The sequence below is a fragment of the Euphorbia lathyris genome, chromosome 3 (genome assembly GCF_963576675.1).
Source record: "Euphorbia lathyris chromosome 3, ddEupLath1.1, whole genome shotgun sequence".
In the NCBI taxonomy this organism is placed as follows: Eukaryota; Viridiplantae; Streptophyta; class Magnoliopsida; order Malpighiales; family Euphorbiaceae; genus Euphorbia; species Euphorbia lathyris.
In genome coordinates, this window is record NC_088912.1 from 78,570,184 (window position 1) to 78,642,272 (window position 72,089).

Genomic DNA, 72,089 nt, shown 5'->3' on the forward strand with positions numbered 1-72,089 from the left:
CCGTATTTTTTTATTTCATAAAGAACGTCCTAATTACTCATCACTTCGTATCTTCGGTAGTGGCATTTATCCTTTACTCCGTCCATTCAACAAAAACAAGTTTGATTTTCGTTCCAAACTATGCATCTATTTAGGACCATCTGCAAATCATTCGGGGGATGTATGTCTAGATCTTCCAACAAGTAGGATATACATTTGCAAATTTGTGAACCATGATGAAGGAATCTTTCTGGCAACGCAGACGACGTCCGTGCCTCTCTCCTCTAGCACAAGGTGGAACACAACGACTCATGAGCTACCATCTCTACTTGGACCGTATCCAGGTAATGATACGGATCGGTTTCGTCTGAAAGTGTTAATCGTAAACTAACAAAGATATTTCTTCTCTAGCTAAACTAGAAGGAGTGAATCCCGGGTTTTATGGACTAAATCCATAGGAATAAGAAATCCCCATTGTTGAAGGTGAAAAACCTTAACAAAGCTTCTTGAAGAATATTATAATTTGATTGATAAAAAGTTAGGGTTTACAAAGGAAAGAGATGAATTTATATCATCTCAAAAGCTAACTAACAAATTACAATAAAGGACAAATCACTTAACTAATTAAATGGATAAAGATAAGGGTAATTTAGGGTAAAGGTAAAGGGGTGGTATGGTTGTAAATAGGGAGTGGCATAGATTGTAAATAAGGGGTGGCAAAACAGTAATTAGAGGGTGGCAGAACTTGCTCCCAACAGCCAGAACTTGGAAAGGAAGTAATCTTTAGCCAGGTACGCCCCGCGTCCATGAGGGCACGCTTCGCGTCCGTGAGGACACGCTCCGCGTAATCAACCTCCTGGAACTCATTTGCTCAATGGTTCGATCCAAGCTCCGCGTTCGGTCAGGTACGCCCCGCGTCCATGAGGGCACGCTCCGCGTAGTCGACCTTCTGAAACTCATTAGTCCGAAGGCTCGATCCAAGCTCCACATGGCTGATGGTGCGCCCCACGTGGATGACCTTCTGGACTCTCTTCTCAGATTGGGGCCATTCACGCTCTGCGTAATGACAAACACGCTCCGCGTATTTTGATGACTGCAACTGCTTCCTTCCTCCTTGGATGGCTCTCCATAGCCCTAGCTAGCTTTGACACAAAGCCCAGTCGATGCTCGTACTTGAAGAAACTGCCCGTACCTGCAAAATGGCGGTCTCCACCGACTCTGCCTCACTTATCGTCACCTCAACAGCCCCGCCAGCCTCCTTTCCTCGCGGCGTTTCCTACTACCATGGAGGGCGGCACGACGGTCATCAGGGCCGAACTAGCAGAGGCGAAGGTCGCTGGTCCAGCCGTTCCCAACAATTCCAGCCATGGGCTTTCTCTCCCCCTTGGGCCGGCCAGCTTCAATGGGCTTCCCCTCTTTGCCCTTACCCCACATGGCCCAACTACTCTAGACAGGCCCGTGGTCCCTATGCTCTACCAGCCCCCTCACCTCAGCCGAGTTTACTTGGTGCTCGCTAACCCAACAGGCCCATCTGGCCCGAGACTGCTTATTTACTCTTGTATGTTGATGATATTGTTCTGACTGCTTCTTCCACTGCTTTAAGAGAATCCATCATACGGAAACTTAGTTCAGATTTTGCTATGAAGGATTTGGGTCCACTAAGCTACTTCTTGGGTATATCAGTTTCTCGGACACCAGGGTCTCTCTTTTTCTCTTAAAAGAAATATGCTTCTGAAATAATTCACAAGGTTGGACTCTCCTCTTCCAATTCATGCGCTATACCTGTTGACGCTAAACAAAAGCTTAGCCTTTCTTCTGGTTCTCCTTATCACGATCCATCCGAGTACTGGAGTCTTACCGGTGCCTTACAGTATTTGACTCTCACTCGGTCGGATATCTCCTACGCAGTTCAGCAAGTCTTTTTGTTTATGCATGACCGCAGGACCCAGCACATGGCCGCCATCAAATGAATACTTCGATGTGTTAAGGGGACTCTTGATTTTGGGTTTACACTCACTACATCTTCTATTGATTCTTTAGTCTCTTATACTGATGCTGATTGGGGCGGTTGTCCTGACACTCGGCGATCCATATCAGGCTATTGTGTTTTTTTTGGGTGATAATCTCATTTCTTGGTCAACAAAACACCAACCTACTCTCTCTCGCTCTAGTGCCGAAGATGAGTATCGAGGGGTAGCTAATGTTGTCTCTGAAACTTGCTGGATTCGAAATCTTCTCATTGAGCTCCACTGTCGGATTTGGAAGTCCACCCTGGTTTACTGTGACAATGTAAGTGCTGTCTACCTCTCTGGTAATCATGTTCAACATCAACGTACCAAACACATAGAGATGGATATTCATTTTGTGCATGAAAAGGTTTCCAAAGGCGAAGTACGAGTTCTTCATGTTCCTTCCCGACATCAAATAACCGATATTTTCACCAAAGGTCTACCACAAATTCTTTTTGACGACTTCAGATCTAGTCTCAATGTTCGACCTCCTCCCGCTTCGACTACGGGGGTGTGTTAGATATGTAAATAATCCTATTATTTAGGAAAATCCTATTGTTTAGGAAATAGATTATTTCCTTATTATTCCCTTGATTGTAGACTTGATTGTAGGCTTGATTGTAGGCTTAATTGTAGGCTTAATCGTGTATTGTGTTGTGTATATAAACTCTTCTTAATCAATGAAAACCTCAAGGGTTCCAATTATAACACAAACCATGTTGCCCATACCAAAGCTCGGGCTTCTAATTGGCTTTAAGATTCTTATTTCTGTCTGTTCTTTATTGGCTACTTGCATATGAAAAACAAAAATAGAAAATAGAAAAAGTAAATGATTTATCATTATAAATTAGGATGAATAGTATTTGATTATTTTAAAGTTTATACAATCTAATTTTACCATTAATTCTATCAAAAAGATTAAGAAATTAAAAAAAATATAGATTATATAATTATTTTTAAAAACACAGAAATGACCAGTGTAGTATATAAAAACATAGAAACTAATAAATAGCTAGTTTTTGACACGTGTCTATCTAACGTGCATATAACTACTATAAACAATTCGATTAATAATTAGTTTTTCTCCAACTATGAAATGAAGACTAAAACTTCATTTCAAGGTGGAAGACTTAAAAAAAATCCATAAGTTGAAAATTATTCAAGTTTTTCCAACATCATTCAAGGAGATCAAATTGAGTGTTGTTCATCATTAGTTTTATTCAAAATACTCAAATACATATTAAACACACATTGTTGCGTGAGAGTTCAAATTTCTCAATTAAGCTTAGAACAAGAGAAGTTGTAAGCACGTTAGGAGTATGTTGAAAGTTCACTCACTTAAGCTTTGAAAAATAATCTTTGATCTAATTCTTACTAGATAAAAGAATTATACAAGTTTTTCATTTAAACTTGGAAATTTTTTATAGGCTGGTCAAACACTCGCATGCTTGATAAGTTTCTTCATTGAGTTTGAAAAAAAATCATAAATATGTCAAGCAACTGTAAACTTGTTATGTAAAGTCGCACACTTTTTCTTGTGAAAATTTGATCTAGGCTTCATTTTTGTGTGTAATTGCATATAAAATATTAAGATGTTGTTTTAAGGAGAGGTACGTAGACGAGAGGCAAAACTAGCATAAATTTACTGATTAATATATTTCTCAACTCTGTCTTTATTACTTCAGATTATATTGCATGCTCTAACTAATTTATCTCACACATAAGTTCTGAGCATTGTATGCCAATTAATCTATTAATCTTGAGAACAATCAGAAGCTCTTCTAAACGAGCTGTCCTCTAAGCGCATTCATCAAAAGTTGAATCAAACTCAATAGACTGATTAACTCAGCAAACTGAACTTGCCTCTCACTCCGAAACTTGCCTATGTGCTAGCCATTGTACGTTGAGTGAAAAATTTATAAAAGGTTAAAATTAACCAATAGTTCCATTTACCTCTCCTTTGGAACTAATCTAACCTCACAAAGGACCAACAAGTGGTATCAGCGTCTAAGCTCTATCTCTAAGATAAAACCATCTTAAGCTCAATATCCCTTAATGGCTACAAATTGGCACACGTTTCCTCCCTGGTAATGAGACCACCCAAATCTTTTCGGAGGGTCTATCAATTATCAGACTCCCTATATTCTTTGGATCCAATTATACATTTTAGAAGAACATAATGAAATGTTTTTTTATCCAAGCTCAGAGCATGCGCGTTTAGTTAGCAATAATAAAATACCCTTGTGAATAGGGATGTGCATCGGTTCAAAACGGAACCGAAAAATAGAATACCGAAATTACTAAAATGATTCACACCGACACCGAACAGAATAACATATAAAACCGAAATATAGCTGAACTGAAATATTTTGGTTCGGTTCGGTTTTAAACCAAATAAACCGAATTTAATTAAAAAATAAAAATAATAAATAAAATCACTATATTTCATCATTAAATTTACCTCAACAATAAAAAAATTGAAATTCTTTGAAAATATATTCATATTAGCTTATTATCTCAACAACAATAAAAAAAAAAAAAAAAAAAAACAATAAATAAAATTAAATTTGTAAATTCAAACATATGTGTGTATATATATAAAATATGTGTAATTCGGTGCAGTTCAGTTTTTTATATTTTTTATCAAACCGAACTAAACCGAATACCGAAATGCATAAAAAAATAAAACCGACGTCAAACCGAAATGTTAAAAAAACCTGATGAGTGTAAAATGTGTATAATATTTTGTGGCAATTTTGGGAATAAACGAACAATAATGCAACATATCGTTCTCATAATACATTGTTTTTCCCAGATTGTTTATGATAGAGCAGCTGCCTGTTCGGTAGTAGAATCCACACGGTGAACAAGCAGGAAAGGAGTGCGGACAAGCGAAGAACAAAGAAGAGAACAAGAACTCATGGGAACAATTTATACCCGAGGAACTTGATCAATTATCCTTAAATCATTGGAGACCTTTCCGGAAGAAGAATTAATGCTGGAGGCAGAACAACCATCCCTCACAGAAGAAATCATCAAGCATGGGCGGACTACTGTGCTGCAGACTGTTCGTGACTGTCAGAATAGTCTGCCAGACCATATCTTCTTTATTTTATTTTATCTTGAACAATCATTTCTGGACAATTTCGGGCTATTTAAGGAGCTCTCATTTTGTATGTTGATCATTCAGATTTCCGGATCTGAAGCCTAGTTGTGTAACTTTGTTTTATGTGTTTTAATGCATTGTTGTTTTCTTCATTACACTTTTGTTTATCTCATTCAACCATGAGTGAGTAATTCACTAAACAGGTATGCAGCAGAGCAGAAACAGGTAAAAAGGGCAGGTTAACTCCCCTCTAAACTCATTAAGTATGTGTGGCTTGGCTATTCAATGAGTAATTAACGTTAAATAGGAGTAGCTAACCTGTTTTTAAGCAGAGAAATCACGAGGATACTCTCTTTGCAAAGCTGGACTTTCATTGAGCACATTTAATTATGAAACGGAGACGTAATTAATTAAATGTTAAAGGTTTTAGTTGTTCTAGCTAAATGCTTTCCTGTTCTTAAAGCTTAGAGATACATTAATCTAAGGAGACTTATTTTAATTATCTCTAAAGAACGTTGGAAACAAGGGACACCTGACTCAACCGATTTTCGTGAAAGATACTTTAAGCCAAAGTTGTTCCCACTTAATGAACAAGGAGTGGAGTGCCTGTTCGAAGACCTTTTTGTGTATGCTGTGTACTTGTTCTTTTCTCATCTGAAGTTAAACTTAATTCTTTGCTTATTTTAAGTATTATACTGTATCAACCACATTCAATCAACTTAAACGATTGGTTACTTTCAAAACTTGGCTATACGTACTTTTATGGGAGTGTGAGTGTGCTTGTTCTATCCTCGTGGAGACGATATCTACTTATCACTTTATTACTTGTACCTAGTGCACTTGCTAGTGTTCACGTTTTTAGGACAACAAGTTTTTGGCGCCGTTGTCGGGGATAGGAAAGCCAAACATAACTCTCCAAAAGTGTATATTAGTCGGTTTAACCTGTTTGTTCTAGTGTGCAGGGGTCTATTTGATCTATTCGCTTGTTCTTAGCGTATGCGAAAAACATGTGCTCCACTTATTCCTCTTGATCCTGAAATAGAAGCAACTCTCAGATGAAGAAACTCTATCAGGAGAATAAGAACAATGCAAAGGCTGGCGGAACCAAATCAGCCCAGAATAGAGCAACACCCTGAAGCTGAAAGGCAACCGGAGGGACCTCAACCAGAACAACTGGAGAACAGGGAGGATCAACAAGGAGACAACATGGACGAAGAAGATCAGTGTGCTGATCCCCCACTCAGGATGAAGGAATACTCAAAGCCTTCAACAGAGGGCCACTCATCCTGCATAGTAATTCCTGATGAAGGCAACAATCTCTTCGAGGTGAAAGCCTTCATGATCCAAATGCTCCAAACAACTGTTCAGTTTGGAGGACTACCAAATGAATACCCCAATTCTCACATCCAGGACTTTGTCACAATGTGCAACACCTTCAGAACAAATAGAGAAGTCTCAGATGATGTCATCTGACTCAAACTGTTCCTTTTTTCCTTAAGAGACAAATCCAAAAGCTGGATGAAGAGCCTTCAGCCAGGTTCTATAAGTACTTGGGATGCAATGGCAAATGTGTTCCTCACCAAATATTTCCCACCAAGGCAAGCCATCAAGCTGCGAAATGCCGTATCCCACTTTTCACAACAAGAAGATGAATCATTGTCTGAAGCTTGGGAACGATACAAAGATCTGTTGCGGAAAGTTCCGAACCATAAAATCCCCATGTGGATGCAAATCCAAACTTTCTATCACGGTCTTACTAATGTGCACAAAATGCAACTCGAATCAGTGGCCAATGGGGATCCCAAGGAACTTGAGCCAGAAGCACTGTATGAATTGATCGAAAGGTTGGTCAACACCAGTTACAAATGGCATTCTGTCCGAGAAGATGGAAAAAAGGAAGCTGAATCACCTGCAGCGGAAGAAGTGTCCAAACTCACCGCCCAAGTTGAACTCCTGAGCAGACAACTTACAAGACTGAGCACAGCTCCAGTTAATAATGTGCAAGTTGTTCAATGTGATTTCTGCGAAGGAAATCATCGATCAGCTGATTGTTTATGCAACTAACCAAGTCTAAATCAAGAACAATGTGATTTTGCAGGAACAAGTTAGAGACCACTCAACCCTTATTCGAACACCTACAATCCTGCCTGGAGAAATCATCCAAATTTCGGTTGGAGTCAACAACCGGACAAATAACCAAATCAACAGTACTAGAACAATAAGAACAATCATGGCGGATACCAGACGAACAACCAACCAAGGGAGGATAAGAAATTAGAGGACATGCTGATGCAGTTCATGCAGCAAACGCAAAACTCCTTCAAGAACATGGAGACACAGATCCATCAGCTCACCAATATAGTCATACCCAAGAACAAGGGAGTCCTCCGGCGGAAAACAGAGGTGAACCCCAAGGAGGAAGTCCAAGCTATTACACTAAGAAGTGGTACAGAACTAACAGATCGAGCCACAAAATCATTCCCTATCACCTCTAAGCCTCAACCAGACGCAACAGAACAAAAAGAGGCTAAGGAACAAACTTCGATCCAGGAGAACAACCTTGGGAATCAGGATGAACCTGCGTACCTGCCACGCATCCCGTATCCAGAAAGGCTTAAGCAGCAACAAATGGACAAGCAATTCGGGAAATTCCTAGAGGTGTTCAAGAAACTACACATCAACATCCCGTTTGCTGAAGCATTAGCCTAAATGCCCTTGTATGCAAATTTTTTGAAGGAACTGATTCAGAACAAGAAAAAATTGGAGAACGTGGCACTGGTGTAGTTGAATCGAGATTGTTCGTCCATCTTGCAGAACAGGGAATCTCTACCGCAGAAATTAAAAGATCCAGGGAGTTTTTCTATTCCCTGTTCCATTGTAAATCTTAACATTGATAATGCATTATGTGATTTAGGTGCAAGCATAAACCTGATGCCGTATTCAATATACAAACAGTTAGGATTAGGGGAACCCCAACCTACCAAAATGTCCATTCAATTAGCTGATAGAACAATCAGGTATCCAATGGGGATCATGGCAGACGTCCTTGTCAAAGTTGATAAATTCATTTTACTTGTGGATTTTATCATCATGGACATGGACGAAGATGTACATGTACCAATCATTCTAGGGAGACCCTTCCTAACTACTAGCAGGGCCCTAATTGATGTCCAAAACGGACAGTTAATTCTAAAAATACATGACCAAAAAGTAGTATTCAAAATGAATGAGGCCATGAAACATCCCCCATCTAGTGATGATGCCTGCTATTTTATGGATTCTATTGATGAACAAATCTTTTTGCAGGAACACTTACACTTTGAACAAGAGGAAGCAGAAGGATTCGAAGAAGACACGGTGACTTATTCAGTCATGTTTGCAAACCGGCGACCTCTTTTTGAACCTCTGAACAATACACCGACAACAGTGATGAAACCATCCATAGAAGAACCCCCTTGCTCGAATTCAAACCTCTTCCATCTCACCTTGAATACGCATTACTGAACCCCCCCAGATAAACTACCTGTTATCATCTCCTCCGCACTAACACCTAAGCAAAAAGAACAATTACTGACCATACTTCGCCAGAACAAGGAGGCCTTGGCATGGAAGATTTCTGATATCAAAGGGATTAGCCCAGCGGTATGCATCCACCGCATATTAATGGAGGAAGTTCACAGAGCTTCAGCACAACCACAGAGGCGTTTAAACCCAAACATGAAGGAGGTGGTAAAGGCAGAAGTAATTAAATTACTGGATGCAGGAATAATCTATCCCATATCAGACAGTGTGTGGATGAGCCCGGTACAAGTTGTTCCTAAGAAGGGAGTTATGACTATCATCAGAAACGAGCGAAACGAACTAATCCTAACCAGAACAGTCACAGACTGGAGAGTATGCATAGATTACCAGAAGCTCAATGAAGCAACAAGGAAAGATCACTTCCCTCTGCCCTTCATCGATCAAATGTTGGAAAGATTATCGGGGCACGCATTCTATTGCTTTCTTGACGGCTACTCAGGATACAACCAGATCGCAATACACCCACTTGATCAGGAAAAGACCACCTTCACTTGCCCGTTCGAAACTTATGCATATCGAAGAATGCCATTCGGATTGTGCAACGCCCCAGCTACATTTCAAAGGTGTATGATGGCTATCTTTCATGATATGATCGAGAGAATAGTCGAGATATTCATGGATGATTTCTCTGTATATGGAGAAACATTCACAAGCTGTTTGAACAATCTAGAGGCTGTTCTAAAACGTTGTAAGGAGACCAATCTTGTTCTCAACTGGGAGAAATGCCACTTTATGGTAAATGGAGGGATAGTCCTGGGACATAAAATCTCAGAACAAGGACTCGAGGTTGATCGTGCAAAGGTAGAAGTCATCGAAAAGCTGTCTGTTCCCGCCTCAGTCAAGGACGTGCGTAGTTTCTTGGGACATGCCGATTTCTATCGAAGATTCATCAAAGACTTCTCCAAGATTGCACTGCCATTATCTGCCCTACTCCACAAGGATGCTGAGTTCAAGATCACAGAAAAATGCACACAAGCATTCGAACAATTGAAGAAGAAGCTGACAGAGGCTCCTATCCTGGTCACGCCCAACTGGGAGCTACCCTTTGAATTGATGTGTGATGCAAGCGACACCTGTATTGGAGATGTTCTAGGACAGCGGATTGACAAACACTTTAAGCCTATATACTACGCAAGCAAGACTCTCACTGAAACCCAACAGAATTATATCGTAACAGAGAAAGAACTGCTTGCCGTTGTATATGCTTTCGATAAATTTCGATCGTACCTTGTTCTTACCAAAGTCATTGTTTTCACAGATCATTTTGCACTAAAGTACCTCCTTTCAAAACAAGATGCCAAGCCATGACTGATCAGATGGATTCTGTTGCTTCAAGAATTGGATTTGGAGATTCGAGACAAAAATGGAGCGGAGAACCTTGCCGCAGATCATTTGTCTAGATTAGAGTCGAACAAGCACGAAGAACAACATGACATCAAGGAAACGTTCCCGAACGAACAGTTATGCAACATTCATGTTAAAAACACTCCATGGTTTGCAGACATAGCCAACTACTTAGTTCGAAGAATCATTCCGCACCAACTGACATATAATCAAAGAAAGAAGTTTTTCTTGGACGTAAAATACTACCTATGGGAAGAACCATTCTTATTCAGAATTTGTGCAGACCAAATTGTCAGAAGATGTGTATCACAAGAAGAAGGCATGCTCATCCTCAACCACTGCCACAACAGGGAAGCAAGAGGACATTTCGCTGCCAATCGAACAGCCGCAAAGGTATTAGAGGCAGGTTTTTACTGGCCAACTCTGTTCAAGGATGCTCATAGGTTTGTATCATCTCGTGATGAATGCCAACGAACAAGTAACATCTCATCACGGAATGCCATGCCTTTGCAGAACATCATGGTATGTGAAATTTTTGATAATTGGGGAATCGATTTCATGGGGCCGTTCCCAACATCTTATGGGAACAAGTACATACTTGTGGCCATAGACTATGTGAGTAAATGGGTAGAAGCCATAGCCAGCCCCACAAATGATGCTCGAGTTGTTATCAAATTTTTGAAACAACTGTTCTCACGCTTTGGAGTACCTAGAGCAATCATAAGTGTCCAAGGCACCCACTTTTGCAACTCATAATTTGAAAGGCTCTTAGGGAAATACGGTGTCACTCATAGGATAGCCACCCTCATACCATCCGCAAACAAGCGGACAGGTAGAAATCTCAAACAGGGAAATAAAACGTATCCTAGAGAAGACCGTAGGTTGTTCCCGCAAAGAGTGGGCGAACAAGCTGGACAATGCCCTTTGGGCTTATCGAACAGCTTTTAAAACACCAATAGGCATGTCACCCTATAGGCTCCTCTTCAGTAAATCATGCCATCTACTCGTCGAATTAGAACACAAAGCCCTGTGGGCTTTGAAATTCCTGAATTTCGACGAACAGGCTATAGGAGACCATAGAAAGCTGCAGTTAAGTGAGGTAGATGAATTCCGCATGTTCTCATACGAAAATGCCCTCATGTACAAAGAAAAAACCAAACGTTGGCATGACCAACACATTCAAACAAAAACCTTTGTGCTAGGCCAGAGGGTATTGCTTTACAATTCCCGTCTCAAACTGTTCCCCAGAAAACTCAAGTCTAGGTGGTCCGGCCCTTTCATAGTCACTCAAGTGTTCCCTCATGGGGCGATTGAAATCTCAAATACAGCACAGGAAAGGTTCAAAGTAAATGGACAAAGGCTTAAACCCTACCTTGCCCCGGAGAACAACCATACGGAGAATCTCCGTATCCTGGAGGCTCCTTGAACAAGCAGCCTCACTGGTGTCCTCTCCAAACACCAATTGGAGAACAATGTGTCCGTTTTTGTTTTGTTGTGTTAATGTGTTAGTTTTTTTATTTTATTTCTATTATGCTAATAATAAATGAAGATAAAATGTGCAGAGCAGCCAACTAACATGCAGGTGATACAAAGTCCATTCTGCCCTCCAAAGTCGAAAAAGGACCAATTAGTGCAATGGGCAAAGAGGAAAAAAAGAGCCGGAACAGTTATGGCAGAAACTGCCCACTCCCCTCTTTCTTCGCGGAACCTTTCGACTTCCACTCCACCTACCCATTAAATACCCACATTTTCGGTGCTCCACCATAACATTTTCAAAACTTCCATTTTCAAACCTCCAGAAAACTTTCCCCCAACACCATTCCTATCTAAAAATGCCGAGGAGCACAAGAACTGGTTCGGTGAAGAAAGAGAAGGGTACCCCCTCCAACACCAGCCTATCTTCTGATCAAAGCGAACGTCTGCGAAATCGGTTAGCCAGCTTCATAAACCCTAAGGAGAAAGTGAGGTATGAACTATTCAAGACCATGGAGTTTCAAGCTGCTAGAACAATTTGCTGGAAGAGCCTCCGCACCTTGGGACTGGAAGACGACGTTCGTGACCTACTGGATGGAGCTAGGCTGCTCGAGTTCAGTAGCATCAATGAGCCAGCTTACAAAGAACTGACACTGGAATTTATGGCAACGTTCTCGGCGGACACTAAAATCACCGACCCAGATGACAAGATGAGGTACAAGTTCCGTCTTATGGGTGTTGATATGTTCACCTCACTAAATACCTTTAACCTCTACCTGGGAGCAGTCACGGAAGAAGACTTGATGAGTGATGAACATAAGGACAGCCTCATCGCAGTGCCACCCGAGTTCGTTACAGAAGAATTCTGGCATGAACTCACGGGAAATACCTCATACAATCCCAGTGATTCAAAATCCTCACAGCTACCAACACACCCTCTGCGCTACCTTCAGAAGTACCTAGCATCAACTTTATTCGGCAGGGCCAACCAAAACAACATCCCCAGCAATGACCTGTTTGTTCTTTGGTGTATGGTCAATGCAAAGAGAATCAATATGGGACATTGGGTTGGTATGCACTTGCTGGTATCGAGGGAACAACCAGTAAATGCCTGTTATGCGGCCCTTTCATCACCAAGATCGTGAAAATTATGGGATTGTTTAATCCGCTCCAGCATTCTCTCACTCTAGCTAAAACCATGGAGCCATTCGACTGCAAAGCCATGAACAAGCTCTCCATTTGTCACAAAGTGGGACGAAACTGGGTCCTAGTGGCTGAGGAACCACCTACAGAACAATCAGCAAAGAGAAAGGCCTCTGGGGAGCCGCGCTATGTCGAACCAATCCAGATGGCATACCCGGAGAGCAAACGGAGAATGCTTGACAGTGGAGAAGGGCCAGTAAACGCAGGGGACATTTCCATGAGGCAGGTGATGAACTATGTGGGACAGTTGGTCGAACATAATAGGCACCTGTGTGAACGGGTTAAGGCTCATGATGGGGAGATAGCTGAGTTACAGTTGCGAGTGAAAGAATTGCAGAATAGGCCTGCACCTTCCAAAGAACAAGCAAGCAGCACTCCTGCAGCACCATCCCCATCCAAGAACCTGTTCCCCAATCCTACCGATGGTAAAAACAATGTTGGTGAGACCCCATTGCAAAAGGGAGAGGACGAAGTCTCCTCTCCCATTACTGAAGCTTAATTCTTCTCTTGCCGTGTGGATTCTTTTATCTGGTAAGGTGTTCTCATTTCTGTTTTCTTTGCATATCACAGACGGCTAAGTATATTTTCTTCCCATACCTGTTCTTGCATTAGGGACAATGCAATGTTTTGTGTAGGGGGAAGGGAACTTAATATGTTGGTATTTTAATTGTTCAAATATTATGCACTACCACCATTCATGATTGTTTTGGGGGTAACGATAAAAACATCCCCCCCCCCAAGTTTTTGTTTTTTTAGAGAGGCTGCCCCTTTGAACAATCACACTAAGCCATAATGAAGGATAGTTTGTTGGTCCCTTATAACGTGCCGAGTTAGTTCCAAGGGGGGGGATAGGAACTATTTAAAATTTTGTCCGTTAAGGCTGACTTCTTTTCTTATGAAAAAGTTTACACAGCGTCACTAAGTAGATTTAAGACACAAGCTTAGTCACCTTGTGACTAAGTCAGCTTCTTTACTTGAGTCAGAAAATAACACTTAAAGTCTATTCCTGAACTCAGCTTCTTAGTAAACTTAACTCAGCGTGAGTTCTTTACTTAGTCAGTTTTCATAGCAAGCAATATATATTAAAGGAGTTTAAAGGTTAGAAAGATATTACTCAGCAGACTTATCCTGGTTCGGCCTCTCCGCCTACGTCCAGTCCCCGGAACTCGTTCCGAGCTTTTTGAATTCTCTACTGAGCTCTTTAAAGGTAGAGCACGAAACCTTTTGCAAATAGAAGCTGAGTATAACAAGAGTAACTTCCTCTATACCTCTACTCACTCCTATATCTATGCTGAGTACTATAACCGAGTACTCATCCTCTCCTTTCTATTCTTCTAGAAATGATAAAGTATTTGTCCTAGACAACGATTGCTAAGACACTTTAGATGATTGGAAATCACTCTAGATTTTTACACAATAATATGGAAATTGGTGTAAGGTATTTGCTTTGCTTTTCTCACAGAATCTTCGAGTATGGATTTGGTCAGCGTTTTGACTAATTGAAGTTCTGCATCGATTGAAGCAAATGGATGGCCTTTATATAGTGACACTTGAGGCACCTGGTCATTTCGAATTTCGAAATAACCATTGGAGGGAAACGGCTTCCTGTCGTTGTCACTTTGGGCGTGCTCAGCGTCGTTGGCCAATAGGATTCATGCATCTTCTGTCTTCGTCAGTTTTCGGCAGAATGTTTTGACATTTAAGGAAAAGTCCACGAGACAGCTTTCTGCGTCTACTGAACTTTTCCCAAAGTAGAAATACTTTGTCTGGAAGTTGAACATTGTCTGCCGCTGTCCAGACTGCTTTTGTCGTCCAACTCAGCAGCTTCTGCTTGAAGCTTTTGCCACGAAGGCTTCTCGATCCTTCTCTTGCTGAGTCGTCGTTTTAGTTGATACGGCTTCATTTTGAACTCTTGGGCCGAATGGTCTTGATGTGTTGACTTGGGCTTGACTTCCACTTTATGGGCCTTTGGGATTTTTAATCTCAATGTTTTATACACAATTAAACTTAACATTGAACAAACACATTAGTGTAATAAATCAAAGCATTTAAATTTAATGTGTTAGAATATTTTTATCATTACTTAAATAATTTTGTCAAATCAAAATCATGTGGAAAGGTGTTTCAACATAGTTTAGCTTGAATAATTGCATAAAGGAGTCAATAGAGGTCAAAAGAACTAAACTCATAAAGACTAACTGTTCTTAATCTTCATTGAATCTGAAATTCAACATATTTGAGGAAACAGCCCTTAGATCTAAGAGTCCAACACACCAATCAAGTGAGGAATTGAGCCAATACAATCGGACATTGTTTTTTCTTGAGAGGACCATCTTGAACAAGGAGTCCATGACTTGTTTTGGATGCCTGTTCGGACCTTAGGAAAGGAACTCAATACCAGCATGATTTGGGCATTAGGATATTCCCCAACAAACACATACGATCACCCTTCTCTCCATACCATTAGAACAACCACTTGAGCCCAACGTTTTCCTTGGTTAAACCATCTTGAACGACCGCCAGACCATCCTCAATCCCAAAAAGACCACCGAGAGGACCGTCGAATCCATAAAAAGTTTGAGCCAAGAAAATCATCATTTAAAAGTTTGTTCTATTATGAACTAAAATAAAAAGACAAGCCAACAAAGAAAAGAATCATTAGCACTCTTGTCTAAAAAACGTTCAACAGAACACAAAAACGATCATGGAAATCACACACCTCTGTTCTGGCTCAAAAACAAAAAAAATGAAATAAGCTCGACAGTCCTCATTAGCCAAAAATTGCCTTCACTACACACCCAATCACCCTAATCCCATTACAACCCGCAAAAGTCCCAATGAGGGTATAGGTTCCTATACAAAGTGTCAAACAGACCGATTCTCAAGTTCAATGGACACACCTGTTCTTGCATTGGTTGCATGAGGGAAATAATCAATACCCCAAACACATTCCCCTGGACTTGGTGATCGGGCTGCAAGTCAAACATGTTAAAATTTAGAATTCAACTGTAGAAGTGAACAAGGATAGTTGGAAACGATAAAGTTCTTTCTGGTTACATATTTTCTCCTGCTATTGCAAATATTTCTAGCTGTTCTAACCTCCATGAAAGTCAGTGCTGATATGAAGAGAGTGAACATCTCTATAAAGACAATTGTTTGAGGAGAAGCAATACATTGTTTTGGGGGTATTTTGATGAGTGTAAAATGTGTATAATATTTTATGGCAATTTTGGGAATAAACGAATAATAATGCAACATATCGTTCTCATAATACATTGTTTTTCTCAGATTGTTTATTATAGAGCAGCTGCCTATTCGGTAGCAAAATCCACACGGTGAACAAGCAGGAAAGGAGTGCGGACAAGCGAAGAACAAGGAAGAGAACAAGAACTCATGGGAACAATTTGTACCCGAGGAACTTGATCAATCATCCTTAAATCATTGGAGACCTTTTCGGAAGAAGAATTAATGCTGGAGGCATAACAACCATCCCCCACAGAAGAAATCATCAAGCATGGGCGGACTGCTGTGCTGCAGACTATTCCTGACTGTCAGAACAGTCTGCCAGACCATATCTTCTCTATTTTATTTTATCTTGAACAATCATTTCTGAACAATTTCGGGCTATTTAAGAGCCCTCATTTTGTATGTTGATCATTCAGATTTCCGGATCTGAAGCCTAGTTGTGTAACTTTGTTTTATGTGTTTTAATGCATTGTTGTTTTCTTCATTACACTTTTGTTTTATCTCATTCAACCATGAGTGAGTAATTCACTAAACAGGTATGCAACGGAGCAGAAACAGGTAAAAAGGGCAGGTTAACTCCCCTCTAAACTCATTAAGTATGTGTGGCTTGGCTGTTCAATGAGTAATTAACGTTAAATAGGAGCAGCTAACCTATTTTTAAGCAGAGCAATCACGAGGAGCCTCTCTTTGCAAAGATGAACTTTCATTGAGCACATTTAATTATGAAACAGAGACGTAATTAATTAAATGTTAAAGGTTTTAGTTGTTCTAGCTAAATGCTTTCCTGTTCTTAAAGCTTAGAGATACATTAATCTTAAGGAGACTTATTTTAATTGTCTCTAAAGAACGTTGGGAACAAGGGACACCTGACTCAACCGATTTTCGTGAAAGATACTTTAAGCCAAAACTGTTCCCACTCAATGAACAAGGAGTGGAGTGCCTGTTCTAAGACCTTTTTGTGTATGCTGTGTACCTGTTCTTTTCTCATTTGAAGTTAAACTTAATTCTTTGCTTATTTTAAGTATTATACTGTATCAAACCACCTTCAATCAACTTAAACGATTGGTTACTTTCAAAACTTGGCTATACGTACTTTTATGGGAGTGTGAGTGTGCCTGTTCTATCCTCGTGGAGATGATATCTACTTATCACTTTATTACTTGTACCTAGTGCACTTGCTAGTGTTCACGTTTTTAGGACAACAAAACCAAACCGAAAAACCGAATTCAATTAGTTCAGTTCGATATGCGGTTTAAACTGCACCGATGCACACCCCTACTTATGAACCTATTGAAAAAGTAGGTGGGACTAAAGTCTTAAAGACTGAGGATAAATGGATAAATGAAGATCTCAAGAAGCTGCAAATAAATGCTTCGACTATAAACATGTTTCACTGTGCTCTGGATGCTATAGAATAGAATTAGATCTCAAGTTGTGAGACGGTCCAAGAGATATGGAACAAACTGGAAGTAATCTATGAAGGTACCGGTAAAATACAAGAGTCAAAAGTAATCAGAATATGAGACTATATGAACTGTTTGAATGAAGGACGACGAAGGCATATCTGACATGAATGCAAGATTCACCAATATCATCAAAGAGCTTAAAAGGCTGGGAAAAGCTTTCTCATAAGAGGAACAAGACAAGAAGATGCTCAGAAGCCTTTCGAAGAGTTGGTAGGCCAAGAAAATGGCTATTGAGGAGGCTTAAAACTTGACGACCTACAAATATATGATGAGCTCATCTGATCTCCGATGACTCACGAAATCTCTATGAAAGAGCTTTGAAGTCAAGGAGAAGTTAAAGTATAAGAAGCAAGAATCAATAGTTCTGAAGGCAGACACTATTGACGAAAGCTCCACTAATGATGAATAAATGGCTACATCCACCCGCAAAATGAAGCGAATGTTCAGGAAAAATGATCAATATGGGAAGAAGCCATTCAGAAGGTATGAAAAGACCTGACATGAGTATGGTGATAGTAAGTTCAAAAAGGAATCCTAAAAGCCCATCACTTGCTTCGAATGTCATCAGCCAGGGAATATCAAGTCTAACGGCCCAACTTTCAAAAAGAGAAACGACATGGCAAGAAGGAAATGGTAGCCACTTGGAGCGACAATAATGAAACATCATCCTCTGAGTATGAAGCTACTGAAACGACAATTATAGGCTTCATGGCTGTAGAGATGAAAGCACCCAGAGCTGCTGAGGTTGCTGAGTCATCCAATACCTCCGATGAAAAAGAACTCGATCAGAACACTGAGATAAATTCCCTATCCTTATTTTGCAAAGAAATGATTAATTCCATGTGTGATCTTTATTCATTAGTGAAAAAGTTAATAAGAAGAGCAGGGCATTAAATAGAAGATGTGATGAGATAGAGGAAGTTAAACTCGGAGATATCTAATATCTTCTTTAATACAACACTCGTCAAGATTAAAATATTCAGATGACAATGAAGTTTGTCACTCAAGTCTATGAGGAGAATAAATCCCTTAGAAAGGACATCACATTAATTCAGAGTCATCTAGTGACTTAGAAGAGAAATAACCACCATCACTAGTATTCTAGAGGCAAAGCTTCGAGTCGGAAATGATGGAAACCACAATCGGAAGCTGTTTGCAACTTCTATGGTAAAGTAGGCCATGCTATCGAGTTATGCTAGTATAAAATGACTATTATGATCAATATGATGAACAAACTGTTAAGACTAACAAAAGAGGACTAAAAAAGACTTGAGTACCTGTGAAGAAATAATCATTTTGTATGTTAAAATAATTATAAATTTTGTAATGTAGAACTTATTTATTAAAATAAAAGCATCTCCAATAGAGTATAATGAACCACTCATTATACTCATTTATTAAACTTTCTTCCATTGGAGTGAATTTAATACATTGAGCATTTATCAACTACTCATTGTTTATTGAACTTTTACTTATTTTTATATATATTATTTTTATTTTTAAAATAATATGATAGGTTTAATTAATTGATGAATCTCTTGTGATTGATGAATCTATTATATGATTGAGTGGGTATAGAGTTTAACCATTTGCGTTAGATAAATTAATAAATGGATGATGTTATATGTATATTAAGTGGTTATGAGTATGTAGTATTGATGATTTCTTAGTAATAAAGATATTATAAAATTATCAAAATAGGAGGAGGATTATATGAATTTATAAAGTGATTTTTTTATCTCTAAATTTGATGGATGGCAATGAATAAAAAAATATAAAAAATTATAATAATGTTTAAACATATTATATTAAAAAATAAATAAAATTGATGAAAATAAATAATATTATTGTGTTCAGTAAAAATCATATTGAGATTATAATTTTCAAATTCAAAAGAAGAATTTCAAAATAATATTGTCATTCTTTTCTGATCAAACCAAGACACATGGAATATGTCCTTGGATTCCAAACCAGCTTCTTGTCAGCATCATTTCTACACCTTAAACCCATCTGATCACACCCACAACATCCCAAACCCGAACCCTGTTTTTATTTTCCTCCAAAGATGGTCCCTACTTCATGCTTCCAGGACACATTTGTAATATTTAGCAAAATCAGTTGCATTCATGTCATTTACTTAATAACTGCAGATCATTTTTTCATAACAATAAAATAATTAAAATTATAGAGAGAGAAAGTGTTAAGACACGTTTTTAGCCTCCTTCGTTGCCATTTCTCTGATCCCCCTCATTTTCTCGCCTCTCTGTTAACGATACAGAGAGAGAGAGAAAAGGGGCGAGAGAAACCAGACCTATAAGTAGCTTATTTCCTTCCTACTTTAACTCTCTCTCTCTCTCTCTCTCTCTCTCGCTCTCCACTACTCTCTGTGTGCGCGCGCGTATTTTCTCGTTGTTTCTTGAGGGAGAGTGTTTATAGTCGCGAAAGACTCTGTCTTTCCGCCTACATTTCTTCACCATGATCTCCTTGAAAAGCACTTTTTTGGTAATTTAAAACCGCATCCATTTCTCTTCTTACGATCTTTAGCTTCTGTGCTTAATCATCTTTTGATTTTATAATATAATATAGCATCGAACTATCAGCTTGCTTGTAGATTATTCTTTTGCTCGTTGTGTTTCTTTTAGCTGATTTTTAGATTATTATCTAGGTATGTTGTCGATTAGGTTTCTTCCTCTGGGTTTTATGAAGAATTGCAAATTACTTAATTTTTTTTGAAGGAATTGATCCTGTAGATTAGCCATATCTGGGCTTAATCTACTCGTATCTCTTCCACTTCAATTTATTCGGACCGAATTATTTGATTTACATAGATGTAAAACCCCTTGTTACTCATTTCGATTTCTGGGTTCCTTTGGTTATCAATTTACAACTATTTAGAATTTTTAATGTTGATAATTATTGATTCTCGATACACTTAAGTCACTCCAAGTTTTGTGGATTTCTGATCAGGGTAACGCGGGCATCTCCGGCTCGTACAGCCGTTTGTCGGCGAAGCAGAGAGGGCTAGCTCCTTCCAAATTGAAAGTAGTCGCGCTAAATCCAAATAGGGAGAGAAACGGTAGCGTTTTGATGGAAAGCACACTGCAGGAATTGAGAGATGGAGCCACTGTACTTGATTTGGACAACAAAGCCACCGTTGCTGGTGGAGTCCAAGATATATATGGCGAGGATTCAGCCACTGAGGACCAGCTTGTCACGCCTTGGTCGCTCTCGGTTGCTAGGTGAGTTCATGGATTATTTATTGTTTTACTAAATATAGATTTGTTTTTTTTTATTATTGATATTATTTCAATTTGGTGTGTTTCGATGATACCAATGTTTGGTTCCTTTTGATTTTTCATTTTATTCATCCGTGATATTGATGTTTTTAGCTTCTTATGCTGTTGATGTATGTGCATGTTTGAGTTGTTCTGTATCACCTATTGATTCTTTTTGTTTTGCGCTTTTTGGTAGCAAAAGGTGAGAACTGATTTTAGGTATAGAAACAAATAAAAGTCATGTATGATTTTTATTATTATTTCTTTTTATTTTTTTATTGCTTCCCTCACTCTCATGTTGAGACAAATTTATTAATTTATTAAGCATACTGCGTTATTATCTTAGTGCTTTCTTATGTTATGCTGTAGTGCTAGTGAATCCTTGATGGATTTTGATTGCTCTTATGCAAGCTTGTTTGTCTTTGTGATTCTGTGTTTTTTTTATAATAAAGTATGATTTGTCTACATAACCCAAAAAAAATAAAAAACAACCAAATTTTATAAGATATTGTTTAAATTGATTGAGCACGAGTATGCTTGCTGTTTGTAGCAATAGCTCTCTAGGCAGACCGAGCTGTATGAATTCTTCAGTTTCATGATTTCTTTCTTAGTTCTTTTGCTACTTTCTTAGTCTTTAATAATTTCATATGCTGACTTAAAGGTTATGCTGTTCTTTTTCCTTACCTACTCCTTGGTTCCTTTCTTATGTGCTATAGTGGGTATTCGTTGTTGCGGGATCCACACCACAACAAAGGACTTGCATTCAGTGATAAAGAGAGAGATGCCCACTACTTGCGTGGCCTTCTCCCTCCAACAGTAATTTCCCAGGATCTCCAGGTTATTTACTTGTTGCCCGTCTTTGTTTCACATACTTGATCTTATAAAATGCTGATGCAGTAATTGGTACTTTCCAGGTGAAGAAAATGATGCACATTATTCGACAATATCAACTTCCGCTCCAAAAGTACATGGCTATGATGGATCTTCAGGTATCTGCGAAGTTTCCCTGAATTCTGGGGTTAAATCTGTTTACTTGTGATAATTTTTCTATGCAAAGAATTGCTGCTGAGGCAACTTTGCCAGCCAAATGATTCATTGCATGACACGAGCAGCACTAATACTGTCTATTATCTCAGTGTTGTCAAATATAGAAAAGAAAAGGCAAATTACCTTCCAAAGCTGTTTTGCTCATTGTACTTTGTACTACTATGATTGATCCTATGAACGTTTAAAAATTCCTATTCTAGAATCATTGTTTTTGCTGCTTGCACTTCATTGTTCAGCTTTGATGGCAAGTATGAAACAAGTACATCACTGTTGCAGGAAACAAATGAAAGATTATTCTACAAGCTTCTCATTGAGAATGTTGAGGAGATGCTCCCTGTAGTGTACACTCCAACTGTTGGTGAGGCATGCCAAAAATATGGAAGTATCTTCAGTCGTCCGCAGGGTCTTTACATCAGCTTGAAAGAAAAGTAAATCACATAGCTATTTGTCATTCTTCAGTACTTCTTGGATTATCCATTTTGAAGCTGATAAATTGTCTTTTACAGGGGTAGAATTCTCGAAGTACTGAGGAATTGGCCTGAGAAGAATATTCAAGTCATTGTCGTGACTGATGGTGAGCGGATTTTGGGTTTGGGGGATCTTGGCTGTCAGGTGAGGAATATAACTATCTAAATACGCAGTCAAAAGTTCCTGTAATGTATTCTTTTACCCGTTCATCTCTCTCTTTCTCATGCACATACAGATGTAACTAACCAAATTTGATGCATAAATTTCTTAGGGAATGGGAATACCTGTGGGGAAACTTTCCTTGTATACAGCACTTGGTGGAGTTCGTCCTTCATATGTAAGTAACCACATAGAAGTGCTTGTTCATTCCCTTCTAATTTTAGTTTTTTTTCCCCTTCAAGTTTTTACTGTTATTTTAATGAGCCTGATAATCTAATGTATATTTAATATGTAATTCCAGTGCTTGCCTGTAACAATTGATGTGGGAACCAACAACGAGAAGTTGCTAAACGACGAGTTCTACATAGGACTCAAGCAAAGAAGGGCTACTGGGCAGGTATGAAACACTAACATAGCTGGGAATTGTGATGTTTTACTTGAGGTTTGCAGATTCTATATTGAATTTCCTAACATAATTTCTTCATTCCAGGAATATGATGAATTGCTACATGAATTTATGTCTGCAGTCAAGCAGAATTATGGTGAGAGAGTCCTCATTCAGGTAGTTAACCACAGGCTAAGACACTGATGATTTGATTACTATTGTACTTTAACCGTTTATTTGTTTGTTTTAGCTAAGTCCTCTTTTTATGAGCTGCCTTGTAAGTTTTAAATTGGATTTTAATCTGTGTAAAAAACTCCGCAGTTTGAAGACTTTGCAAACCACAATGCCTTTGACCTCCTTGCACAATATGGTACAACTCATCTTGTTTTCAACGATGATATTCAGGTGAATATTGATTGCATATTATAAAATTAGGAGGGTCATTGCTCTAATAATTGGTTGTTTTGTACCAGGGCACAGCATCTGTGGTTCTCTCAGGGCTTGTTGCGGCATTAAAGTTAGTTGGTGGTACCTTAGCTGACCACAAATTTTTATTTCTTGGTGCTGGAGAGGTGAATACTAATAATTATGTTTGTAGTTCAGAATTTATTGGTTTCTATAAGTAACATTGTATCATTATGTGCCAATGTTTCTCAACCTTGTCTGCTTCCAAACACCCCCTCTCCCCTTTCCTTCATTTTCTAGCATTGCATGTCAGCTACTCTGGTATGCTTTTATTGATATGTCAGATTGCTTAATTACAGGCTGGCACTGGGATTGCAGAACTTATAGCTTTAGAGATGTCCAAACAGGTGTATATCACTGTGACAAATCTGATCTTTCTTACTTTGCCTATTTATGATTGTGAACCCTCTAGAGCCAAAATAGATCTTAACAATTACAAGCTCATCATCCCTTGTACAGACAAAAATGCCAGTGGAAGAGACTCGCGAGAAGATTTGGCTCGTGGACTCAAAGGTAGTGAATGCCCATCGTGTTTCTAGCTTATTGAACTTGTGTTATTTTTTTTTCCTGTTTTCAGTTTGTCAGTTACGAATTTGCAAGTGAATTCCTGTGCAGGGGTTGATCGTTAAATCACGTAAGGAATCTCTCCAACATTTCAAGAAGCCATGGGCTCATGAACATGAACCTATAAATACACTTCTGGATGCTGTCAATGTTTGTATTTTTTACTCTCTCCCCCATCTTGTGGTGCAAGACAAAAATGTCTTCTAACTTTCTTTGATTTCTTGTCTGGTTTTCATCAGGACCTTAGGCCAACAGTTTTGATTGGAACATCTGGAGTAGGAAGAACATTTACTAAAGAAGTGGTTGAGGCTATGGCATCCTTCAATGAGGTATGAATCTGTCTCGATCTACTTTTGTGGTTGTTTGCACCATAATTACATAGAAGAGCCAAACAGTGGTACATAGTGATAAGTTAATCATATTATGTGTTTTTTGCATGCAGACACCTGTTATTCTTGCTCTTTCCAACCCAACTTCACAGTCTGAATGTACAGCTGAAGAAGCTTATACTTGGACTAAGGTACTAAAATATATAGCTTCTGTTGCTATTTATCCACACTAAAATCAGCACTCGCATGGGAAAGAACCATATGGTTTATGCTTAATTTGCTGTCTTGTCTTTAGAGACAGAGCACTGCTGCATTGTCAACAGCCTAACAATTCTTTATCTTCATAACTTTTAGGGCCGTGCCATTTTTGCTAGTGGAAGCCCATTTGCCCCTGTTGAATACGAGGGCAAAGTTTACGTGCCTGGTCAGGTAGAATTGTGAACATTGTGGATGATTTGTCATGTTCAAATAATTTATCTATTGGAAAATGACTTTGATTTAATTTTCCTTGTCCTTCAGGCAAACAATGCATACATATTTCCTGGATTTGGTCTTGGTTTAATCATGTCTGGTACTATCCGTGTTCACGATGATATGCTTCTGGCAGCATGTAAGTGGACGAAAAACCACCAAAAGCAAATTTACCTCAAGTGGCTACAGTTTAACTTGTTCATATATTGTTAAATATGGTTAACGAAGTAGTATTTCTTGTTGTTTGATGAGATGAATGTTTATGATTTATTTCGTTGCAGCTGAAGCTTTGGCTTCAGAGGTGACCCAGGAGAACTACGACAAAGGACTCATATACCCACCATTCACTAACATCAGAAAGATATCGGCAAATATTGCTGCCAAAGTGGCCGCTAAGGCTTATGAACTGGGTTAGTCCTTTGTGCTTATATTTTGTATGTCCAGGCAAAAAGACGTATATAAATTTACCCGACTTGCTATCAACTTGGTGCAGGTTTGGCTACTCGCCTCCCTCAGCCCAAGGATCTTGTGAAGCATGCAGAAAGCTGTATGTACAGCCCCTCTTACAGAAGTTACCGGTGATTCATGAAGTCACAAGGGAGTTTAATCCCAAAACTAAGCAGTGGGTAAAAAAGTAGTCAGTTTCAGTTATGTTACAATTATTTCCCCCACGTCTTCTTTTTTCTTTTAATATGATTTATGCTTTCTTTTATACGTTGTGGCTGGATAGGTGGTGGTAGTTGGAGGAATGCAATTGAATATATTAGGAAGAAAAAGTTGGAGTTGAAAAACCTCAGTTGAAAATGAAATGAAATTCAATGGCATCCCAATGATTAGGAATCCAGGAAGATGACATTGAAAAAATCCAATCAGGAACCACTGGATTAATATTGTGGGTTTTAAATTGAACAAAGTAGAATTGTTTTTAGTTTGACTGGAAATTGTGAACTTGTGCGTAGTTGAAATAGTATTTTTTCTTTTCATGATGCATAATGAGTATTGTGAAATTTTTTTGATGCTGAAAACTCTGAATCTCAAAGAAATTGAGAGAATCTGTATTAAGAATCTTTCACGTTTAAACAAGTATATGCAAACATTAAAAAATCATGTAACCAAGTCTCTTAACTTGTATTATGTTATTTTATGAAAAAGAAAGGATAAAAGGTTAATTTGGTCCCCAAATTCACAAGTCATTGCGGCCAATTGGCCTAAAAGAAAAGGCTTAATACATTGTGTACATTATGGCCTGTGAACTTGGTGATTGGCTTGGCCTAAAAGAAGGGGGTCAAATACATGATATTCAAAATTATAACTAAGTTATATCACCAAACTTAATTATTAATATACCATTATTTTCTATAAATTAATAGTTTAAAAATTCTAGATTCCAATTTATAAATCTAAAAAAATATATTTTGACTTGACATATTCCCTAAAAGAAGATAAATACATTATGGCCCGTGAACTTGGTAAACATGGCGAAATAAACTGGTTGGCTTCCTATATTTTGAAAATGTAAAGAAACCTATTGAACTAAGAAGTTCATATTGATAACCGACACATCTTGCATTTGAATATATCTTGCACTAGACTTGAAGCATGCTTCAAGCATGTAATGGGAATTAATTGAACTAAAAGTTTAATATGATAATTCTAATTCATCTTCATCTTTGAAAGCTAATTGGAATCATTTTACACATTAATATCTATTGATCAAACTAAAGTTCTTGTGTAAATCCAAGTGATATCACATATGAGCGAGTCAATTGGTCTTTGTGAAAGCTTCAAGCTATATAAATTTTTTTTGGAGTAAAATATAATATTATTAAGATCTCAATTGTTAGAAATTACCATACAAATTATTATGGCTTAATACATACGCAGTCTTCTGAACTTATCCTTTTTTTTTTTCATTTTACCCCTTAAACTTAAGGGACAACCTATTGACCTCATAAACTTTCAAAAAGCCGTTCAATTTACCCCTCCCTTCCGACGTGGCGCTGACCTGGCAAAATACAAAGCTGTAATAATCCAAGCGCCATGTCGGAGGGGAGAGGTAAGTTGGGTGACTTTTTGGAAGTTTAGGAGGTCAATAGATTGTCCTTTAAGTTTAGAGGGTAAAATGAAAAAAAGAGACAAGTTCAGGAGGTTGCGTATGTATTAAGCCAATTATTATTAATCTATATGTTAATTTAATAGTAATAAAATATGAAGTAAAAAATAATGACAGTGCTTAAGAAAAAAATACCTCATTTCACTTAACAATTATAGCACAAAAGGAGAGCTTTCAAAATTTATTTCACAATTTATCTTTTAATAATAATATGGTCGTTATCTGTTTCGTTCTCTTTAGTTTCCTGCAAACTTTCTTTCGTTCTTAGAATTAAATAAATTTTATATTTATTAAATTTAGATTTGTAGTAAAAAAGAGAATTTGGACCTCTAAAATATTTACTGCATCTAATTGAGATATAATGTAATATTAAATTATTGGTCCGATGTATGGATGTCGTAATCTGCCAGATGCATAGTAAAATCTCTAAGGCGACATGCATTTATTGCGACGACGGAGAGAAGAGATGTAGGGATTACCTACTTGCTATCTAATTATGGGAATTGAGATAACTTCCTCCACTTCAATTATTGTAAATTGCAAAATAAAGTTAGAGAAGAATCGATGCTGCAGTCCGATACTTAAATTGGAAATGACACATTTGATTGGAAATAAATAAGTTGGATGAGTAAATGAGATGAAAATATGAAGTAATATTACTTGGGATACAAGACAGGGTTCTCCCACAACGCTGGATACCAGAACCTTACTTACTCAAAAATGTCTTCAAGGTCGAGCCTCAACTGGATTCATACTCCTACTCCTAGCACCAATTACTGCAATTCTTTGCTAAATCCGTTAACTAGCTAACTCGATGGGAAAAATGGTGAGCTGAAAGCGAAGTAGAACTAACTATTGGAGTAGATAAAGCAGATTGAGACATTTCCAACTTCTATGCTCCAACTGATCTTTCTCGAAAGAAAGAGCTATTAATAGCTTTACATAGAATGTTTGTCATCATTACTTGATAGACTCTATATTTCCTAGTGGATTTGTCTTGATATCGGGAGGGTATTGGTGACCGACCCCTGATAGATGACGCATGTGATAGGAAGCATATCAACACAATTTAAGAACAACTGGATCTTTAGTAGAAGAAGTTGTATTCAAGGGAAGAATTAGAAATATGTTGGGGACTTCCACTATTAAGGAAAAAAATTTCCTCCATCTTTTGCAACATCACCCGGGTTTTCGACGGGTTAAAGAGTAAGGAGATCTTTCTATTTTAACATTTCTAATTTTGTACATATTGCTTTTATTGATCCACATGTTTAGATAATTTATCACGATACTAAAAAATGTAACTTTTGTAAACTGGAAATTGCAAGTTTAGATTTATTTTGTCTCTCTTCTGACTTGATTTTCTTCTCAATTTAGTTTTCCTTACCAGTGAGAAAAATTCAAAACAGAAAAAAAAAGATAAATCGAATAGTATACCAATGAAAGTAGAATAATTTTTTTTTGAATAAAGGTTGGGTAATACCCAATATTATTAAAAGCGAAAGTAAAAATTAACAACAGAGCATCCAGAAAACAACAACTAAACAAAGCGGAAAGAATCCCTACCTAAAGCATTATCGCGAAGGAGAAAAGAACAAAAATCCGAAATTCCATCCCACCAACAAAATTCCGAACTAACTCTACCAAAATCAGCCAACTTATCTGCAACCTGATTACCTTCCCTGAATACATGAGAAAAAAACTACTTCCATTTGTAACATATGCTCCAAACAGTTCTGCCAATCCACTCTCATAGTCCATGGAACCATCAATCGAGAACGAAACAGATGCACAACATAAGAAGAATTACTCTCAACCCAAAGCTTGCGCCACCTACGCAAAAAAGCATAAGAAATTGCAAATAAAACCGCCTGAAGGTCAGCCATGTGCACTAACGCACAATCCAGCGGGAAAGCATAAGACCCCAAAGAACCACCCGTGCGATCCCTAAAAACCCCACCACAACCCGCTAAGCCACCCACAACGGAAGCATCAGTGTTTGCCTTAACCCACAACGGCGGCGGCGGTTGCCAACGAACCGCAATAATCCACGGAGCACGACTGTACCTAGGCTGCAGACCCAAATTCAACAAAATATTCCTCTCCACCACTGAATTCCAAATGGTGTCAAAACCAAAAGAATCCGCACCTCTAATAGCCGCCCAAAGTGAGCGCAAACATAAATGAATGTTAGGAAACTGCTCACCAAAAATACAATCATTCCTAGTTTTCCAAATCACCCAAACTGCATTTACAATTGCACAATACCACAAACATCTTATTTGAGAGCTAAAGCGATGAGCAAAAGCATGCTGAATAAAACCTGACAAAGAAAGCGTTAGATTCAGTTCCAATTAATTATCCAGTTCCAATTAATTATGTAAATCCATATCTTATCTCTTGTTTCTTCATTTTTATTAAATAAGTTAAGGTGGAAGAGGGGGGGGTGGGGGTGGGGGTGGGGGTGAGATAGGTGATGAGTCTGACAATGACAAGATTGAAGTTTCCTTAGCTTTCTTGCTTATATAGGCATTGTTTGTTAATTTCCATTTTAATAGAATAAATCTTTTGGCCATGCTTAGGGAACTTTTAGTGGATTACTATATATAGTGATACCCAGCCCCAATTTCACACTTCCAGCCCCGACAAAAGACGTAACCGCCCTTTAGCCAAAAATTAAAAATTCCAAACCCTCCCAAATACATTTTGTTCCGAAATCAAAGACAACACGTTTGATGGAGAGCGATCCATTATCACCGCGAAGAGATGAGAATGACGCTGTCCCTGAAGTCGAGGTATTTTTCCGATTGAACTTTTATTGATTTCTGTAATTTTTTTGCAAAAAAAATCACTGTTACGGCCCACGGGCATGTGAGCATCACGCCTCACCATGTGGTGAGGCGTTTGAATATTACGCTCCACCCTGTGGTGGGGCGTGATGTTCATACGCCCCACCATGTGGTGAGACGTGATGTTCATACGCCCCACCATGTGGTGAGGTGTGATGTTCATACGCCCCACCACATGGTGAGGCGTGATGCTCACACGCCCGAGCCTATTTTTGGCGAATTTTCGGGTTTAGACACTGTAACGTTGTAGAAATGTCGCGTATTGGAATGTAATGTTCGTTATTTATCATTTGCAGGAGGTTTCGTTTGAAGATTTTGGCGAAAACGACATTGATTAAAGTTCGCATTTTTTTCCCACACAAACGTTTCAAACATACCATGAAGCTGTTAACTGGGAAAAACAGACGGCAATTGGGATCGGCTTCGAGTTAACCACAACGTCGCACAAGACAGGGGCAAGTCAAAATGGATATTGGTTAAATGTGCTCATGGTATTAAGAATTATTGAAGGAAAAAGGAAATGGATATGGAGGAAGTAGTACGGAGGGATACAAAAACGAAGTACTGTGGTTGCAAATTCCAGATAAAGGTTCTAGAAATCGCTGAATTAGGCGGTTGGGTGGTGAATGGGATTGCTGGAGATAGAGGACAACACTGTCATCAGTTGGCTGTATATCGTCAGGGCTACAAATAGATGAGCGGACTAAGCCCGGGTTCCAAAATTTTTTTTCGTCAAATGAGTGCAGCTCAAGCTAAGCCTTGTGCTATTTTTGCTGCAATCAAAGAAAAACATCCGGGGGATTGCCCGACACAAAGACATGTTTATAACTACAGGGAAAAAATCAGGACTGAGAGATTTGAGGGTCGGGATGTAATCGGTCAGTTTTATCGGCTTGCTATAGATAAGGAATACATACATTGGACGCAAGCGACGCAGGACAGTAATATTGTGACTCACTTATTTATGGCACATCCTACATCGAGCACACTGTTCTGATCTTATTACTTGTTTGTTGGTATGGATTCAACATATAAAACAAACAAGTATAAGATGCCATTCTTTGAGATCATTGGAATGACGCCTTCAAACAAAAACTTCTTGATCGCCTATGCAATCATGAAGGATGAAACTGAGGGAAGTTATATGTGGGTGTTACAAAAATTGAAGCTTTTGCTCCAATCTGATGTGCATCCGACAGCCATTGCTACAGACTGGGAGTTAGGCCGGATGAGATCGGTTCGTGAGGTATTTCCTCATAGTCATCATCTATTGTGCACATGGCATATTAATAAAGATGTGGAGGATAGAGTAGGCAAGTTGTGTGGCTTGAAGGTTTTTGGTGAAATTTTTAAGAATTCCAAATGGAAAAGTATAATTGAAGCCCCGACAGTAGCCGCATATGAGGTGGCAGTGGTATCCATGAAGAATACTACTGCCAACTGGCCTCATGTGATAGAGTACGTGGAGACCACATGGCTAGTGCATAAAGAGAAGTTCTGTCGAGCATGGACGAACAAGGTGTTGCACTTAGGAAACACCACAACTTATCGAGTGGAGAGTTCACATGCACAGTTGAAACAATGGTTGAATTCATCTACTGGTGCACTCGATACAGTGTGGGTGAAGGTGCACAAGGACATTAAGGCTCATATCGATGCGATCAAGTAAGACATTTATTATGTTATTTAATTTAATCTTTTAAATTTTAATACATTAGTTTTGTAATCCTTTACTATATATAATCAGATACTCACTCGAGGACTCGAGAAGAAGATCTGCGGTGGCTCACTGTAAAGAACCTTTCCAGTACCTCGACTTACACGTTTCACATTACTATTTGCGTGTACTGAATGATGAGCTCAAACGTATGCACGTATTGAGTATGGATATGGTAAGTGAATGCGGATGCGTGTTGCCCATGACTCATGGCATTCCATGTGCATGTGAGCTTAAAACGTATATTGACACGGACACATCGGTCCGTGTGGACTGCATCCATCCTTTTTGGAGATCTCTTGCATTTGAAGGTTTGAGTGACATACCAGTTACTGCTCCCGTATATGCTGACGGGTCTGAGGATCACCGGTTTTTTCACACTCTTGTGGAAAAGGTTGAAAAATTAGATCATTCAATGGTGCGTAGCATATTAATGATGATTCATGATTAGATAAACCCGGATCAAAGTGGCTTCAAACAACTCGAGGTCAAAGACACTGTTAGGGGTAGACCAAAGGGGAATTCATCAACGAAGCGGAATCCGAGTGCATGGGAGTACAGTCAGGCACCACGAGGTCATGCACGGTCCTCTCCTTCGAGGAGTAGTCGTAGTCGAGGCCAATCCTCATCCTCATCTGTGCATAACAACGAGATACCAGGTATATTTTATTTTAGTAATATATATGTTGAAGTTAAAGTAAATATATTATCGCTCACGAATTTCATATATTAATATTTTCAGCCGGATTTGATGCAGATATCGCCGGTTACCACCATTTACATCGGGTTCAAGGGCTCATCATACCATTTGTTACTGGATACCATGATGTTGTATCAGATGGTAACTATGGATTTCATGTATTAGCCGATGCCATCACCTATAACCAGGAGGAGTGGAAGCTGATGAGAGTGCTCATAGAGAATGAGATGCGGGCACATTGTGATCTGTATGCGCCAGTGTTCTGGAACGGATTCGATGCTGCCCTCACGCATATTAGATGGGCAGGAGTGGGGTGTGGTGAGTCCCACTAGGTGGTGAGTCCGGATGACTTATATGCTGCTGCATCTGTATTGAATGCAGTAATATTCCTTTTTACTACATCACAGTTAGGATGTTGCACTATACTGCCGATGCATTCAGACAATGGAAGACCACCAGAGCGAGAGATTGTGATTTGTCATTTGGGGAGTTATGAACACTACATACGTCTTTATTTAAGACCTGGATTTCCAGTGCCTCCCATTGCCACCCAATAGCGTACATTTCATGATCCGAGTGTTCGTCACTTAGACAATCTATACGCTGAAAGGAGAGCGGCTTGGACTAGATTATATTAGTTTTACGTGTTGTAATTAATAATATTTATTCATGAACTTATATTATTGTTACTGATTTTAGTTAAAATTGTATGGTATTTATAGGTTTTAAGTACAATTGTGTAGTTACGGGTTTAATGACCTATTTACGGGTTTAATGGCCTTTTTTTTCATTTCAGCCACGCGAGCGTGTGGCTATCACGCTTCACCGTGTGGTCGGGCATGTGGCTATCACGTCTCATCGCGTGGTCGGGCGTGATAGCCACATGCCTCACCATGTGGTCGGGCATGATAGACACACGCCCGACCACATGGAAAGGCGTTTGGCTATCACGCCCGACCACGCGGTGAGGCATGATAGCCACACGCCCGCGTGACGGAAAGGCAATAAAAATAGCTTTTTCACCCCCATAACCCATGAAAGGGCATTTTTGTCCTTTCACGAGGATGGGTGTGGGAATTTTGGGCTAGGTTTAACAACACCCAACTTTTATTACCTAGTTTTTATCTACGTACATTTTATTATTTTATGGATCTATTAATTAAATACGAATTAATTTGATCCCTTTATTGAATAGCTAAACGATCATTTGCTTAACTTTGTTGTTATCAATTCATGTTAATTGATGGGTTTATAATTGACCCTAATAACCATATTTTATTTCACTAAAAATGGGCTTATGGGCTGTTAATTGTTATCAATTTAGGACTAAAGGACCCTTATTGCAGATTTTGTGAAGAAAAATAGAAACAGCTGTCAAACAGCCTGTTGCAGGAAAAAGTAAAGGAAAATCTATGGACCAAAGGGCAATAACGTGTAAAGAGAAGGAAGACAGCCAAGCAAAGAGGTGGGACCAGTGGAGATCTAGCTTGCTGAAGAAGATTTGGGCCTTGAAGTGTTCAAGTGGCCATAATCTATCAGAACGGTCTGCTTTAGTGTACTTTCTATTATATTTTTTTTTCTTCCCTCCTAGTTAAATAGACTACTGTGAAAGGAGAGAGGGATGACTTTTTGGAGATCTGAAACTTCATCTTCCATGGGAGTTCCTTTAATTTCAGACCTAACTCCATTAATGGAGAGTTATTGTAGTTTCTGTGATTGTTCACTCATCATTATGAGTGAGTAGTAAACCGAACGGGTTCGACCAGCAAGGGCTGGTTATGTAAGTCTTCTATTTTCTTTTTATGAATGAATGATGCTTTATGTTGTTTTGCTTGATAAAGATTTCACTCCATTGCTAAATGCATGTATCTTAGTGTTAGATGAATGATAGGGAACTGCTTTCATCTTCACAGAACCTTTTATCAAACGTCCAAACCCCGACACAGGAATGTTAGGGGGTTGTATCAAGGGTTTTCTTAACAGAAATGCTGTTTCGATCGTAATGCAAGAAAGAACCAACATTAAGGATGCTTAACGTTGTAGTACATCTTAGAATCTTAAGAACACACGAGAGTTGACTTAAGTGAGCCTTAAAGCAGAATAAATAGGATGTTTAGAGACTGAAAGTAACCTGTTCCACTGTGGCCTAGCCTGTTCTATCTTTTTTATCATTATCAAAACTCATTTTATTACACTGAATCTCTTAATTAGTATTGCTGTTACCACATCACAATATTTCTCAACTAAAGGAAATCACACACCATAAACACCCTGTTATGCAAGGTTTTTCTAGTAAAATTTGGTCATCAATCCCTATGGAGACGATACTCTACTTATTATTTTATTACTTGTATCTAGTGCACTTGCTAGAGTCTGTTCAGAGGACAACAAGTTTTTGGCGCCGTTGTCGGGGATTGAAAGCAACAATTTTATCTGAAAATTTCTGTGAAACAAGGTGTTTTTAATTTGTTTGTTCTAATAGTACAGTCAAAGGTAAGTCTTTCTTACAGTCTATGCGTAGAGCTGGACCGCCAGCCTTTCCTATCGATCTTGAGTTAGAAAGAACGTGTGAAGGAACTAGGCAGCAGTTAGACGAGCAAGACAAAGAGAAAGGCAGAGGCAAAGAAGAATGGCCGGAAGAATACCAGAACAACCTGCTCCAGAAGGAGAAGGTGAAAACAATAATCCACCAGTCATAAGAATTAGAGACTATTCAAGACCTACCACTGAAGGGCACTCATCATGTATTGTGCTGCCTAATGAGGGGAACAACCTGTTCGAAATCAAGCCATCCATGATACAAATGCTTCAAGCTGTTGTTCAGTTCGGTGGATACCACAATGAAGACCCCAATGCTCATATTTAGGATTTTGTTGAAATGTGTAACACTTTCAGAAAAAATAGGGGGGTAGCCGATGATGTTATAAGGTTAAAGTTGTTTCCTTTCTCTCTAAAGGATAAAGCAAGAATTTGGTTGAAGAACCTTCAACCCGGATCAATAACTACTTGGCAAGAGATGGCTAGTGCGTTCTTGATGAAGTATTTCCCACCAAGGCAAGCTATCAAGTTGAGAAATGAGGTTTCTCATTTTATGCAAGAAGAAGATGAGTCGTTAGCCGAGGCTTGGGAACGTTACAAGGAGCTCTTGAGAAGGGTACCAAACCATGGCATTCCCATGTGGATGCAAGTTCAGAATTTCTACAATGGAGTCATCAATACTTATAAAATTCAAATTGAGTCCATTGCAAATGGTAACCCTGAAGATCTTGAACCATAAGCTCTATATGATCTCATTGAAAGGGTGGTCAGTACAAGTTACAATTGGCACTCGGTGAGGAGTGATGGGAAGAAGATTTCAGATTCTGATGTTGTTTTAAAGCTGACAACTCAGGTGGAACAGCTTGCTAAGCAAATCAGCAAGATGAATGTGTCTTCCATTCACAGTGAACCTCCATTTTCTGATGAATGTGACTTTTGTGGTGGTCCCCATTTCAATATCAACTGCCCATGAGTTAAACCGAGAAAAGCCAACCAAGAACAATGTCATTATGTTGGGTACAATCAAAGAAATCCACCCAATCCGTACTCAAACACATATAATTCCGGTTCCATGAATCATCCCAACTTTGAGTGGACCCAGCAGCAAAATCAGCAAGAACAACCTAGATTCCAGCAGCAACAAAGAGGTCAATACCAACAACAACCTCAACAACAATACAAACAACCTGTTCAGGCTAAAGAAGAGGTTGAGCCAGATTTGAAAACCATGATGATGCAATTCATTAAGCAAACTCAAGCTTCCATCAAGAATCTTGAGATTCAAATGCATCAATTGGCATCATCATCCTCATCCAAGGGAAATGGTGTCATTCCAAGCAATACTGAGCCTAATCCTAAAGGAGATGTCATGGCTATCACGTTGAAGTATGGTAAAGAAATCTCTGCCCCTATTAAAACTAAAAAAGTTGTTGATGTTGCAGGTACCTCAAAAGAAGCTGAAACTGTTAAGGAACAAACTGTTCCAGAGGCCACCAGGCATGTTGCTAAAGAACATAAGCCTATTCAAGTTCAGGAGGAACTTGGGGAGAAGTATATTCCACCTCCTCCCTATGTACCACCTGTTCCTTATCCAGCAAGGCTTGTGAATCAAAAGTTGAAGGAGCAAAACTCCAAAAGCCTTGATACATTGAGAAAGTTACACATCAACATTCCATTTGTGGAAGCTCTGGCTCAGATGCCAAAGTATGCCAAGTTCTTGAAGGATATTCTATCCAACAAGAAAAAGCTTGAGAACATCTCCATGATCCAACTGAATCGAGATTGTTCCTCAATACCGCAGAACAAGCAGCAACTTCCTAAAAAGCTCAAAGATCCAAGGAGTTTCTCAATCCCTTGTTCCATTGGTAAATTGAATATTGAAAATGCATTGTGTGACCTTGGATCTAATATCAATCTCATGCCGTATTCTGTTTATGCTAAGCTAGGCTTGGGAGAACCTCAACCTACTAGGATGTTGATTCAATTAGCAGATAGATCTGTATGTTATCCTAGGGGAATTGTGGAGGATGTGCTAGTTAAAATAGAGAAATTCATATTACCCGTAGACTTTATTATCATGGACATAGATGAGGATTTGCATGTGCCCATCATTTTAGGGAGACCATTTTTAGCTACGGGTAGGGCCTTGATAGATGTTGAAAATGGACAATTGTTTTTAAGGATAAATGGTGAAGAAATAATTTTTAGGATGAATGAGGCCATGAGGCGTGCTAACTCAAGTGATGATACATGCTATTTTTTGGATGCATGCCACACCTCGTCTGTTTTGCAGGACTATCACCAAGACACTTTGGAAACACTCCTGGGGAAGAAGTGAATATCTGTGAAGGAACAAGCTATTCCCTAGAAACAGCAACAAAACCACCACTTCCACCAAACACAATTGGGCCCTCACACAAAGAACCACCTGATATACCCACCCCCAAAAGGTGGCGTGATAAAAAGATTCAAGGGAAGGAATTCCATAAAGGGCAGAAAGTGCTCTTGTATAATTCCAGGTTGAGACTGTTCCCTGGAAAATTGAAGTGCAGATGGTCTGGACCTTACATTGTGAACAAGGTGTTCTTTCATGGGGCTGTAGAAATTGTTAAACCAGGAAATGAATCTTTCAAAGTTAACGACCAGAGGTTGAAACCCTACCTTGCACATGAGGTCCTAATAGTTGAGACCGTCCACTTCCAGGATCCACCATGATTCAAAGAGAACAGTGTGTTTGCTGCAAACACCAATTGCAGCAAACTAATTGGGTAACCCCCAATTTATCTATCCCTTAGTTAGATTTGTGTTAAATTTCTTTTTAATTTTGTTATTTTTATGCACTAACATGACTAATGTTGAATTTTGTGGTCCTTCCCAAATTTTGTTGGCAAAGGTTTTAAACTTTCATTTCCTAAAATTAGGTTTGAGTTTGAACTTTTACCAAATTAATTTGGGGGTGTTTGCTGTCTTCCTCTTACGGTAACGAATCTAACCCTACTTCTAATTTCTTGCTTACTGCATGCTTGTTGATAATCTGCAATTTCCACTCTCACGGCGTTTAAGTTTAACATTGAGGACAATGTTATATTTTAATTTGGGGGTGGGGAAAAGAAAATGAATATCTTGACATATTTGTTGTGAGAACGTGATAAAAGCCCTAAAATTTTGATGAAAACTGTGATTGAAAGGTGAAATTAGCTTGTGAGAATTTGAGGAAACTCAAAATTAAACACTTGCTTGATATGGTTGTTAGTGTGTCATTCGAACCCCAAATGTTGTGTCATTCCCTTTCTTTTTCTGTCTTGTAAATGTTAGTACATGTTCGTAGTTTTTCTTAATTCCTCGTACTTCGTGTTAAATGTTTAAAAATTCTGTGTTGTTCTCTATTTCTGAACAGCATGTTCTGTTTCTAGTTTTTGCTCTCTGTTTTCCCTTTCTTTCTGTATATAGCAGCAGAATAATATATATATATATTTATTAAAGAAAAAAGACTTTCAATTGCCAATCAATGATTGCATGCTTGCACCTCAAATTTAGTATGTGGTGAACCCAGTGATAATTCAATTTTCAAAAGATAGAAGTTCTGAAAATTTTTAGGTTTTAATTCAAAATTCAATTAGAGGACCTTAAGCCCTAGTGCATGTAAAAGCCCTAAATTGTGAGAACTTAAGCCTACATTAGCATGTAAATGCATTGATTCTTTGTGAGAGGGCTAGTACATATTGTCTTTAGGTAGGTTTTGCTTTGGTTGCCTAGTCAAAATGGTAAAATTTTGGAAGAACATAGGATGAAAAAGGCATTTAGATCCCAAATTCACTCCATAAAAAGCTTACCCGTGCATTGCACTCACAGTTTTAGGATAACCAACTTGTGCCTTAACCTATTCTTTCTTAAACACTACTTAAAGGAACCAATTCCCTTCACTTTAATCCCAAAACGCCTTGAATTTGTCTCATGCCTCAGAACAAGCTGCTCTAGTTAAAGAAAAATACATTTTTGAGAAAATCTGAGTGTATAAAGATAAAATTGTTGAAATGATAACATTTGAGGGATGATGATGGAGTGAGGACCACTTTCTGAATAAGGTTAAAAGAAAAAAAAAATCCCAAATAGGAATTTTAGAAGATAACAAAAATATCTTTGAATAAAGTCTTTCATTTTCAGGACACATGTTCATATCTTGAGCCTGAAATGAAATGTTTGGATGGTTGTCTTTTGTCTGTTTGAAGAATAGTTTGGCCAATTGTTAGACGAGGTGCCGCGGCCTAATCTCCCGGGCGGACCGGGGGGTGGACAACCTCATGGCGACGTAAGCGGTGATTGGCGCCGAAAGCAACCAATCGTGGAATCAAGCTGCTCGGTAGGACCGGAGCTCGGAGATATGGAAGAGTCGCCACCCACGAATGGGAAAATGAACACCGATCCCTTGTGGGAGACCGGTGTGGGTTCGAGAAACTTAGGTACGAGCCGAGAAGGCTAGCTCCTTTCCGGAGAAAGGCTACTAGGCACCCCGACATCGCCCGGTTATGAACCACCAGCCTCCTACTCAGCATGTTAGGCGATAACGGACTAATCGTATACTTCTTTAAGTTTAAAATTCATTTGAAACCTTTTCTTTCTCTTTTTAGAAACCGTTTTGAGCATATATTATTGAAAAGCCACATTGGTAAAGAATCACCCATTTATATTATACATACACAGAGAAGGGGGGAAGAAAGAAGTGGTTTACGACTTTATTTAAATGTCATGTTGTGTGTTTACTCTATACCAACTTATTTCCCCAAAACGAGTTTATTTACATGGTTCGCACCTTAATCGCCGTTGGAACGATTTTAGGTGCGTTTCAAAACACCGTTTGATGAAGTTCACCCGAATCGCCGTTGGAACGACTCGAGTGTTTGAAAACGTTAGGATAAAAACCTTTTAATAGGAAAACATGATTAAACATACAAGCCAATTTTATTTTGTACAAACCCTTTAAGAAAATGATTCAAAAACTCTATTATTCACAAAGAAAACGATTTTAGTTACAATGTTCGCTTAATCCGCCTTTGGAACGGATTAAGGTTTTAAAACGTGATGTTTTGGAACCAATTTTGAAATATTAACAAAAATAACTCCATTTATTTACATTAGGAACCTCTAAAAATTCATTAGTTTAAATGATTAAGTTGAAAAACTCTCTTTTTGTGATTTATTTTCCCCTTTTATTTAATGGACTTTTCACCCATTATAATTACAATAATAAACCCACTTAAACCAAGATTCACACTCAAATAAAGCCCATTTGAAACATGAACCCATAAATGGTCCAAAAGAATAAAGAAAGTATTTTAAGCATATATATATACATCCAAATCAAAAGAGAATATGAAAATAAGAGTTAATAAAAAAGAAACTATACATATATGAAAATACTAGGTATAATATATTTATACTTTAAAAGACGTGAAAATAGTAAATAAACTCCATAAATAAGAAAATAACATTTATCCAAAATAATTTCATTTAATAAAATAACCCAAATGTCCCAAAACTACATATATACATAACTATTATAGTTTTAAATATAAAAAATAACATATACTAATATCTATTAATTCTCCCAAAATACCCAAGTAAATAACCTTCAAAATAAAATCTAATATAACTCAAATGAATAAAAAGAATATATATATACATATACTTATATTTAAAATTGAATACAAAATGATACGTAAACATCCTAAATAATTATATAGACTAAATATCTAAAATAGTTTGAAAAACATATATTACATAATTATATCTATATATATAAGGGTTAAAAGCTTAAAAGTTAAGAAAAAGGGACTGAAATGGCATTTTTTACGTTTTGGCAGATTTACCGACGGAAAATCCATCGGTAAACAGCAATTAGTGACAGAAATGGCAAATTACAACAGCACTCCAATTATTTTCAGATTTATTCAAAAGCTTTAAATTAAATCTAATTCAACCGCTTTGGATTTCCGAACTACCAAAAATGGATCATAGTCAATAACGGAAGTTCCTAAAATGATGTTTTTTATTTTAAAACATTATTTGGAAATTTCTTTTAGATTAAAAAAAAAACTTATAATCTCAACGTTTTTCGATACCCGAACTACCTTTTTATCGGATCATGGTTCGTATTGGGACATCAAAATGAGGTTTTTTATTTTAAAACAAAACCGAATTTTATTCAACACGAAACGAAAATTAAATAAATACGCTAATTAAATAAAACGTGACAAAATAAATGAATAACTAAATAAATAAAAACTATAGCATAAAAATAAATAGAAGGAGAAGATAAATAAAATAAAAGAGTCTAGTCCTCGGATAATACCTTAAATTCGGTATCTGATAGTCGAAGCCGATTGATTCCACGAGTTGCGATCTCCCGTTTTTTATATTTTTTAGTAAAAATTTAACTTTAGGAACTTTGGAATTTTTGAGAAAAAAAATATTTTTCTCAAAAAAAAATTTCACTTTCTCTCTCTAAAAATGTATAGAGTGAGAAAGGCTCCAAAGAAAATCCTCCCTCTTCATTGGGATCCGTGCCCCTTTTATAGGGAAATGGGTCCCGAAAGCTTTGGGCGACGCCCGAGCAAAATCGGGCGTCGCCCAAAGCTGTTGGGCGGCCGCCCAACGATTGTTGGGCGGCCACCCAACGATTGTTGGGCGGTCGCCCAACGATTGTTGGGCGGTCGCCCAACAGCGTTGGGCGAGCGCCCAACGCGAGGTTGGGCGCGCGCGCCCAACTACCGTTGGGCGTCCGCCCGACGCGGTTGGGCGCTCGCGCCCGCCTACCATTGGGCTTCCGCCCGACGCGGTCGGGCACTCGCTCAACGGCCGCCGGGGCGCGTCCCACGTCGTCGAGCTCGTGCTCCGCATCGTCGGGCGTTCACGCGTCGTGACCGCCGAACGCGTGTTCTGCGCTACCGGGCGCACCCGCCTCGTGGCTGACGAGCGCACGTCCCGTGCCGCCAAGCTCGTGTCTTGCTCGGACACCGAGCGCGTACCATTCATGGTTGGATGCGTGCGTCCGATAGACGTCGAGCGCGCGCTTTGCGTCGTCGAGTGGGCGTCCGACTGTCGTCGAACGCGCGCCGGCCGCCGCTAAGCACTCGCACCGTGCCGTTAAGCATTCGCGGGCTATCCGATCGACAACAGCGACCGACCGTAACTTATTTATTTTATTTATTTATTATTTTTTCTTTTTTTTTTGAAACTTTTAGAATCAATCGCTTCAACCGTCTTGTTTCCAGGTTTTCGTCACAGGTCCTCCGACTCGGTGTCTACAGTTGCCCCTACTTTTCTATTTTGACAGTGATGTGTGTGTTTTGAAAACGTTTTTTGCTAACGTAACACATGCAATGTAAAACATATAAAAGTAAAAGACACGTAAAGAGTAGGAGGAAGCATACCTGACCTTCGCGCTACGCGCTCTGGTGTCGTTCTCTGATTCCTTCCGTTGTCGCCTCTGGAGCGGCCGTCGACGAATGTTCTTTTCTCGGAATCTAGCGTACGTTGGTTATGGGTAAGAATGGCTCAAAAGCAATTTCGGTCTACGACCGTTAATGGGATGGCTCAAAAGCAACTCAGGTCTGCGACCGCGAGTAAGATGGCTCAAAAGCGACCCTGGTCCACGACCGCGGGTAAAATGGCTCAAAAGCAACTCCGGTCTGCGACCGTGAGTCAGATGGCTCAAAAGCAACTCTGGTCTGCGACCGTGAGTAAGATGGCTCAAAAGAAACCCTGGTCCACGACCGCGGGTAATATGGCTCAAAAGCGACCCTGGTCCACGACCGCGGGTGATATGGCTCAAAAGCAACTCCGGTCTACGACCGCGAGTCAGATGGCTCAAAAGCAACTCCGGTCTGCGACCGTGAGTCAGATGGCTCAAAAGCGACCCTGGTCCACGACCGCGGGTAATATGGCTCAAAAGCGACCCTGGTCCACGACCGTGGGTAATATGGCTCAAAAGCAATTCAGGTCTGCGACCATGAGTCATATGGCTCAAAAGCGGGGATTGTTTTTGGATTTTCATACAACACTGTTGTCTGTATTTTCTCACTGGAGCTATCATCTCAGAGGTTCAATGGGAACGTGTTTTAGTCTGAAATGATATAGACTAATGATTGTTTTTCTATTGATTGTCGTCTGTACTTTGACTGGTGTCACTGTTCTGTAAAAATTGACTGTTGTCTAGAGTTCATGTCTTGACAATATTGGTCGCTGTCTGGGAGAAATGCAGGCTGAAACGGACTGCAAATCGGAGGTCTGTGCACCTAGTAATTAATTATTTACTTTTTACCTTTATGTCAAATCGTACCTTTTTCACTATCTACGGGAATGCCATTCCCTCTCCCTATATAAAGTGGTGGGGTTTCATTTCAATCCCACACCTTCTCTCTCTTCTTTCTCTCTCTAGACTTCGATTTGGATTATCCTCGGGATGGATTTGGATGAATGCGATGGCACAAGAGGCATGGATGAGGTTTACGTGAACCTAGATAGAGTGGACCCTTTCCACGACCCTACGACGCATCTGAGCCGGACACACTGCAACGAGGTAAGTGATTTCTCACTTTTGTTTGATTCAAATTTTAGTCTTTAGTATTCCTATCCGAACATGATTTGCATGCTAACTTTTAGATTGCCTTAGAGGACTTTAGCTAGAAAACACGAATTTCTTCACTTACAAGTAACACTTGTTTACTTCTGCGTAAGAATGCGCGCTATATGCATATGAATAGTAATCCTACGAATTTATGCATGCTAACAGTAAAAATAACGTGAATAGTAAAAACGTGAATAGTGCATGTGAATAGTAAAAACGTGAATAGTGACAACTTAACTAATGCACGTGAATAGTGAGAACTTAACTAATGCATGTGAATAGTAAAACTTAACTAATGCACGTGAATAGTAAAAACGTGAATAGTGCACATGAATAGTAGAAATGTGAATAGTGAAAACTTAACTAATGCACGTGAATAGTAAAAACGTGAATAGTGCACGTGAATAGTAAAAATGTGAATAGTGAAAACTTAACTAATGCACATGAATAATAAACTTAACCTATGCTCCTTGTCAATGCGGACGAGAGTGGATTAAAGAATTAACTAAACCTTACATGAGCGACCCTAAAGGAGAGACTTTTACAGAAAGTTGGCCCTAATTGACCAGATGTCTCTAGGTTAGATAATGAAAGAATGCCTAGTCTTAACGCGTCCTCACTAATTGCATGCTTTAGGAACTGTATTTAAATTTTCTTGTCTTGTTCTTTCTAGTTTATTGAGATTTCAGGGACCACCGTCGAGATTCACTCGTGGTATGCTAGGCTGGGTGCCGCGGCGAGAGCCCGCGTGCGCGAGTTGGGCTTCGAGCCTTTTATTGCAGCGTTGCCCCGCACCAACGGGGTATGTGATCGTTTTGGCCTACGGGCCTTATGTGAGCGGTGGGTTGACTCGACCCACATCTTCCACCTTTCTTTTGGGGAGATGACCATCTCGCCCAGAGATTTTTCACTGCTGACAGGGTTACGAGGGAGCAGCACTCCCGTTCCCTTTCATTTCGATATGATGCGACCACGAGTCGACCTTGCTAGGCTTGCTGCCTTGATTGGACCGGGAGTTCGCCCATGCGCCAAATCTACTCCGGCGAAGTTTATTTCCATCGCGAGCCTTTTGAGTCGGCGAGATTTTTGTGAGACCGACGATACCTACTTGGCGGTTCGTAGCTTCTTGGTATATACTCTGAGTGAGACGATTTTCCGCACGAAGGGCGGGAAGGTACACGCGGGTCTCATTCAGGCACTCAGCGATCTGGATGCGGCGGCTTCCTATGATTGGGCGGGGGCAGGCTTAGCCTTTCTCTACAAGTTTTTGGATCTGACTTGCCGGAAGCGCAAGGATTTCGGTGGTTACACCTTCGCTTTGCTGGTACGCGACGCCTTTTTGACTTACCCGTCTTATCTTCTTTGCGTCTTTCACACTCCTAATCCTTGTTTTTACCGTAGGTGTGGGCGTATGAGAGGCATATTCTTTCTAGCCGGTCTCGACCTCGACCGAGAGTACCGAGGCTGCCTCTCATGACCCGGTGGAGAGATTTCGACTTGGGTGCCAAGAGGACACGGACGGTGCCGCGACTTCTAGATTGGATAGACTCGCTGACCCTCAGACAGGTAGATGCTGCCTAGTCGTGCTAGATTTTTGTTTGAGTCTTTCTCACTTTCTCTTTGTGCATTTTTTAGATTAAGTTCAGGTGGGACGACCTCGACTTCGGTCCCGATTATACTTATGTATCTATGATCCAGGAGCAGCAGTGTGTACTCACCGGCCCCTGCGTGCGGGCATGGTATTTGGGGGACCGAGGCATCACCGGAGTTAGTGACGCCCACTGGACACCGGGTGAGATTCCCATTTCTATGTTCGCGGTGCGGACCATGCCCCTATCGACCATTCGTCAAGACCTGACCCGTCGGTTTGTTGGTAGAGCGATGTGGATTCACGCCGGGGGCCGCGAGCTTTACTTATCTACTCTGCTGAGCGCGAGGGATGCCCCGGCGGCAGCGATGGAGGTGGATCCGGTGGCAGATGTATTTTCGAGGGAGGCTATTGCGGCAGTCTTTGGTCAGGAGGAGGTCCCGGTAAGTGGTAACGCCCCCTTTCTCAATTTACCATTTCATTCATGAGATGTTTAGAGGTTTTTATTGTGTGTTTTTTTGCAGGAGGGATCCTGGAGGAGTGCCCATTTATCCGATTTCTTTGACGGCACTCGAGCTCAGACGCCTGTGTGCGAGCAGCCCTACTATGTCGGCGAGTCCTCCAGCGCTGCCCGACCGGAGAGGTCTTCCCTAGGTGTGCCCCTACCAGACTATGGGAGAGACTTTGCCACGATTTGTTATGACGAGTTCGGGGCCGCTTATGCGGGATTCGAGGCGGCTCCTCCCATCTTCTCCTTGAGGGTCCCATTTGATCCCTCAGACGCTTCTCTGACTACGAGAGAGACCTGTACAGATTACGTGGGGCTGTCTGGTTATCTCCGAGTTCGCCTCAGCTTGCGCTGCACCGATCACCTGGTATGTATCATTATTTTACTTTAGTGTAGTGGAATGTATGCATGTATGTATGATTTATGTTCGTGCCTATGCTGCTTCTTATTTTTATCTGTTTTTCCTTTCTTTTGCTTTAGAGCGATCTGCATGCCCACGAGCGGAGGCAGAGCGAGTTGGTGCGGGAGGCCGACGCCCAGGTCGGTCAGGTGTATCAGGAGAGAAATGACCACTGGTCAGGGATGATGCGACGGGAGACTGAGGGTCGCCTTGCCGTCGAGGAGAGGGCGCGTGATGAGACGATTGGACGCCTCGCTGCCGAGGAGAGAGCACGGGTCGCCGATGAGAGAGCACGAGTTGCTGATGAGCGAGCGCGAGCTGCCGAGGAGGCATTATCTGCGGAGCGGGCATCACACTTGAGAGATTTTGAGGACTATTGGGACTTCCCTCCGTATTAGGCTCGTTATGTATTGCTTTGTAGTTTTTTTATTAGAGTTTCCCCGATATATAGCTGATGTATAGGGAGTGGGGTGGATATCAGGTAGGCTTTTTATGAAAAGTAAGATAGGAAATGTATAACTCATGATTCATATTACCATGCATTTAGTAGATTATGATGATTCCAATCATTCTCGTCAAATATATTCATGCCCTTTATTTATTTACAAACAACAGAAATACTTAGTCTCTTATACATTGTTTTTGTAACTGCTCAAGTCATAACTATTGTTACTAGGACCCGCCTTTCGGTTTTCGGATCCCGGCGATTTTTCTCCTCTCCTTTTACTATCCCGAAATTTTTAAATGAGTGCCCTTTCGGGTTTTCACCCATTGGGATTTCCCTCGTTGTTTCATAGGTTGCCCTTTGCGGGTTTTCAACCTATCGGGAATTTTTCTTTTTTTTTCTCTTTTTTTTTTTGTATTTTTTTTACGAAAAGTATTTCTTAAGCCTATCCAGGTTGGTAGGTTCGGAGAATTCCATGCCGTCCATTGTAGTTAACTTCACCGCTCCTTTGCTTAGTATCTTCTTCACGACGAATGGCCCTTCCCAGTTAGGCCTAAACTTCCCCCTTGGGTCGGTGTGCGTCACACGGATCTATTTCAGCACCAAATCTCCTTCTTTGATAGGGCTGGTCTTGACTTTTTTATTGAAAGCCTGAGCCATTCTTCTCTGGTATAACTGTACATGGTAAAGCGCTTCCATCCTTTTTTCGTCAACTAGAGCCAACTGCTCACATCGCCTCTTCACCCATTCCGCCTCGGGAATTTCTGCCTCCACTGCGATTCTCAACGATCGCTTTTCGATCTCAATCGACAAGACCGCTTCTGTTCCATACACCAAAGAGAATGGCGTTGCCCCAGTTGAGGTTCTAATTATCGTGTGATAAGCCCACAACGCGAGTGGGAGGTGCTCATGCCAATTCCGATGTGATTCCACCGTTTTTACGAGAATCCTCTTAAGGTTCTTATTAGCTGCTTCTACTGCTCCATTAGCCTGTGGACGGTACGGAGAAGACCTGTGATGTTCAATGCCATATTCTCGGAAAAGATTTCTTACTTCCCCCTGAAACTGGACCCCGTTATCCGTAATCATGTGATGAGGCACTCCAAACCTGGTGATCAAGTGTTTTTCAATGAACTTTCTCATCTGCTTGGATCCCAGTTTGCTAAACGACTCTGCTTCTACCCACTTGGTGAAATAATCGATGGCGACAGCAATAAACTTATGTCCATTTGAAGCGTTAGGCCTTACTTCGCCGATGATGTCAATGCCCCAAGCAGCGAATGGCCAAATAGGTGCTAGCACATGTAGTTCCATGGCCGGAAGATGACTGCAATCGCCGTGGATTTGACAATCATGGCATTTCTTTGCATACTCGTTACAATCTCTTTCCATGGTGAGCCAATAGAAGCCTTGCCTAATAATTTTCTTAGCTAGTACTGCTCCCCCCATATGGGCTCCACAAATTCCTGAATGTACTGATTCCATTGCCTCGCGGGCTTCTCCCGCATCAAAGCATCTTAGTTGTAATCCATCAATGTGCCTTTTGTAAAGCAAGTCGTTGTGGATGACGAACTGACGAGCTAGCCTTCTAATCACAGCTTGATCCCTAGATTCTGAATCTGCCGGATATGTTCCATTTTTCATGAAGTTCACGATGTCGAAATACCACGGTTTTTCGTCTGGCCCTAACAGCATTACGTCTTCGTAGCATGGTTTGTGAGATCTTCTCAATACCAACGGTTTCGAAGCAAGGTTCCGGGGATTGTCCCAAACTGACACCAAAGTGGCCAAGGCATCCGCCGCCTGGTTCTGTGCTCGAGGAATATGATAGAAACGGCATTCTTTGAATCTTTGTGCCAACCCTTCTAGCTGATCAAGGTACGAACGTAGTCTTTCTTCTCTTACCTCCCAGTTTCCTTGTGCCTGTTCGATGATCAACTTTGAGTCACCCCAAATTTCGACATATGACGCTCCCAGTGCCGCTAATGACTCTAAACCATAAATGCACGCTTCATACTCGGCCATATTATTGGTGAGAGGGAAGGATAACTTCTTGGCCATCGAGATCCTTTCTCCTTCTGGTGAGGTAAGTAGTACTCCTACTCCGGCTCCATTCGAATTAACTGCTCCGTCGAAGAACATTTTCCACGGTATAACTTCGATTGCGTTCAAGTGCTCATCGGGGAAATCATAGCTTATCTCTTCTTCCTCTGCATTCAGGGGTTGGTTGGCCAGAAATTCTGCCACGGCCCTCCCTTTGATAACCTTCTTTGTCACATATTCAATGTCAAACTCGGACAAAAGCAACAACCATCTGGCTAACTTCCCCGTCAAGGATGGAGTTCGGTATAGATACTTCACGGGGTCCATCCGAGAAATAATGATCACTTTATACGATTGGAAATAGTGCCGCAGTTTCTTTGTCAACCATACTACTGCCACACATGTCTTTTCGATCATGTTGTATTTGAGCTCGTACTCCAGGAATTTCTTACTCAAATAATACACCGCGTGCTCCACACCGGTGTCTCCCTCTTGAGCCAACATTGCCCCAATAGATCGCTCCTCAATTGCTACATAGAGGAGAAGCGGCTTTCCCAGTTTAGGCAGTCTCAGCACTGGCGGATTAGACAAATAGTTCTGGACGCTCTCCAGAGCTTGCTGACACTTATCATTCCAAGTAGCGGGTTGGTCTTTCCTTAGCAACTTAAAGATTGGCTCGCAGATTGCGGTGAGTCTCGCTATGAACCGACTGATATACTGAACCTGCCCCAGAAACCCTCTCACTTCCTTCTCATTTCTCGGCGCCGACATCTCCTGTATAGCCTCCACTTTATCAGGATCCACCTCGATTCCCTTATTTCCGATTACATAGCCTAAGATTTTCCCCGACGAAACGCCGAAAAAGCACTTCTTCGGGTTTAACCTTAGCTTGAATTCTGCAATTTGAGCCAAAAACTTCTCGAGCGCGGTAAAATGCCCTTCTCTTGTCTCTGATTTGACCATCATATCGTCCACGTAGACTTCTACTTCCTTGTGTATCATATCATGGAACAGTGCTGTGGCCATTCGCTGGTAAGTTGCCCCGGCATTTTTCAAACCGAATGGCATTACTCTGTAACAGTATGTCCCCCACTCGGTTGTGAACGAGGTTTTTGCTTTGTGCTTTTCGGCCATCTGAACTTGCATGTAGCCCATGAAACCATCCACATTCGTGTGTAAGACGCTTGATGCTGCACTGTTGTTAGACGAGGTGCCACGGCCTAATCTCCCGGGCGGACCGGGGGGTGGACAACCTCATGGCGACGTAAGCGGTGATTGGCGCCGAAAGCAACCAATCGCAGAATCAAGCTGCTCAGCAGGACCAGAGCTCGGAGATATGGAAGAGTCGCCACCCACGAATGGGAAAATGAACACCGATCCCTTGCGGGAGACCGGTGTGGGTTCGGGAAACTTAGGTACGAGCCGAGAAGGCTAGCTCCTTTCCAGAGAAAGGCTACTAGGCACCCCGACATCGCCCGGTTATGAACCACCGGCCTCCTACTCAGCATGTTAGGCGATAACGGACTAATCGTATACTTCTTTAAGTTTAAAATTCATTTGAAACCCTTTTCTTTCTCTTTTTGGAAACCATTTTGAGCATATGATATTGAAAAGCCACATCAGTAAAGAATCACCCATTTATGTTTATACATACACAGAGAGGGGGAAGAAAGAAGTGATTTATTTACAACCGTATTTAAATGTTATGTTGTGTGTCTATTCTACATTAACTTATTTCCCCAAAACGATGTTTATTACATGGTTCGCACCTTAATCGCCGTTGGAACGATTTAGGTACGTTTTAAAACCCCGTTTGATGAAGCTTACCCGAGTCGCCGTTGGAACGACTCGAGTAATTGAAAACGTTAAAGTAAAAGCCTTTTAATAAGAAAACGTGGTTAAACATACAAGTCAATTTTATTTTGTACAAATTCATTAAGAAAGCGATTCAAAATCTCCATTATTAACAAAGAAAACGATTTTGATTACAATGTTCGCTTAATCCGTCGTTGGAACGGACTAAGGTTTTAAAACGTGGTGTTTAGAAAACGATTTGAAATATCAACCAAAATGACTCTATTTATCTACATTAGAGATTTAAGAAAGCTCATTAGCTTAAATAATTTAATTGAAAACTCTCTTTTTGTGACTTATTTTCCCCAATTATTTAATGGACTCTCTAACTATTATAATTACATCAATAAACACATTTAGGCCCAAAATTTAATTTTTCCAAGTGAAGCCCATTTGAAACATGGACTTATAAATGACCAAAAGAAATAAAGAAAATAATATAGATATATATTTACACATTTTAGCCCAAAAGACATAGAATAAGAGTAAAAGAAAATATATTATTTAATACATATATAAGAAAGAATAATGAAAATAATATATTTATACTTTAAACATAAGAAAATAGTGAATGAAATTCATAAATAGGAAAATAGCCTTTATCACTCAAAATAATTTTATTTAACAATAATTAAGATAACCCAAATATACCCCAAAATTATATATATATACATAACTAATATAATCCTAATGTCAAAAAGACTATATGTTCATCCCCCAATATCTACTAATTATCTCCCAAATGCCCAAGTAAATAACATTTAAAATAGAATTTAATGTAATTTAAATGAATAATAATAAAAAGAAAGTAATATGTACATATACAAAAAAAATTAGAATAAAAAATGGAATACCAATCTCCTAAAATAATTATATATGTTGAAGTTTTAAAACAATTTGAAAAGAATATATTACATTATTATATATTTATATACTAAGGATTAAAAGTCTAAAAGTTAAGAAAAAGGGACCGAAATGGCATTTTTTACATTTTGGCAGATTTACCGACGGAAAATCCGTCGGTAAACAGCATTTAGTGACAGAATTGGCAAATTACAGCAGCACTCCAATATTTTCCAGATTTATTCAAAAGCTTTAAATTAAATCTAATTCAATCGTTTTGGACTTCCGAACTACCAAAGATGGATCATAGTCGAAAACGGAAGTTCCTAAAACGATGTTTTTATTTTAAAACGTTATTTGAAAACCTCTTTTAAATTAAAAACTTATAATTACAACATTTTCGATACCCGAACTACCTTTTTATCGGATCACGGTTCGTATTGGGATATCCAAAACGAGGTTTTTATTTTAAAACAAAACCCGAGTTTTATTTAACACGAAACGAAAATTAAATAAATACGTTAATTAAATAAAACGTGACAAAATAAATAAACAACTAAAGGAATAAAAACTATAGCATAAAAAAAATAAATAGAAGGAGAGAATAAATTAAATAAAATAAAGAGTCTAGTCCTCGGATAATACCTTTGATTCGGTATCTGACAGTCGAAGCCGATTGATTCCACGAACCGCGAGCTCCCGATATTAATAAAAATTTAGTAAAAATTGAACTTAGGAAATTTGGAATTTTTGAGGAAAAAAATATTTTTCTCAAAAAAATCCACTCTCTCTCTCTCTCTCTAAAAATGTTTAGAGTGAGAAAGTTTTCCCAAAAAAAAAGCCTCCTCTTCACCTTGGGATCCGTGCCCTTATATAGGGAAACGGATCCCGGAACAATGGGCGACGCCCAAAAAAAATTGGGCGTCGCCCATTGTGGTTGGGCGGCCGCCCAACAATGTTGGGCGATCGCCCAACGGCGTTGGGCGAGCGCCCAACGCGAGGTTAGGCGCCCGCGCAAAACCCTCGTCGGGCGTCCGCCCGACGCGTTGGGCGTTCGCCCGACGTGGTTGGGTGCCCGCCCGGCGACCCCCGGGGCGTGCCCCGCGCCGTCGGATGCGTACACTCCGTGGCCGCCGAGCGTGCATTCCGCGCAGCTGGACGCTCGCACGTCGCGGCCGCCGAACGCACGCCTCGCGCCACTAGGCACGTGTGCTCAACGGCCCACGAGGGCGGGCACCGCCAGCGGTCCCAGGCATTGCCCCGGGCGTCGAGAGCGTGCCACTCGCGGTGCGTCCGATGGACGCCGCGCGCACGTCTCGAGCCGTCAAGCGGGCGTTCGACCATTGTCGTCCGCGTGCGGGATGCCGTTGCGTGCCCGCGTCGTGCCGTTAATTTTCCTCAGCTTATTATTCTTTATATATTTTTCAAAACTTCCGGAATCAATCGCTTCGACCGTCTTGTTTCAGGTTTTCGTCACAGGTCCTCCGATTCGGTGTCTACAACTGTCGATCAATACGTCGATATGAGGCAATGCGAACTCATCCTTGGGGCATGCCTTGTTAAGATCTCTGTAATCAACGCACATCCTTACTTTGCCGTCCTTTTTTGCGATTGGCACCACATTTGCGACCCAAGGGGGATAGTCGATCACTTCGATGAATCCTGCTTCTAACTGCTTTTTCACCTCCTCTCTGATCTTGTCTGCCCATTCTGGTCTCATACGTCGGAGCTTCTGCTTTACGGGCTTTGCCTCGGGATATGTTGGAATACGGTGAGTTACGATTGATTGATCAATTCCAGGCATGTCTTCGTATGTCCAAGCAAACACTATTTCGTATTTTTTAATTATTCTCTCAAATTCTTTCCTCTCTTCAATAGTTAATTCTTGAGCAATTTGTATAAGTTTAGGATTTTCATCCGTACCAAGATTGAAAGTTGACATTTCTATTGCATTGATTTCAAATGTAGGCATGTTATATGAATGAGAATGCATGGAATGATCACGATCAACATCAAGCAAGTAAGCAAAATCAGAATTCATTTCATTGATAGCATGGGTGATTACATCATCTGATTCAAACAAAGCAGTAATACAATTTTCATCATCGGGGTCTTCGGACTTCTCATGAATTTTGGAGGTACTAGGCTCATCTCCCGCTCCTGCAGTTGCTTCAACGGTGATGACTTGCTCCTCGGCATTTAAATCCAGCATCATAATCTCCTCGACAAAGCAGCTCGCCTTTCCTTTGCCCCAGTCGGCCACATCATTGAAGATGTCGAACCCCGGCAGAATCTTCCCTTCTGTGCTAGTTGTAGACACCGAGTCGGAGGACCTGTGACGAAAACCTGAAAACAAGACGGTTGAAACAATTGATTCCGGAAGTTTTGAAAAACAAAAAATATATAAAGAATGATAAGTACATAATAAAAAAGAAAGAGTTACGGCGGGTCACTGTTGTTGATCGGATGGCTCGTGAATGCTTAGCGGCATGGTGCGAGTGCTTAGCGGCGGCCGACGCGCGTTCGACGACAGTCGGACGCCCGCTCGACGACGCAAAGCGCGCGCTCGACGTCCTTCGGACGCACGCATCCAACCACGAATGGCACGCGCTCGGCATCCGAGCGATGCGCAAGCCCGGCGGTCACGACACGTGGACGCCCGACGGCGCGGAACATGAGCTCGACGGCCGTGGGGCATGCACGCCCGACGGTGCGAGACGCGCCCCGGCGGCCGTTGGGCGAGCGTCCGACCGCGTCGGGCGGACGCCCAACGACAGTTGGGCGCGCGCGCCCAACCTCGTGTTCGGTGCTCGCCCAACGCTGTTGGGCGGTAGCCCAACGCAAGGTTGGGCGGCCGCCCAATATGCTTTGGGCGGCCGCCCAACCCTTTGGGCGACGCCCGATTTTACTCGGGCGTCGCCCATTGGTCCGGGGACCCGTTTGCCTATAAAAGGCACGGATCCCCATGCATTTGTGGAGGAGGAGGAATTTTTGGAGCTTTCTCACTCTAAACATTTTTAAAGAGAGAAAGTCAATTTTTTGGAGAAAATATTTTTTTTCCCAAAAAAATCCAAATTTTCCCAAAGTTAAATTTTTACTAAAAAACACAAAAAACCGGAAAATCACGACTCGTGGAATCAATCGGCTTCGACTGTCAGATACCGAACTTGAGGTATTATCCGAGGACTAGACTCGTTTTATTTTATTTAATTTATTTCTTTTCCTTTATTTATTTTTATTTTATAGTTTTTATTTATTTAGTTATTCTTTTATTTTATCACGTTTTATTTAATGTGGCATATTTATTTAATTTTCGTCTCGTGTTGAATAAATTCGGTTTTGCTTTAAAATAAAAAACCTCGTTTTGATATCCCAATACGAACCGTGATCCGATAAAAGGTAGTTCGGGTATTGAAAGCGTTGTAACTATAAGTTTTAATTTAAAGGAATTTCCGAATAACGTTTTAAAATAAAAACGTCGTTTTAAGCACTTTCCGTTATTGACTATGATCCATTTTTGGTAGTTCGGAAATTCAAAACGATTGAATTAGATTTAATTTAAAGCTTTTGAATAAATCTGGAAATAATTGGAGTGCTGCTGTAATTTACCATTTCTGTCACTAATTGCTGTTTACCGACGGATTTTCCGTCGGTAAATCTGCTGGAATGTAAAAAATGCTGTTTTGGTCCCTCTTTCTTAACTTTTGAGCTTTTAATCCTTCAAATGTATATGTATAGTTATGTAATATATATTTTCAAACTACTTTTAGACATTTAGTCTATATAATTATTTGGGATGTTTATATATCATTTTTTATTCAATATTTTAAGCATAGGTATATGTATATATATATTTTCCTTTTTTATTCATTTGAGTTATATTAGATTCTATTTTAAAAGGTTATTTATTTGGGCATTTTGGGAACTAATTAGTAAGTATTAGTATATGGATATATGTTATTTTTGGTATTTAAAACCATATTAGTTATGTATATATATAGTTTTGGGATATTTGGGTTATGTTATTGTTTATTATATGAAACTATTTTGGATAAATGTTATTTTCTTATCTACTGAGATTTATTTACTATTTCCACCTCTTTAAAGTATAAATGTATTATATCTAGTATTTTCATATATGTATTATATAGTTTCTTTTTATTAACTTTTATTTTCATATTCTCTTTTTGATTTGAATGTATATATATATGCTTAAATTATTTTCTTTATTCTTTTGGACCATTTATGGGTCCATGTTTCAAATGGGCTTTATTTGGGAGTGAATCTTGGTTTAAATGGGTTTATTATTGTAATTATAATAGGTAAAGAGTCCATTAAATAAAAGGAGAAAATAAATCACAAAAAGAGAGTTTTCAATTTAATTATTTAAACTAATGAATTTTTAGAGTTTCCTAATGTAAATAAATATAGTTGTTTTGTTAATATTTCAAATCGTTTTCAAAACACCACGTTTTAAAACCTTAATCATTCCAAAGGCGGATTAAGTGAACCTTGTAATTAAAATCATTTTCATTGTGAATAATCGAATATTTTGAACCATTTTCTCAAAAGAATTTGTACAAAATAAAATGGACTTGTATGTTTAACCACGTTTTCTTACTAAAGGTTTTTATCTCAAACGTTTTCAAACACTTGAGTCGTTCCAACGGCGATTCGAGTAAACTTCACCAATCGGGGTTTTAAAACGCACCTAAATCGTTCCAACGGCGATTAAGGTGCGAACCACGTAAATAAACTCGTTTTGGGGGGAAATAAGTTAGCATAGAATAAAAACACATCATGACATTTAAATAAAGTTGTAAATAAATCACTTCTTTCTTCCCCCTTCTCTGTGTATGTATAATATAAATGGATGATTCTTTACTAATGTGGCTTTTCAATAATATATGCTCAAAACGGTTTCCAAAAAGAAAAAGAAAAGGTTTCAAATGAATTTTAAACTTAAAGAAGTATACGATTAGTCCGTTATCGCCTAACATGCTGAGTAGGAGGCCGGTGGTTCATAACCGGACGATGTCGGGGTGCCTAGTAGCCTTTCTCCGGAAAGGAGCTAGCCTTCTCGGCTCGTACCTAAGTTTCCCGAACCCACACCGGTCTCCCGCAAGGGATCGGTGTTCATTTTCCCATTCGTGGGTGGCGACTCTTCCATATCTCCGAGCTCCGGTCCTGCCGAGCAGCTTGATTCCACGATTGGTTGCTTTCGGCGCCAATCACCGCTTACGTCGCCATGAGGTGTCCACCCCCCGGTCCGCCCGGGAGATTAGGCCGCGGCACCTCGTCTAACAAGTGGCGACTCTGCTGGGGAAGCGAGAAATTTGATTCCGGAAGGCGTGTATTAAGCCCTTAACGGGGACGGATCGTTTTACTTCTTTTCGTATGCATTCATGTGCATTATTGCAAACCCTTTGGGTAATTTCCGCGAAACCTCTAGCGAGAGTCCATTCGTCGCTCGAAAGAGGCTAGTGTAAGTTCCCCCTTACAGTAAGGCGCCAAAGGGTCCCCATCCATTCGTTAGGGGCGAATTTGTGCGGTCCTGTGAGGTCCCGCGGTCAGCCGTGTCAGCATATAGTAGCCTTAGAAGTTTCCATAGGATCACCCGTTACTATTTTTGATGTGATAAATGAATCAGTTCGTGTTTTCAAACCGCCATGATACGTGTCTAATCCTAAAGTATGTAAAGAAAATGAGACGATGCGTTAATATATACTCATGAATCGACATACTAATTACCCTAAAACATCGAAACGATTTGAACTAAAGACGACTTAGTTATCTCGTATGAATGAACATGTGCGACCCGCCTTGTCCCTTTCGGTGTCCCGACGAAGGCACGTGTTCAGGAAATGCGTTATGACGTGAGCACGTATTAGTATGAATCGGTTCGGTGTTAAGGATAGTTACATTTCGATACAAAAGACTATATTAACAGTAGTCGTTATTCACATTCTTTAGATAAATTGGGATAAAACGAGATCACGACGAAACGAAAACGAAGAACATTTCTGTCTTGAACGACCTTGTTGTAACGTGAAAAGTTTCGCACAAGTAGCCCGTCCCTTCCGAATAAAAGACGAGCTTTTACGTTATGCCTCGTGTCGTTCTTAAGAGAAATGGATGTGTCCACAAAGGTGACTAAGAAAATAAAAGAAAAGAAAAATGAACTGAACGACCAAAATCATTCCGAGTCTACGATATATGTCAATCTCAAGAGTAGTTAAAGAAAATAAACCAATGCCGTTGAATACGTGCCTCGAACGAGTGTATACCCCGTTTAAAATCACAAAGCCGAATTAAGCCAAACCATATAATTGCGCCATATGGACGAGACTGCGGGTTTTGACTAACGACTCGATCATTTCGACCGTTACCAAAACTGCAAGAAATATGGTCCGATGTACGTGTTTGCTTAATTCGTGCCTAAAGGAAAAAGAACGGTGATATCCTCGCTTTGAATAAGCATGCGATTCAACGAAACGTTGATTTTCTATAACCACACTAAGATGATATATCCCGTGGATTGGGAAGAACAACGAACTGTTGCTAGCCGAAAGGTTACCGTGTGGTCAAAATAAGACTCGCCGTCTTTTCACGTAGCTAAAATGAGCAAACGGATCCTCGACGCTAAGAACAAACGCGTTACGCGATGAGTCCGTTCCCTAAAATAAAATCCAAAAGTGATTCCATCACTAAATAAACACGTGGTTACGTCTCTCGATAGATCCAAAAGATCCCATTGTAATCCAAAAATCGAGACACGAACCCGCGCGAACAAAAGGGAACGAGTCATTTACAATAACGAACAATTGGACTAGAAGAATAACTCGTACCACGTCTAAAAACTGAGATGCGCTCAAAGGGAGTCAAAACCCGAACTAATGCGTCTCACGAAAGGATGAAAGACGAGTTATTCCGAAAGGACAATCCAACTTGGTCAATTTCTTAGTCACTGAACGTGGATACGTCAAAAACGAATTGTATTGTCTGATGGGTGATTTACTTTTCCGCAATAATCGACGGCATCACACGTCCCCTGGACCGCAATGTGAGCCAAAAACCAAAATCCTAGGAAAGAGACCTGGACCGACGAGTGTGTGGAGGAATAAGGGTGGAAGAGAGATGTTGTGATACGTGTAAATAGAACTAACGTTTGTTCTTCTTATCTTATAATCGTAAATAAATAAACGCACACACCACGAATCATGCATATAAAATCATGCATACATACTAATGGACGACTGTCCGCGCAGACTTCATCATTAAGCGGTGGTGGTTTCGCGAGAGTAATCGACTAGCCAGGCAGTCTGATCAGCTGCGGGTTGACAATTCCGAATCAGCAGTTGTGACGTCCGAATCATCGTTGTCCGAATCAGCTCAGTATTCGGTCAGTATGTCTACGCCAGATGAGAGAATATCAAGGTTAGAAAGAGTGGTGAACAACCTCAATGATCAGTTAACCACAATTTTAGTCCAGCTGGATGAGCTTGCAATTAAGAGTAACAAGAGTAGCAGTAAATCAGCTGAGAACATTGTGAGCACGGGTCCCCGTTTTGGAGATAACTATCAGGATTGCGTAACAAGCAGTTTGGGGAAGAGAAAGCAAAGGGAAGAGGAACAGAAGCAGCACATCACTCGGGAAGTGCATGATCTACGTGGGGTAAACTCCGGAGGTCAAGACTTTTATAATCTGAAAAACTATTCATCGGCAACGGCTTTGCCTTTGAAGTTTCGACTTCCCGACATGAAGAAGTTTGATGGAACTGGGGATCCTACCGCCCATGTGAACCAATATGTGGCAGCAATGGAGCACACAATTCTGACTAAGGAACAGATCTTGGGGCTGTTCAGTGCTTATCTGGAGGGGGGTGCCCTTGTGTGGTTTCATGCGTTGCCGCTGGTGACAAAGAGGGATTGGAAGGAGTTAGTAAAGTCATTCATCGCCCAATATAGCTTCAACACTATGTTTGAGGTCACTTTGAGGGAGCTAGAGAGCACCAAGCAGCAGGCTGGGGAGTCTTTGTCCGACTTTATGAGTAGGTGGAGAGCTAAGGCGACAATTATGGAACAGAAGCCGTCGGAGCAGGACCAGATCCGAGCGGTAATCGGTAATACTTTGCCGTATATTAGGAATGAGCTACGGTGTATGCCTTTCACCGATTTTAATCAGATGTATGGCTATGCTTTAACAGTTGAAGGGGATGGAGAGCCGAAAAGAGCCTATGCTAAACGGACGAAGTCGGGGTATAGTGTCGGAGGGCCAAGTTCTAATGTAGAACCTGCCGCGGTAAAGGTGATTGAACTCAACGCTATCGGGAAAAGGCAGTTCGCCCAATTTGATCTGACCTACGCGAAAGTTTTTGAACGGTTGCAGAAAAAGGGGTTGTTGAAAGCCCTCACTCATTATAACAAGGCACCGCCCACTCCGCAGATACAAGCTAGGGGATATTGCGAGTTCCACAGCAATTATGGGCATACAATTGAGAATTGTGAGAGGCTGAAACACGAAATCCAGGATTTAATCGAGGAGAAAAAGATAGCGAATCCTTCATCAGCGAACCCTTCCACTAGGCATAATCCATTGCCTAATCATAGGGTAAGCATGATCGGAATTGGTTTGACAGAATGCGTAGTGATGGAATCCTTCGAGGAGAACGTAGAGGAGTTGCTGGATTCCGACGAAATGAACAATGTAGGAAATGGTCTATATGTGTCCTTCCTTGGCAAGGAACAGGAGAATGAACTAATGGATGAAGGGTTGGACAGTGGAGCACCGTATGATGAAGATAGTGCCGAAGAGACCAGAGAAGGGTCGTCTCGAACTATTGTGCCAGAATTGGGTCTGTTTAGTGGTGGAGGAGATCCCGAGGTGCACTTGCGTGAATATATGCGCGACATGTTTGTTGAATCCTTCGGGATAGATGAGATTGCTCAGTGGTTTCACCATTCGCTGATAGGCGAGCCTTTGGGGTGGTTTTACTCATTACCCGACCCTTGCAAGCATGATTGGGATCAATTATCAGATTTATTCTTAGAAAAGTACCAAAGAGCCGAGGACAGGGCCGCAGAGCGCTTCGCAATGCAGATTGGACCTATCAAGCGTCCGCTACCGAGGGTTAGCAAATATAATGGCAACAAGGACCCTATGGAGCACCTTCACTTCTACTTATCAGCCATGGCGCCCTTGGGTTTTAAAGAAGAAGAGATCACTAGCTTGTTTTGTAATTCGTTGATGGGTGAACCATTAATGTGGTACATGTCATTGTCGATATATGTTAAGACCGATTGGGCAGCAATGACGAAAAGATTTATCAAAGAGTATACAGTATGGATGCTGGCAGAGCAAACCCTGGATTCCCCGTCTTATCAAACACCTGATGCGGTGTTAGCAATGCCTAGGTATGGTGGACACCAGGATCCTGTTGAGCACACGAGGTTATTCCGCAATCATATGTATGACGCCGGATTTCCGCAGGGTGAGTTGCATGAACATTTTCCGGAAACCTTGATGGGTGAAGCCTTATTGTAGCATCAGGGTCTATCAGAGGAGGAAATGGGTCATTGGGTACCGATTAGGAGTGCATTTGTCGCAAGATATGAGATGTACGTTCCGTGGACGGGATCCCTGGACGATCTGGATAGGATCAGGCAATTCCCCGAGGAACCGTTTGTGGATTATGCTAGAAGGTGGAGACACCGTTATGAGCAGTGTAATGAAACAATGAGTGATAAGGTGCAGCTTATGTGCATACAACGAGGTGCTATTCCACTCGTGGCTAGAAGAATGAATGGAGTGTTCCTCAAGGACTATGAAGAACTGATAGGCTGGGCTCGGTATGGATCGTCGGACCCTTCCTACATAAATCCGAATGTCCCTCACATAATGGATCTGATGGTCGTGGACGTTTGGGGAAGTTCCTCCGACGAGGAAGGTATCAATCAGAGGGTTCCGATCAATATCTGGGATGAGTCTGATGATGAGTCGGAAGTGGCTGTTAGCGCCGAAGGAAAGATTCTGCCAGGATTTGAGATCTTTGATGATGTTGTCGACTGGGGCAGTGGAAAAGCGAGCTGCTTTGTCGAGGAGATTATGATGTTAGACTTGAATGCCGAGGAGCAGGTCGTTACTATTGAAGCAACTGCGGGAGCGGTGGACGAGCCTAGTACCTCCAAAGTTCATGAGAAACCCGAGGACCTTGATGATGAAAATTGTATTACTGCTTTGTTTGAATCAGACGATGTAATCGCCAATACTATCAATGAAATGAATTCTGATTTTGCTTACTTGCTTGATGTTGATCATGATCATTCCATGCATTCTCATTCATATAACATGCCTACATTTGAAATCAATGCAATAGAAATGTCAACTTTCAATCTTGGTACGGATGAAAATCCTAAACTTATACAAATTGCTCAAGAATTAACTATTGAAGAGAGAAAAGAATTCGAGAGAATAATTAAAAAATACGAAATTGTATTCGCATGGACATATGAAGACATGCCTGGAATTGATCAATCTATCGTAACTCACCGCATTCCAACTTACCCTGAAGCAAAGCCCGTAAAGCAGAAGCTCCGACGTATGAGACCAGAATGGGCAGATAAGATCAGAGAGGAGGTGAAGAAGCAGTTAGAAGCAGGATTCATCGAAGTGATCGACTATCCCCCTTGGGTCGCAAATGTGGTGCCAATCACAAAAAAGGACGGCAAAGTAAGGATGTGCGTTGATTACAGAGATCTTAACAAGGCATGCCCCAAGGATGAGTTCGCATTGCCTCATATCGACGTATTGATCGACAGTGCAGCGTCAAGCGTCTTACACACGAATGTGGATGGTTTCATGGGCTACATGCAAGTTCAGATGGCCGAAAAGCACAAAGCAAAAACCTCGTTCACAACCGAGTGGGGGACATACTGTTACAGAGTAATACCGTTTGGTTTGAAAAATGCCGGGGCAACTTATCAGCGAATGGCCACAGCACTGTTCCATGATATGATACACAAGGAGGTAGAAGTCTACGTGGACGATATGATGGTCAAATTAGAGACAAGAGAAGGGCATTTTGCCGCGCTCGAGAAGCTTTTGGCCCGAATTGCAGAATTCAAGCTAAGGTTAAACCCGAAGAAGTGCTTTTTCGGCGTTTCATCGGGGAAAATCTTAGGCTATGTAATCGGAAATAAGGGAATCGAGGTGGATCCTGATAAAGTGAAGGCAATACAGGAGATGCCGGCGTCGAGAAATGAGAAGGAAGTGAGAGGGTTTCTGGGGCAGGTTCAGTATATCAGTCGGTTCATAGCGAGACTCACCGCAATCTGCGAGCCAATCTTTAAGTTGCTAAGGAAAGACCAACCCGCTACTTGGAATGATAAGTGTCAGCAAGCTCTGGAGAGCGTCCGGAACTATTTGTCTAATCCGCTAGTGCTGAGACCGCCTAAACTGGGAAATCCGCTTCTCCTCTATGTAGCAATTGAGGAGCGATCTATTGGGGCAATGTTGGCTCAAGAGGGAGACACCGGTGTGGAGCACGCGGTGTATTATTTGAGTAAGAAATTCCTGGAGTACGAGCTCAAGTACAACATGATCGAAAAGACATGTGTGGCAGTAGTATGGTTGATAAAGAAACTGCGGCACTATTTCCAATCGTATAAAGTGATCATTATTTCTCGGATGGACCCCGTGAAGTACCTATACCGAACTCCCTCCTTGACGGGGAAGTTAGCCAGATGGTTGTTGCTTTTGTCCGAGTTTGACATTGAATATGTGACGAAGAAGGTTATCAAAGGGAGGGCCGTGGCAGAATTTCTGGCCAACCAACCCCTGAATGCAGAGGAAGAAGAGATAAGCTATGATTTCCCCGATGAGCACTTGAACGCAATCGAAGTTATACCGTGGAAAATGTTCTTCGACGGAGCAGTTAATTCGAATGGAGCCGGAGTAGGAGTACTACTTACCTCACCGGAAGGAGAAAGGATCCCGATGATCAAGAAGTTATCCTTCCCTCTCACCAATAATATGGCCGAGTATAAAGCGTGCATTTATAGTTTAGAGTCATTAGCGGCACTGGGAGCGTCATATGTCGAAATTTGGGGTGACTCAAAGTTGATCATCGAACAGGCACAAGGAAACTGGGAGGTAAGAGAAGAAAGACTACGTCCGTACCTCGATCAGCTAGAAGGGTTGGCACAAAGATTCAAAGAATGCCGTTTCTATCATATTCCTCGAGCACAGAACCAGGCGGCGGATGCCTTGGCCACTTTGGTGTCAGTTTGGGACAATCCCCGGAACCTTGCTTCGAAAACGTTGGTATTGAGAAGATCTCACAAACCATGCTACGAGGACGTAATGCTATAAGGGACAGATGAAAAACCGTGGTATTTCGATATCGTGAACTTTATGAAAGATGGAACATATCCGGCAGAGTCAGAACCGAGGGATCAAGCTGTGATTAGAAGGTTAGCCCGGCAGTTCGTCATCCACAACGACTTGCTTTACAAAAGGCACATCGACGGATTACAATTAAGATGCTTGGATGCGGGAGAAGCCCGCGAGACAATGGAATCAGTACATTCAGGAATTTTTGGAGCCCATATGGGGGGAGCAGTACTAGCTAAGAAAATTATTAGGCAAGGCTTCTATTGGCTCACCATGGAAAAAGATTGTAACGTGTATGCAAAGAAATGCCATGATTGTCAAATCCACGGCGATTGCAGTCATCTTCCAGCCATGGAACTACATGTGCTAGCACCTATTTGGCCATTCGCTGCTTGGGGCATTGACATCATCGGCGAAGTAAGGCCTAACGCTTCAAATGGACATAAGTTTATTGCTGTCGCCATCGATTATTTCACCAAGTGGGTAGAAGCAGAGTCGTTTAGCAAACTGGGATCCAAGCAGATGAGAAAGTTCATTGAAAAACACTTGATCACCAGGTTTGGAGTGCCTCATCACATGATTACGGATAACGGGGTCCAGTTTCAGGGGGAAGTAAGGAATATTTTCCGAGAATATGGCATTGAACATCACAGGTCTTCTCCGTACCGTCCACAGGCTAATGGAGCAGTAGAAGCAGCTAATAAGAACCTTAAGAGGATTCTCGTAAAAACGGTGGAATCGCATCGGAATTGGCATGAGCACCTCCCACTCGTGTTGTGGGCTTATCGCACGACAATTAGAACCTCAACTGGGGCAACGCCATTCTCTTTGGTGTATGGAACAGAAGCAGTCTTGCCGATTGAGATCGAAAAGCGATCATTGAGAATCGCAGTGGAGGCAGAAATTCCCGAGGCGGAATGGGTGAAGAGGCGTTGTGAGCAGTTGGCTCTAGTTGACGAAAAAAGGATGGAAGCGCTTTACCATGTATAGTTATACCAGAGAAGAATGGCTCGGGCTTTCAATAAAAAAGTCAAGACCAGCCCTATCAAAGAAGGAGATTTAGTGCTGAAACAGATCCGTGTGACGCACACCGACCCAAGGGGGAAGTTTAGGCCTAACTGGGAAGGGCCATTCGTCGTGAAGAAGATACTAAGCAAAGGAGCGGTGAAGTTAACTACAATGGACGGCATGGAATTCTCCGAACCTACCAACCTGGATAGGCTTAAGAAATACTTTTCGTAAAAAAAAAAAAAAAAAGAAAAAGAAAGAAAAATTCCCGATAGGTTGAAAACCCGCAAAGGGCGACCTATGCAACAATGAGGGAAATCCCAATGGGTGAAAACCCGAAAGGGCACTCATTTAAAAATTCCGGGATAGTAAAAGGAGAGGAGAAAAATCACCGGGATCCGAAAACCGAAAGGCGGGTCCTGGTAACAATAGTTATGACTTGAGCAATTACAAAAACAATGTATAAGAGACTAAGTATTTCTGTTGTTTGTAAATGAATGAAGGCATGAATATATTTGACGAGAATGATTGGAATCATCATAATCTACTGAATGCATGGTAATATGAATCACGAGTTATACATTTCCTATCATACTTTTCATAAAAAGCCTACCTACTATCCACCCCACTCCCTATACATCAGCTATACAGCGGGGAAACTCCAATAAAAGCTACAAAGCAATAATGAAAGCTACGAAGCAATACATAACGAGCCTAATACGGAGGGAAATCCCAATAGTCCTCAAAATCTCTCAAGTTTGATGCCCGCTCCGCAGATAGTGCCTCCTCGGCAGCTCGCGCTCGCTCATCAGCAACTCGTGCTCTCTCATCGGCGACCCGTGCTCTCTCCTCGGCAGCGAGGCGTCCGATCGACTCATCGCGCGCCCTCTCCTCGACGGCAAGGCGACCCTCAGTCTCCCGTCGCATCATCCCTAACCAGTGGTCATTTCTCTTCTGATACACCTGACCGACCCGGGCGTTGGCCTCCGCACCAAATCGCTCTGCCTCCGCTCGTGGGCATGCAGATCGCTCTAAAGCAAAAGAAAGGAAAAACAGATAAAAATAAGAAGCAGCGTAGGCACGAACATAAATCATACATACATGCATACATTCCACTACACTAAAGTAAAATAATGATACATACCAGGTGATCGGTGCAGCGCAAGCTGAGGTGGTCTCGGAGATAACCAGACAGCCCCACGTAATCCGTGCAAGTCTCCCTCGTAGTCAGCGAAGCGTCTGAGGGATCAAATGGGACCCTCGAGGAGAAGATGGGAGGAGCCGCCTCGAATCCCGCATAAGCGGCCCCGAACTCGTCATAACAAATCATGGCAAAGTCTCTCCCGTAGTCTGGTAGGGGCACACCTAGGGAAGACCTCTCCGGTCGAGCAGCGCTGGAGGACTCGCCGACATAGTAGGGCTGCTCGCACACAGGCGTCTGAGCTCGAGTGCCGTCAAAGAAATCGGATAAATGGGCATTCCTCCAGGATCCCTCCTGCAAAAAACACACAATAAAAACCTCTAAACGTCTCATGAATGAAATGGTAAAATGAGAAGGGGGCGGAACCACTTACCGGGACCTCCTCCTGACCAAAGACTGCCGCAACAGCCTCCCTCGAAAATACATCTGCCACCGGATCCACCTCCATCGCTGCCGCCGGGGCATCCCTCGCGCTCAGCAGAGTAGATAAGTAAAGCTCGCGGCCCCCGGAGTGAACCCACACCGCTCTACCAACGAACCGACGAGACAAGTCCCGACGAACGACCGATAGGGGCATGGTCCGCACCGCAAACATAGAGACGGGGATCTCACCCGGTGTCCAATGTGCGTCACTAACTCCAGTGATGCCTCGGTCCCCTAAATACCACGCCCGCACGCAGGGGCCGGTGAGCACACACTGCTGCTCCTGGATCATAGATACATACGTATAATCGGGACTAAAGTCGAGGTCGTCCCACCTGAACTTAATCTAAAAATGCACAAAGAGAAAGTCAGAAAGACTCAAACAAAAATCTCGCACGACTAGGCAAAATCTACCTGTCTGAGGGTCAGCGAGTCGATCCAATCTAGGAGCCGCGGCACCACCCGACTCCTCTCGGCGCTCAAGTCAAAATCTCTCCATCGGGTCATGAAAGGCGGCCTCGGTACTCTCGGTCGAGGTCGAGACCGGCTGGGAAGAATATGCCTCTCATACGCCCACACCTGCGGTAAAAACAAGGACTAGGAGTGTGAAAGACGCAAAGAAGATAAGATGGGCAAGTCAAAAAGGCGTCGCGTACCAGCAAAGCGAAGGTGTAACCACCGAAATCCTTGCGCTTCCGGCAAGTCAGATCCAAAAACTTGTAGAGAAAGGCTAAGCCTGCCCCCGCCCAATCATAGGAAGCCGCCGCATCCAGATCGCTGAGTGCCTGAATGAGACCCGCGTGTACCTTCCCGCCCTTCGTGCGGAAAATCGTCTCACTCAGAGTATATACCAAGAAACTACGAACCGCCAAGTCGGTATCGTCAGTCTCGCAAAAATCTCGCCGACTCAAAAGGCTCGCGGTGGAAATAAACTTCGCCAGAGTAGATTTGGCGCATGGGCGAACTCCCGGTCCAATCAAAGCAGCGAGCCTAGTGAGGTTGACCCATGGTCGCATCATATCGAAATGAAAGGGAACGGGAGTGCTGCTCCCTCGCAATCCTGTCAACAGTGAAAAATCTCTGGGCGAGATGGTCATCTCCCCGAAAGAAAGGTGGAAAGTGTGGGTCGAGTCAACCCATCGCTCACATAAGGCGCGTAGGCCAAAACGGTCATATACCCCGTTGGCGCGGGGCAACGCTGCAATAAAAGGCTCGAAGCCCAACTCGCGCACGCGGGCTCTCGCCGTGGCACCCAGCCTAGCATACCACGAGTGAATCTCGGCGGTGGTCCCAGAAATCTCAATAAACTAGAAAGAACATAAACGAGAAAATTTGAATACAGTTCCTAAAGCATGCAATTAATGAGGACGCGTTAAGACTAGGCATTCTTTCATTATCTAACCTAGAGACATCCGGTCAGCTAGGACCAACTTTCTGTAAAAATCTCTCCTTTAGGGTCGTCCATGTAAGGTTTAGTCAATTCTTTAACCCACTCTCGTCTGCATAGACGAGGGGCATAGATTAGGTTTACACTCACATGCATTAGTTAAGTTTGCACTATTCACGTTTTTTTTACTATTCACGTGCATTAGTTAAGTTTTTACTATTCACATTTTTACTATTCACGTGCATTAGTTAAGTTTTTACTATTCACGTTTTTTACTATTCACGTGCATTAGTTAAGTTTTTCACTATTCACGTTTTTACTATTCACGCGCACTATTCACGTGCATTAGTTACGTTTTACTATCCACGCGCATGAGTTAAGTTTTCACTATTCACGTGCATTAGTTTAGTTTTTACTATTCACGTACACTATTCACGTTCTTTTACTATTAGCATGCATAAATTCGTAGTGTCACTATTCACATGCATATAGCGCGCATTCTCACACAGAAATAAACAAGTGTTACTTGTAAGTGAAGAAATTCATGTTTTCTAGCTAAAGTCCTCTAAGGCAATCTAAAGGTTAGCATGCAAATCATGTTCGGATAGGAATGCTAAAGCCTAGAGTTTGAATCAAATAAAAGTGAGAAATTACTTACCTCGTTGCAGCGTGTCCGGCTCAGATGCGTTGTAGGGTCGTGGAAGGGATCCACTCTATCTAGGTTTATGTAAACCTCGTCCATGCCTCTCGTGCCATCCCATTCATCCAAATCCATCCCGAGGATAATCCAAATCAAAGTCTAGAGAGAGAAAGAAGAGAGAGAAGGTGTGGGGTTGAAATGAAACCCCACCACCTTATATAGGAAGAGGGAATGATATTCCCGTAAATAGTGAAAAAGTACGATGTGACATAAAGGTAAAAAGTAAATAATTAATTACCAGGTGCACAGACCTCTGATTTGCAGTCCGTTTCAGCCCGCATTTCTCCCAGACAGCAGCCAATATTGTCAAGATATGAACTCCAGGCAATAGCCAATTTTTACAGAACAGTGACACCAGTCAAAATACAGACGACAGTCAACAGAAAAATAATCGTTAGTCTATATCATTCCAGACCAAAACACGTTCCCATTAAACCTCCGAGACACTAGCTCCAGACAATGGTGTTTTAAAAGAATTCAGAATCATTAGAAAGAACTTTTCTGCCCTTTAGCCATCTTACCTACGGTTCACGACCGAGGTAGCTTTTTAGCCATCTTACCTACGGTTCGCGACCAAGGTAGCTCTTCAGCCATCTTACCTACGGTTCGCGACCGAGGTGGCTTTTTAGCCATCTTACCTACGGTTCACGACCGAGGTAGCTTTTTAGCCATCTTACCTACGGTTCACGACCGAGGTAGCTTCTTAGCCATCTTACCTACGGTTCACGACCGAGGTAGCTTTTTAGCCATCTTACCTACGGTTCACGACCGAGGTAGCTTTTTAGCCATCTTACCTACGGTTCACGACCGAGGTAGCTTTTTAGCCATCTTACCTACGGTCCACGACCGAGGTTGCTCTTGAGCCATTCTTACCCATAGTCAACGTACGCTAGATTCTGAGAGAAAAACATCCACCGACGGCCGATTCAGAGGCGAGGATGGAAAGAATCGGAGAACGACACCGGAACGCGCAGCGCGAAGGTCAGGTATGCTCCCTCCTACTCTTTACGTGTCTTTTACTTTTATATGTTTTACATTGCATGTGTTATGTTAGCAAAAAACGTTTTCAAAACACACACATCACTGTCAAAATAGAAAAGTAGGGGCAACTGTAGACACCGAGTCGGAGGACCTGTGACGAAAACCTGAAAACAAGACGGTTGAAACAATTGATTCCGGAAGTTTTGAAAAACAAAAAATATATAAAGAATGATAAGTACATAATAAAAAAGAAAGAGTTACGGCGGGTCGCTGTTGTTGATCGGATGGCTCGCGAATGCTTAGCGGCATGGTACAAGTGCTTAGCGGCGGCCGGCGCGCGTTCGACGATGCAAAGCGCGCGCTCGACGTCCGTCGGACGCACGCATCCAACCACGAATGGCACGCGCTCGGCATCCGAGCGATGCGCAAGCCCGGCGGTCACAACACGTGGACGCCCGACGGCGCGGAACATGAGCTCGACGGCCGCGGGGCATGCACGCCCGACGGTGCGAGACGCGCCCCGGTGGCCGTTGGGCGAGCGCCCAACCGCGTCGGGCGGACGCCCAACGACAGTTGGGCGCGCGCGTCCAACCTCGCGTTGGGCGCTCGCCCAACGCTGTTGGGCGACCGCCCAACAATCGTTGGGCGGCCGCCCAACGCAAGGTTGGGCGGCCGCCCAATATGCTTTGGGCGACGTCCGATTTTACTCGGGCGTCGCCCATTGGTCCGGGGACCCGTTTGCTTATAAAAGGCACGGATCCCCATGCATTTGTGGAGGAGGAGGAGTTTTTGGAGCTTTCTCACTCTAAACATTTTTAGAGAGAGAAAGTCAATTTTTTGGAGAAAATATTTTTTTTTCCCAAAAAAATCCAAATTTTTCCAGAGTTAAATTTTTACTAAAAAACACAAAAAACCGGAAAATCACGACTCGTGGAATCAATCGGCTTCGACTGTCAGATACCGAACTTGATGTATTATCCGAGGACTAGACTCGTTTTATTTTATTTAATTTATTTCTTTTCCTTTATTTATTTTTATGTTATAGTTTTTATTTATTTAGTTATTCTTTTATTTTATCACGTTTTATTTAATGTGGCATATTTATTTAATTTTCGTCTCGTGTTGAATAAATTCGATTTTGTTTTAAAATAAAAAACCTCGTTTTGATATCCCAATACGAACCGTGATCCGATAAAAGGTAGTTCGGGTATTGAAAGCGTTGTAACTATAAGTTTTAATTTAAAGGAATTTCCGAATAACGTTTTAAAATAAAAACGTCGTTTTAGGAACTTTCCGTTATTGACTATGATCCATTTTTGGTAGTTCGGAAATCCAAAACGATTGAATTAGATTTAATTTAAAGCTTTTGAATAAATCTGGAAATAATTGGAGTGCTGCTGTAATTTACCATTTCTGTCACTAATTGCTGTTTACCGACGGATTTTCCGTCGGTAAATCTGCTGGAATGTAAAAAATGTTGTTTTGGTCCCTCTTTCTTAACTTTTGAGCTTTTAATCCTTCATATGTATATGTATAGTTATGTAATATAGTTATGTAATATATATTTTCAAACTACTTTTAGACATTTGGTCTATATAATTATTTGGGATGTTTATATATCATTTTTTATTCAATTTTTTAAGCATAGGTATATGTATATATATATTCTCCTTTTTTATTCATTTGAGTTATATTAGATCCTATTTTAAAAGGTTATTTATTTGGGCATTTTGGGAACTAATTAGTAAGTATTAGTATATGGATATATGTTATTTTTGGTATTTAAAACCATATTAGTTATGTATATATATAGTTTTGGGATATTTGGGTTATGTTATTGTTTATTATATGAAACTATTTTGGATAAATGTTATTTTCTTATCTAATGAGATTTATTTACTATTTCCACCTCTTTAAAGTATAAATGTATTATATCTAGTATTTTCATATATGTATTATATAGTTTCTTTTTATTAACTTTTATTTTCATATTCTCTTTTTGATTTGAATGTATATATATATGCTTAAATTATTTTCTTTATTCTTTTGGACCATTTATGGGTCCATGTTTCAAATGGGCTTTATTTGGGAGTGAATCTTGGTTTAAATGGGTTTATTATTGTAATTATAATAGGTAAAGAGTCCATTAAATAAAAGGAGAAAATAAATCACAAAAAGAGAGTTTTCAATTTAATTATTTAAACTAATGAATTTTTAGAGTTTCCTAATGTAAATAAATATAGTTGTTTTGTTAATATTTCAAATCGTTTTCAAAACACCACGTTTTAAAACCTTAATCCATTCCAAAGGCGGATTAAGTGAACCTTGTAATTAAAATCATTTTCATTGTGAATAATCGAATATTTTGAACCATTTTCTCAAAAGAATTTGTACAAAATAAAATGGACTTGTATGTTTAACCACGTTTTCTTACTAAAGGTTTTTATCTCAAACGTTTTCAAACACTTGAGTCGTTCCAACGGCGATTCGAGTAAACTTCACCAATCGGGGTTTTAAAACGCACCTAAATCGTTCCAACGGCGATTAAGGTGCGAACCACGTAAATAAACTCGTTTTGGGGGGAAATAAGTTAGCATAGAATAAACACACAGCATGGCATTTAAATAAAGTTGTAAATAAATCACTTCTTTCTTCCCCTTTCTCTGTGTATGTATAATATAAATGGATGATTCTTTACTAATGTGGCTTTTCAATAATATATGCTCAAAACGGTTTCCAAAAAGAGAAAGAAAAGGTTTCAAATGAATTTTAAACTTAAAGAAGTATACGATTAGTCCGTTATCGCCTAACATGCTGAGTAGGAGACCGGTGGTTCATAACCGGGCGATGTCGGGGTGCCTAGTAGCCTTTCTTTGGAAAGGAGCTAGCCTTCTCGGCTCGTACCTAAGTTTCCCGAACCCACACCGGTCTCCCGCAAGGGATCGGTGTTCATTTTCCCATTCGTGGGTGGCGACTCTTCCATATCTCCGAGCTCCGGTCCTGCCGAGCAGCTTGATTCCACGATTGGTTGCTTTCGGCGCCAATCACCGCTTACGTCGCCATGAGGTGTCCACCCCCCGGTCCGCCCGGGAGATTAGGCCGCGGCACCTCGTATAACACTAGTCCATGTGTCGGGGGTCCCTGAATACGCCTTTCCATGCCCCTCGTTCACGAAGTACTTCCTTAGGCCCACTTTTCCTTCA

The 72,089-nt window shown here is 40.8% G+C and overlaps 1 protein-coding gene across 3 annotated transcripts; it reads left to right on the plus strand.

Moving 5' to 3' along the window:
- The first annotated feature begins 19,628 nt into the window (after nucleotides 1-19,628).
- On the plus strand, nucleotides 19,629-25,557 carry LOC136222432 (NADP-dependent malic enzyme). Of its 3 annotated transcripts, none has more exons than XM_066010178.1 (21): nucleotides 19,629-19,910; nucleotides 20,376-20,647; nucleotides 21,400-21,520; nucleotides 21,598-21,672; nucleotides 22,007-22,158; nucleotides 22,237-22,342; nucleotides 22,470-22,535; nucleotides 22,659-22,754; nucleotides 22,848-22,919; nucleotides 23,064-23,147; nucleotides 23,216-23,314; nucleotides 23,507-23,554; nucleotides 23,667-23,720; nucleotides 23,823-23,921; nucleotides 24,011-24,100; nucleotides 24,214-24,291; nucleotides 24,455-24,529; nucleotides 24,620-24,710; nucleotides 24,853-24,981; nucleotides 25,065-25,197; nucleotides 25,302-25,557. In XM_066010178.1, the coding sequence occupies exons 1-20, from the start codon at nucleotides 19,884-19,886 to the stop codon at nucleotides 25,151-25,153; spliced, it is 1,923 nt and encodes a 640-aa protein (XP_065866250.1). In that variant the 5' UTR covers nucleotides 19,629-19,883; the 3' UTR covers nucleotides 25,154-25,197; nucleotides 25,302-25,557. The 3 variants fall into 3 exon arrangements, with proteins under 3 accessions (XP_065866250.1, XP_065866251.1, XP_065866248.1); XM_066010179.1 differs by having other exon boundaries at nucleotides 25,065-25,193; XM_066010176.1 differs by having other exon boundaries at nucleotides 25,065-25,557.
- Nucleotides 25,558-72,089: the final 46,532 nt, after the last annotated feature.

What these genes read in the sequence shown, in the direction of transcription:
- LOC136222432 (XM_066010176.1), top strand. Translation starts at nt 19,884, where the DNA reads ATGATCTCCTTGAAAAGCACTTTTTTG. An exon ending in TTTGGCTCGTGGACTCAAAG is followed by an intron (nt 23,721 to 23,822) that starts GTAGTGAATGCC and finishes ATTCCTGTGCAG; the next exon opens with GGGTTGATCGTTAAATCACG. An exon ending in TGATATGCTTCTGGCAGCAT is followed by an intron (nt 24,711 to 24,852) that starts GTAAGTGGACGA and finishes ATTTCGTTGCAG; the next exon opens with CTGAAGCTTTGGCTTCAGAG.